This window comes from Corylus avellana, chromosome 2 (genome assembly GCF_965113065.1).
Source record: "Corylus avellana chromosome 2, dhCorAvel1.hap1.2, whole genome shotgun sequence".
Lineage (NCBI taxonomy): Eukaryota > Viridiplantae > Streptophyta > Magnoliopsida > Fagales > Betulaceae > Corylus > Corylus avellana.
The window spans coordinates 36,111,300-36,172,663 of record NC_142491.1 but is presented as its reverse complement, the minus strand read 5'-3'; the positions used below and the strand labels follow the sequence as shown (position 1 = coordinate 36,172,663).

General features: G+C 33.2%; 2 protein-coding genes and 2 pseudogenes across 3 annotated transcripts; all 4 read left to right on the top strand.

Annotated features, from left to right (window-relative positions):
- Positions 1-9,086: 9,086 nt before the first annotated feature.
- Positions 9,087-19,567, top strand: LOC148587699 (glyoxysomal fatty acid beta-oxidation multifunctional protein MFP-a-like; annotated as a pseudogene). The gene is made up of 18 exons (XR_015911419.1): positions 9,087-9,192; positions 12,226-12,297; positions 12,402-12,467; positions 14,813-14,872; positions 14,955-15,022; positions 15,121-15,202; positions 15,287-15,342; positions 15,453-15,755; positions 15,868-15,954; positions 16,046-16,220; positions 16,602-16,723; positions 16,798-16,961; positions 17,601-17,849; positions 17,948-18,069; positions 18,667-18,788; positions 18,890-19,036; positions 19,118-19,256; positions 19,449-19,567. The product of XR_015911419.1 is annotated as a glyoxysomal fatty acid beta-oxidation multifunctional protein MFP-a-like (transcript).
- Positions 19,568-24,820: 5,253 nt separating this feature from the next.
- On the top strand, positions 24,821-25,699 carry LOC148587698 (uncharacterized; annotated as a pseudogene).
- Positions 25,700-32,018: 6,319 nt separating this feature from the next.
- Positions 32,019-43,380, top strand: LOC132166952 (glyoxysomal fatty acid beta-oxidation multifunctional protein MFP-a-like). The gene is made up of 18 exons (XM_059577818.2): positions 32,019-32,124; positions 34,980-35,051; positions 35,164-35,229; positions 38,586-38,645; positions 38,728-38,795; positions 38,894-38,975; positions 39,060-39,115; positions 39,223-39,525; positions 39,642-39,728; positions 39,820-39,994; positions 40,378-40,499; positions 40,577-40,740; positions 41,370-41,618; positions 41,717-41,838; positions 42,530-42,651; positions 42,736-42,884; positions 42,967-43,105; positions 43,301-43,380. The coding sequence occupies exons 1-18, from the start codon at positions 32,019-32,021 to the stop codon at positions 43,334-43,336; spliced, it is 2,178 nt and encodes a 725-aa protein (XP_059433801.2). The 3' UTR covers positions 43,337-43,380.
- Positions 43,381-50,095: 6,715 nt separating this feature from the next.
- MFP2 (multifunctional protein 2) lies at positions 50,096-59,521 on the top strand. Its single transcript, XM_059592927.2, has 18 exons — positions 50,096-50,330; positions 51,447-51,518; positions 51,606-51,671; positions 51,769-51,828; positions 51,931-51,998; positions 53,576-53,657; positions 54,700-54,755; positions 54,860-55,162; positions 55,247-55,333; positions 56,140-56,314; positions 56,536-56,657; positions 56,762-56,925; positions 57,004-57,258; positions 57,956-58,077; positions 58,156-58,277; positions 58,510-58,658; positions 58,739-58,877; positions 59,292-59,521. Exons 1-18 carry the CDS (start codon positions 50,225-50,227, stop codon positions 59,325-59,327), a joined length of 2,184 nt encoding a protein of 727 aa, XP_059448910.2. The 5' UTR covers positions 50,096-50,224; the 3' UTR covers positions 59,328-59,521.
- The last annotated feature ends 1,843 nt before the right edge of the window (positions 59,522-61,364 follow it).

Genomic DNA, 61,364 nt, shown 5'->3' with positions numbered 1-61,364 from the left:
AAAAAAAAAATCAAAAATAATATTGGAGCAACGCCGCTTAATCAGAATTTTACCTGCTTTCAGACAATGGAAGTACAAAATAAAAGATTGTCTCGATTCCTACTGATTGTCAATTTTATATTAGAATTTTATTTTATTTTATTAGGACTTTAATTTTTTTTCCTTAATAGGGTTAGATTTGCTTTAATGATTTTCCTTTCCTTATTAGTATTATGTTTACTATTATTACTAGGATTATGTTTACTTTCCTACTAGGATTAGATTTACTTTCTCTACTAGAATTAGATTTACTTTCTCTACTAGAAGTACGTTTACTTTCTCTACAAGTATTTCTCTTTTATAAATAGGCTAGCTTATTATGTAAAACTTAACTGATTGAATTATTATCAAATCAGAGAATTCTCTTTTAAATACTCTACGGAGTTTTATCTTTCTTTTAGCCTGTGGGCTTGTTTTTATCTTTTTGGGTAGAAGACGAAGATGTTTCTCCTTACAGAATCAAAGACGCTACACTTTAATTAGTTACCTTAGTTTTCAACTACGTCAGTTGGTATCAAGTAGGCTTTATCCTAATCATGGCCAATCAGCGCAACGGTGACAAACTTTTCCAACAATGCCGCTTGTAGGGTAGGGGCTCTTTCAAGAGCCAAATTCATGGGGTATCCGAGCCGGCATTATCCGGATTCGATGGCCAACTTATATTACAACAACAACTTCTATAACGACGACGTTTGTGAAAGAGATGTTGTTTCAAGAGCCGAATTTCAGGAGTTTTGATAGACAGTGCAATAGGAGATGCGCCAGTTGTGGGAGACATTTGAACGCTTGCAAATGCGTGCCCTTTGGAAGCATATGATACCCAGGATGACTATAGGATCCGAAGGAAACCCGTTCAGTATCCTTATGTTGACAGATTCTTTGACGATGACGTAAGCCACATTCGACATGTCCGTAATCATATTCATAAATCTCCAAATAGGCGCTCCATCTATGAAGAGAATATTAATTATGGTGAAAAGGATGTTGATGTTGTTAATTTGGAGTTGCCATTAGAGGAACAACTTGTGGAGCAACAAATATTTGTTCCAACAACTACACCAGTGGAAGAACAACCACCACATCCTTCGTCACAGGTACAACTCATCACGATCACCACGAAAATTGGTGATTCCTTTGAAGAAAACTGTAAAGTTGAAGATAATATCAAAGAAGAAATCGTTGGAGAAATTTTTGTTGAAGAAGACGAAAAAGAAAGATCGTGTCTTGATGCTATCTATGTAGATTTCTCCAAGTACCTTTCTTTAGAGGAGCCGTTTGTGTTATGTCCCAAAGAAAACTCGAGGACTAATTTTTTTTAAGTGGGGGTGTCTGATGTAGGACGATATTTATCTTTATTTTCGGTAAAAATGAAAAATAAAAAAAATATCAAAAATAATATTGGAGCAACGCCACTTAATTAGAATTTTACCCGCTTTTAGACAATGGAAGTACAAAAGAAAATATTGTCACGATTCCCATTGATTGCCAATTTTATATTATGATTTTATTTTATTTTATTAAGACTTTAATTTCTTTCCTTAATAGGGTTAGATTTGCTTTAATGATTTTCCTTTCCTTATTAGGATTATGTTTACTATTATTACTAGAATTATGTTTACTTTCCTACTAGGATTAGAGTTACTTTCTTTACTAGGATTAGATTTACTTTCTCTACTAGAAGTACTTTTACTTTCTCTACAAGTATTTCTCTTCTATAAATAAGATAGCTTATTATGTAAAACTAAACTAATAGAATTATTATCAAATCAGAGAATTCTCTCTCAAATATTTTGCAGAGTTTTATCTTTCTTTTAGCATACGGGCTTATTTTTATCTTTTTAGGTAGAAGACGAAGACGCTTCTCCTTGCAGAATCAAAGACGCTGCTCATTGATTAATTACCTTAATCTTCCGCTATGTCAATTTCCCATACAAAATGCGACAACTAACTTGCAATAAGGTAGCCCTTAGAGAATGGAGGCCTCCTGTCAGCCTTACGGACAAAAGTCCAAACATACATGTGTGATGTGAGCTTCCTTTTTCCATTGAAAATTTCTCTAACTTGTATTTATTAAGATGCAAGATTTTTCATAGTTTTTTTTGTAACCAAGCCTAGAGGTTTATTATTGTATATTTGTATACTCTCAAAATAAAATATTTTCTTTCGCATTTTCTTTACTACGGAAGTAATCCCACACCATATAATATGGAGAAGTAAAACAATTTAAAATGTGATATAATCTAAAGCATAATTTCAAACGTAAATCAATATATAACATATTCCATATGCATATACGTAATACATATGCTAACATATTTTGTTATCACATAAATCGAGTGTATACTTCCACTTAATTGTCAGAGTTTGCTAAATATATACTCCCGTTATTTTATCCCTTTAGGTTGCACCTCAGTTGCTCAGCAAGTCAACATGCAATAGTGAAAGTCGAATACTGTAAATTAGGTGGCAAGCATTATTGATATAATGCTTAACAGCTGTATCAAATCTGTTGATAATGGCTCAAATTGTCAACAAGTGTGAAGATAATTGCTGAAAAATATCAATATTCAAGTTGGTGGGGTCAAGTCATATTTATCTATAAGAGAATAAGGTTAGTTTTAAAAAGAGTCCAAGAACAACTTGAAATTTAATTTTTTGGAGAAAACGTGTGTGGATAAACATGTGGGTTGCAATGCTTATCTTCATCATGAAAAAGACTTTGTATTCATGATGGTTTTGTTTTCCCAGTAGCAATTGGATTAAAATTGTTCTCCTATTTTTCGTGATTAGCCACTATAAAAGGACATGCAATCCTTGGTTAAGTGGGGATCCGGAAAATCCAAATTGGTGAGAACACTTTGTGACTTTTCTTTACTGGGTATTTGAGATGGACAGTTGAGTGAGGTGTACAAGGGGTTAAGGGCTTGGGTTTGGGATATTAAACTTGAGCGGTTCAGGCTTGTACTATTATACTCAATATTTCTCAATAGTAAAGAAGGAGACCGGATCACGCCCCGTGGACGTAGGCATATTGCCGAACCACGTAAACTCTTTGTGTATGTGTGTGATTGATGTGTGTTCTCGTGCGTTTTCTTTTCAAACTTGTCTTTCGCATAAAGGGCTGGTGGGAAATTGGTAACCAATTAATTATCAATTTTCCCAACAATTGGTATCAGAGCTTGGTTGCGGATTTCTACTCGTTAAGAAGAAATGCAGTCCTTGAAGTTTGGGATTGAAAGGTTCGATGGAAGAATGAACTTTGGCTTGTGGCAAATACAAGTCAAGGACATCCAATCTGGGCTACACAAAACGTTGAGAGGAGCAGGTTTGGCAGATTGCTCCAAAAACGCTAATATTATTTCTCTCGTTATAGAGAGAGATGATGATGTTCTTTGATAAGGGCATGTACATCCTCTGGCATGACCGCTAAAAATGTCAGGATAATGGATGTGTTCAATTAGCGGGTCCACATTTGCATACGAGACATTGGTTTGGTTTTTTTTTTTTGTCGGGTATGTGGTGGAAAAGGGTGTCGATGGCTGATGAACTTCCGGGGGAACCAAACATGGAAGTTGCACCATATTTTTCAGCAGGATTTTTTCGACATGTGCCAAAAATGAAAATTCTTGGAATGGTTTAATTCTAAGTGCATGTGCTCTTTATGGTGGAGCATGATAATTCTTGTAGAATTATTACTGTTGGTGTAGACAGTGTTTTGCAAGACATCCCAGGACGTGGGGATGGGCATCGGTCAAGATGCGGACCTGAGGTCTCAGGTGGAGGTTGCCAAATTTTCGCCAAGGTGGAGATTGTTGATAATGGCTTAAATTGTCAACAAGTGTGAAGATAATTTGTAACATCCCCAGCCCGTTAAGGCTGAGTTTGCCACTTTTCTTCTTTCAAAAGTTCTTGCAAAGATCTATAAGGTCTATCAGAGTACTTAATTTTAAAGGATACGATAAATGTATAAAACATTATTCAAGAGATTTTATTACAAGCGAAATTAGGAAACATTGAACTTTAGTTGCGGAATATCATATTATTACAATAATTGATATGAAAAGACTTTGAAAGTTAATAATTATTCCCGCCCCCATTCCGGCCTTCTATTCCAGCGTCCTTTCTACCTGAAAACAAGAAATAAAACTGAATGAGCCCAAAGGGGGCCCAGCAAGTAAAATCCACAACCATAAATAGTTTTGCTCATTGTTCTCAGTTTTTGAAAATTGTTTTCATAATTAAATATACATCCAGCCATAAAAATACATGTATGTACGGTTGCATCTTCCGTAGCATATACGTACTATTACATCTAATATCAGATCATCGTCATAAATCATCTTTATAAATCATCATCATAATGCATCGCTATAAATCATCATTGTAAATCATCATAGTATATCATCGTTGAAAATCCTCATAGTATATCATCGTTGTAAATCATCATAGTATATCATCATTGAAAATCATCATAGTATATCATCGTTGAAATTATATTATCATTTTCTCATATTAGGGCCCATGTACACTATTACCTCTGTGTACGAGGGTTGCGGGTCCTTGTGACCATGGCACTGAACTGTGGCCTCAGCCATGCCCGACCGTCAATTAACTCTTTTCTTGGTGCACTCAACGGTCATGTTGATGGAATACCACCTTCTGGCATAGCCTCCTTCAGTGGTTTCGCCTCCATCCGAGTATCGGTACCGAACTCATCTCATCTTAACTTATCTTGGGGTCAAAAATACTCTCCTCCATACATGTGCCCTCATTTCATAAACATTTAACTCATTTCTTGTACTTTTCTTTGTACTTCTTTTGATGCATCTTAGGGCAACATGTAGGAGGGTTTATCATTATTCTCATTTCTTATAATCATCATCATTTCTCAACTTTCTTTTCTAAAAAATGGAAACTTTTCCGAATATAAACTTGTGTACTTAGAAAGCATTTAAAGAAATATAAACTTTCTAAATAATTGTTTTAGAAATCCTTCATGCATGCAACATATCTCCATGACAGGTAAATAAAATAATCATTTACAGTTTGATACAAGAATGAATAAATAGCATGACATGAAGTAATTTTAGAAAGGGTAGTGAATTTACTTACCTTTAGACTGAAGCTAAAAGTGGTCAAATGATCTAGTTGCTCCAATCTGACTAACACTACTAGTATATCGTTCAAACTAATTACTCAAGTCCGTTCTCTCTCGTGTTCTTTCTTTCTTGCAACGCTTTGTCTCGCCCTTTCTCTCTCTGTTTCGTGTAAACACTTTCAGAAAGAAGAAAGACCGAGTAGAAAACGGAAGAATGAAGAATATGTGGAAGAGAAGGGAGTGGAATGGTGAAATTTGTGAAGGGTGAGGACTCTATTTATAGGAAACCATCTCCATCTACCAATCTTCATCTATAAACCTTCATCCACTAATCTCCATCTATAATTCTCCATCTACTAGTACTTATCTATAAATCTCCATCTACTAGTATCCATCTATAAATCTCCATCTACTATTATACCTACCATTGATTATTCTACCTTCCATTTTACTATCATATTATTTCACCAATTACCATTCTCTAATTATCACTCTCGGTAATATCATAAATTTTCCAAGAATTAACATCATTGCCTAATATGAATATTAATATAATCATAGCATCAAATTAATATTTCTAAAATAAGATTTTCAAAATCTGAGGTGCTACATAATTGCTGAAAAATATCAATATTCAAGTTGGTGGGGTCAAGTCATATTTATCTATAAGAGGATAAGGTTAGTTTTAAAAAGAGTCCAAGAACAACTTGGAATTTGATTTTTTGGAGAAAACGTGTGTGGATAAACATGTGGGTTGCAATGCTTATCTGAGGTGTACAAGGGGTTAAGGGCTTGGGTTTGGGATACTAAACTTGAGCGGTTCAGGCTTGTACTATTATACTCAATATTTCTCAATAGTAAAGAAGGAGCCCGGATCACGCCCCGTGGACGTAGGCATATTGCCGAACCACGTAAACTCTTTGTGTATGTGTGTGATTGATGTGTGTTCTCGTGCATTTTCTTTTCAAACTTGTCTTTCGCATAAAGGGCTGGTGGGAAATTGATAACCAATTAATTATCAATTTTCCCAGCAAATCTTGAGGTACAAAACGTAACTCACAAAAAAATAAAACAAACCTTAATAGTGTCCGGTGAGTAACTCAAGGTTGACTCGTGACACAATCCGTCAAGAATAAAATAAACGGATTGATCTATTTACAATTCAAATTGAATAATTTTATATCGTATTCATGTTAAATTGTCGGATCGTATCAAATTTACCGACCCTAACTTCATAGCAGCGTCACAGCATTTCCATAGGCTCTTTCTCGCTGGCTTCCCTTCCCAAGTCTACACCTCCTCTAGAGAGTCTTATTAGTCGTGCAACATGTTTCCTAACAAACCCCAACAAACCCACTTGAGAGAATTTCAATACCACCGTCATCATTATTATGGCGTGACGTTAATTGCATGACGTAGTAGTCCATTGATCTCAAAAAATGCTACCATCATTATGAAATTGAGTACTCGTAAGTGTTGGGAAGATATCCTCTTCCGTGTATTTGAATTGAAAAATATATAATTCATTATATTTGTAAGGTATTTTTATTTTTTCATTTTTTTAAAGAGGTAAAGATATTTTTACTATAATTAACTAAATATTATTCTTTTCAAATAAATTAGAGAAGATCTTAATTCGAGTAGCGGATAGTGTTTAAGATAAAAAAATGTTTTTTTTTTTTTTCAAAAATTTTATTTTTAAGTTTTTTTAGAAAATGTATTTTGGTCATTTTTAAAGACAAAAAATCAAATAAGTAATTTTGAAATTGTTTACCAAAAAAGTCAAATAAGTATTATTTCGCACAAAAGCATGTGAAAATCAATTTGTAGCTATTTTTTGTCCGGACTACCAATATCACACTTTTGGGGTAGGCAAATAATTGTTCAATCTTATTTATGGCTTGTTTGAGTGCGCGTTTGAGGAGTCTAAAAGTGCGTTTAACACTCAAAAGGTTCGTTTGAAGAAAAAAGTACATCTTTAGTAAAAAAAAAAAAACACTTTTAAAGGTCAACAAACATAAAAATAGTTAAAACGTATTTTTTGCAAAGTTTAAAAATAAAGCTTTTGTTAAAAATGTTTTTTAACTTAAAAACTCTATTTTTCAAACGTAATTTTAAACATGTTCGTAATCGCTTTACGGGAGAGAAAGCTTGCACTTACACTCAGCAGTTTGTCCTAACACTCTAATAATTAGTTCTAAACTTTTCAAAGAAAGATGCAAACACTAGCTTCCACGCAAAAACAATAAAGAAGAAATTAGTTTTAAATTTACAAAATCTTAGCAAAACATCAAATTCTAAACATATTGGTCCACTTTTTTCCGTCTGACATTTGTTGGTCATTGTTGATTACAAACAGACTATAGAGAGGAGCATTTTTTTTTTTTTTTTTCAATAGATTATGATTTCGTGAGACCAATATATTAGCTAGTATGTTATACAATCACTATATATATATATATTAAAAAAGTACGTGTGTTTTACATCATCTTTTGAATTATAAATCACAATCACCTACCCTTTTTTTTTTTTTTTTTTTTTTGAATTTACAATTACCTACTATTTTAATCTTATTATGGATAATGAAACTGTCATTTTTTTTTAAAAAAAAAAGAAAAGAAAAGAAAGAAGCTAAGAAGACAGAAAGAAACTGGTGAGCGAAGAGATATCGGACAAATGGTTAATTTTTTTTTGTTTTTTTAGAGGAAAATTCAAACTCTCATTTAAAAATCTGATTAAGATGCATGTCTTGCTAGCAAGTACAATACTTTGAATAAAATTATGGCTGTCCTTCATCCACATTTGGTCTAGAGATATTGAGTGGAGGGCCATTGTCGTAGATTGCTTCATTTGCTTCCCGTCTAATGTTCTTGATAGACCAAAAGTCAGAGACTATTTAATTTAATTGGTTTGACAATTTAACCTCTTGTCACAACGCTTGTACAATTTCCAGCACGTCTCTCTCCATGATGTAGAAAGTTCTGAATTTTCCCGTTGCCCTCTAGTGACTCTAGTCTCTATACCAACTTGTACAATTTCCAGCACATCTCTCTCCATGATGTAGAATATTTCTGAATTTTCCCGTTGCCCTCTAGTCTCTATACAAATGGTTAATTAGGTGAGTCAATAAGCCAGTAAGATGTAAATGAATGATCATGTTGAACATGATCGGGTCAGTCGATTAAAGTCAATAATACATTGAATGTATGCAAGCTCTGGTTAGATGAGTATTTTTATTTTTTTATTTTTTTTTAATTTATTTTTTTTTTATGGAGTGTTTGGCCTCTTGGTATTTTTTTGCCGATTCGTTCCCTCCACAAAAATTTTTTGCCCTTGGTCTCCTCTCAAATTTAAAGTTGGCTCCATCCCTGCTTAAGGTCAAGAATGATCACAATCATCCATGGACTAGTCTTAAGTCTTCCATTTTTTTTTTCTCTGTGGAAATAGAGAAAAAGTTACAGGAATAAAAAAATTGTAAGCTCCTCAACAACAAATTCAAAATAAAAATTTAATACAAAAATACAAATAAATAATAATAAAAGAAAAGCCAAAAAATAAAAAAATAAAAAATAAAAATACCGATCTCCTAAATCTAGACGAAAAGACCAAAAAACTATAAGTGGCTTGGAAATGTCAAACAACCAGTGAGGAAGACTGAGGAAGTGGGCCGGGCGCAGTCCAAGTCTTCAATTGACTTTGAATATAATTGTGGTACTGTTGACGTTAATTTGCCGTTATAAGTTACAGAGCCGTTAGAGAGAGAGATCGAGCCGGCAATCATTCCATTGTTGTTGGAGACGTTCGCCTGATACACAAATGCACATACGAAATATTTAACCGTTTCTCAATGCAATATCCCAAAGTCTTGGTCGTGGCCTCACTTATATAAAGAAACCCCCACAGCAAAGTTTTCCGATACAGCTGCAGAGAGAGATCAGAGAGACAGAGAATGGGTAGCGGAGGAGCTGAAGGAAGAACGTTCATGGAGGTGGGAGATGATGGGGTGGCTCTCATCACCATCATTAACCCTCCTATTAATTCCCTCTCCTTTCATGGTACTCTTTCTTAATCCCATGCACTTCTCTATCCATGAATATGTTTTTTGTTTTCGTTTTTGTTTTACCACAAACATTTTTTTATTGTGATAGTTTCCAGGGTGTTTTCTTCATGGAGACATTTAACACTAGATAGTTAATTATGATAACTTTTTGTGCAAATCTCCAACGGATGATTAATCATGATTTTGTTTCACATGTTCATAACAATCTATGGATTATCATCTCAGCTTGTTCAAATTTGTATTGAATTCACACAATTTAAGAGAAATATATGAAGAGAAATTGTTCCTGTAAAAATCTGTTTGGTTTGGTGTGAGTATGACAATATTAGATATCAGGGGAAACTTCACCTTGGATTTTTAATTTATTACCCGTTTTCACATATTCATCCCAAACTTCGAAATCTCTCAATTTATACCCATAAACTTTCAATTGTAGTCAATTTAAACTTCCCCGTCAGATTTTAAACTTTAAAAGTTGGGCAATGACTTTTATACTTCTGACTTTTTTATAAAATTCTAAATTTACCTTTAATTTCAAATTTAAAAAAATAAAATAAAATAAAATCACAAGGTGACCAACGGTTGGGCCACCTTGTGACAATTTTTTTTTAATAAAAAGAAAATTGAAGGGTAATTTTGTCTTTTTAAGGGATTTAATGACAAAAATTGACAGAGGGGTTCAAATTAACTACAATTGAAAGTTCAGAGGTCCAAATTAATAGGTTTTCAAGTTTGGAAAGGGGGGGCATGTCAAAAAGGGTGGTAATTCAAGAGTCCAAAGTAAAGTTTCCCCTAAATATGAAGGCAGAAATACATAATTACCAAAATGCCCCAGGTGTTTGGAGTAGTAATAATGATTGTAGCCAGGTTAGTTATTTTGGAACTTGGTTCGTGGCCTAGGATTGATGGTGCCTCATCCGAGTTTGTCTGGGTATGCGTTTGAGTGGTTTAAGTGCATTTAACACCCAAAAAAGTCTATTTAAAGAAAAAAATATATGTTTAGTAAAAAAAATTAAAGCTCTTTTAAGGGTTTAAAATGGCCAAAAATAACCAAAACGCACTTTTAACATAAACTTAAAAATAATACTTTTATCAAAAAATATATAATAATTTAAAAATTCTATTTCTCAAATAAAATCCTAAATACTCTCAGTTTGTGGTACATGGCAGCGCACTTTATGAGTGGATGGTGACATCACACCCTCACCAAAATAGTTGAGTGTGCTTGTTCCATTCTCGAGCCCACAATTGCAGTTGGCAGTTGCCATCGTTCTTGAGTGGACAATGTTTCTTCTCTTATTCTTTTATTTATTAAAATTATTATTAAATTTGGAGGCTATGTGTATATTCTAATAATAATTTTAAAAAGTGGAAAAAAAAGAAAAAAAAAAGAAGAGAGAAACATGTATAACACATCTCTAATTGATGAGATAGCTTTTCTTCATTCTACCAACTATCTCCCCACCATCTCTTCTCTCTCTCCTTTTTTTTTTTTTTTAGTTAAAAAATCAAGATGACAAGGTGAAGAGATGGTGGGTAGAATGCATTGTAGCATTCCTCTTGTTGATATCCTCTTGCATGTGATTATGGTCGCATTATATATACTTTGGTCGTAAGTTATGCTGTTTCAAATACTATATTGCATCAGCGCATAAAGATCTGTACGTGAAACACACGTCTGAAAGCATTACTGTTTTTGTGTGTGTGAATTCTCCTTCTTTTCAAAGTTGGTGTCTAGTTTGTGCTAGTCTTTTAATAACTACTTTACCGAACCAATTACATTTATAAAACAAAATATACATATAATTTATTTTTATTCCTTTTAAAATATTACTTAGGCTCCGTTTATTTCGATGTAAAATAGTTTTCAGAATATGATTTTCGTATTTTACGGTGTTTACTTCGACGTAAAATAGTGGTCAATGGAAAATATTTTCCTTTTGACTGAAAATTCTTCTTTAATTTTTGGAAAATGGTTTACGATTTTCAAAATCGTAAACCATTTTCCAACTATGAGCATCTCATTCTTAAATCGATATACCTTGCCAAGACCCACCCAAAACCTCGCCGGGACTTGACTGAGACTTGACCGGGACCCGCCTAGGACATGACCGGGACCTGCCCGGGACTCCGGGGGACCCGCTCGGGACTTGCTCGGGACTTGACCAGAACTTGCTCGGGACCCACCCTGGACTCTCCCTGGACTTGACAGGGACCCGCCTAAGACCTGCCCGGGACTTTGGTGGGACTTGCCCGGGACTTACCCGAGACCCACTCAAGACTTACCCGGGACCCGCCCGGGACCTGACCGGGATCCGGCAAGGTCCCGAGCAAGTCCTGGTCAGGTCTCGGTGGGTCCCGAGCAAGTCCCGGTCAGGTCCCGGTGGGTCCCGAACAAGTCTTGGCCAAGTCCCAGGTGGGTTCCAGTCAAGTCCCGGCAGGGTCCTGGGTAAGTCCTTGGCGAGTCTTGGTCAAGTCCCAGCAGGGTCCCGGTCAAGTCCCGGACAGGTCCCGGTCAAGTTCTGTGCGGGTCCCGGGCAAGTCCCAGGCAGGTCCCGGTCAAGTCCTGGGCAGGTCCCAGGCAAGCTCCGGGCGAGTCTAGGTCAAGTCCTGAGTAGGTACCAGCGAGGTCCCGGTTAAGTTCCGGCGGGGTCCTGGGCTGGTCCATGTGGGGTATCGAACAAGACCTTATTGGAAAAAATATATATAAAAAAAAAAAATATTAAAAAAAAAAAAATTTCCGTGTGTAAGGTAAACGCTGTAAAATGTTTTCAACAGAAAATATTTTCAAGAAAAATGGTTTTCCTGAAAATATTTTACGAATGAAACAATTTTACGTCGAAGTAAACGGAGCCTTAGTCACAACAAAAATATGTATATTGGTGTTATCATTAATTAATTATGGTTTTGGACTTTTGAATAAGATCATGGAAGTCACATTTGGAGCAATTCATGTGTTCTTTCGGGTCTTCATTAATAATTAGTGTGAGGAAAAATAAGGTAATTAACCTCTGTCTGTGTATCTCAGTGGTAGGCAGCTTAAAAGACAACTTTGAGAAGGCCTTACGAAGAGATGATGTGAAGGCAATCGTGATTACAGGTGAGTGTGAACACTTTTTTGCATTGGAGTTGACTGATATATATATATATATATATATATATATGAAGCTAACAATATCTTATTTATGTAAATTGGAGGAGCAGGCGCAAAGGGCAATTTTTCAGGCGGCTTTGATGTTGTTGCTCTTCAGGGAATTCAAGCCGGAAAGAGTATGCCTTGTCCCTTTTTGTTTTGTTATTTTGTCTTAGAGTACTATCAGCAGTTTTTCTTTATTTTTATTTTTTTAAGCTTAGGGATTAAAACTATTTTTTGCTTCCTTATGAAAATATAATTTACAATAACTTCTCTTACTATTCTTTATACCATTAAAATATTATTTCTTTATAAAATATAAATTCTCTACCTACCCTTATATTTTTTATAATATATATGAAACCACACTTTTGGTTTTCTACGGGTTGAAAAATGCTGTAGCAACTATTGAAAGTTGGTTAAATATAAAAAAGCTAATGTGAGTAGGTTTTTCTGGTTTAGTCTCTCTCCTTCCTTTGCACTACGAGAGACAAGCGGTGAGCTTCAAAGAGGCCATCTTCTGTGAACGTGAACGTGAGATAGAGAATGAAAAATTTGTTAAAATAAAAAATATATATACAAATAGAATTATGTATTTTTGAAAATTAAGTAAATAAAATAAAATAAAATAAAACAAGAAAAAAAAAGTGGGTGTTTTAGTTAAATTTTAAATAGACTTTCTATAATTAGATGCAGATACTCTAACTAACTACAATGATAATAAAAATAAGGGTAAAGTCCACATAATCTCATCAAACTACCATCCAATTGATAATGTCCCCCCAAACTTTTAATTATAACAATGTCCACCCTAAACTATCAAAACATTGTCAATGTCTTCCCAAGACTAACAAACAGATCAAAATGCCCTTATATATTTCTTAATAAGACAAAAATACCCTTATAAATTAAAATTTTAAAAAAAAAAACAAAAAAAATTTAATTTCAAAAGAACAATTTTTTTTTTTTTTTGTAAAAAAAAAAAAATTAGTTTTTAAACGAAATTTTTTAATTTTTTTAAGAATATTTTTTTTAAAAAAAAAACCGAATATATATTTTTTTTAAAAAAATTATAAAACAAAATAAAAAATGAAATTTTTATAACAAAAAAAAAATCGAAATTTTTTAATTTTTTTTCTTATAAAAAGTATTTTTTTTTAATTTTTTAATTTTCTACCCTTTCGATTTTTTTAATTAGTTATAGGTTTTTTTTTAGAAGTTTTATTATTTTTTGTTTTTATTTTATTAAGGGTAGTTTCGTTATTGGGAGGAATATTGACAATTTTTGGTAATTTGAGGGGGACATTGTCACAATTGAAAGTTTGGAGGGATATTATCAATTGAGTGGTAGTTTGAGGGGATTATGTGGACTTAGAGTATGCTTCCCCCCTTTTTGTTTTTTCTTTGGTCTTAGAGTACTAGCAGGACCTTTTTTTTATTTATTTTTTCTAAGTTTTGGGAACAAAACTACTTTTTACTTCCCTATAAAAATATAATATAGCTTCTCTTACCATTTTCTATACCATTAAAATATTATTTCTTTACAAAATATAAGTTCTCTACCTACCCGTATATTTTTTATAAAATCCAGCACAATCTTCAATAAAAGACAGAGATGAAAGATAAGAGAGTAAAGAGAAATGTTTATATTAAAATAATGTATAGGGAACTATACTTTTGGTTTCCTACATGTTGGGAAACACTATAATAATCATTGATGGTTGGTTAAATGTAAGAAATCTAATGTGAGTAGGTTTTCTAGTTGAGTCTCTTTCCTTCCTTCACACGATGAGAGACAAGCAGTGAGCTTCAAAGAGCCCATCGTCTGAGAGCGTGAGATAGAGAATGAAAAATTTGCTAAAATTAAAAAAAAAATAAAAATAGAATATATGTATTTTTGAAAATTAAGTAGATTAAAAAAAAAAGAAAAAAAGAAAAAAGAAAAAAAAAAGGTGGGTGTTTCAGTTAAATTTTAAATAGACTTTCTATAATCAGATGCAGATACTCTAGCTAACCACAATGAGATAATAAAAATAATAAGGGGTAACTTCACTTTAAACTCCTAAATTAATATGTGATTTGAGAAGCCTCTCAAAATTTCAAAATCTCTCAATTTGAATTCCTAAACTTTTAATTGCAGTCAATTTAAACACTTCCCTCAAATTTAGCTATTAACTTCCTTGATTTACCCTAAAAAGACCAAAATATCATTGATTTTTTATTTTTTAATTTAGAATTGGGTAAATTTGAAATTTTATAAAAAAAAAATCAGGGGTATAAACGTTATTGTCTCACTTTTAACCCGTTTGGTAATTCAGAAGTTTAAAGTGAAGTTACCCTAAATAATAATAATAAAAACAAGTTAACAACCTAATCCTCTCCAAAACATTTGGTCTCTCCGCCATAATTGTACGTGCTAGTATAGTAGTAGTAGTAGCACTCCCTTGTTTCCTGAAGTGAAGTTTCAGTAATTTATTTGCAGTCGAGAAAGAAGAAAGGCCTGGCTCTCTCGCTGTGGAGGTTATTACTGACATTTTCGAAGGTACATATATATAGAGTCCACTACATTTCTTCAAAGACTCGATAAATATGTTGTGTATTTGAGTGCTTGCTTTGTATTTCAGCTGCGAAAAAGCCTTCAGTTGCTGCCATTGATGGCCTTACTATAGGCGGAGGTTTAGAGATTGCAATGGTATTAATTTGTTCCCATAGTTCTTTAATTTTGATTTTCTTCTCTCTTTTTAAATACTGTTATATCTTCTTAATTTTCTGACCGTTTTGCTATATCAGGCATGCCATGCTAGAATATCGACTCCCACTGCACAAATAGCCTCGCCTGAACTCACCATTGGAATCATTCCTGGATTTGGAGGTAATTAATGACGAATGATGTGAAATTCTCAATTGGATTTTGATGCACGTATGATGATAACATGGCTCCTGGCTTGGCTCTCAGGTACACAGCGGCTTCCTCGTCTTGTTGGTCTCCCAAAGGCACTTGATATGATGCTGGTATATATATGCTGTGATTAATTAATTAATTACTCTTTTCTCTAATTTAATTCTAGCCCCATAAATTTCAATAATCTCTCTCTAACTCCTATTGGGGTGTGCTTAAACAGAAGTCAGAGCCAGTCAAAGGGGAGGAAGCTTATAATTTGGGTCTTGTGGATGCCATCGTTTCAGCTGATGAGTTGGTAAACACTGCACGTCAATGGGCACTGGATATCTTCCACAGTAGAAGACCATGGGTTGTTAGTCTTCACAAGACCGACAAGATAGAGCCCCTTTGGGAAGCAAGGAAAATACTCAAGTTTGCAAGAGCTCAGACCAATAAACAGGCTCCCAATGTCAAACACCCACAGATTTGCCTTGATGTCATCGAAGAGGGTATTGTTTCCGGTCCCCGCGCGGGACTCTGGAAGGTCCGTCTCTCTCTTTGTTCTTTTATCATTTGCTCTGATATTATATTAAATCACATTTATTCTTAAAAACTTAAGCCAATAGGAAGACCGAAATTAAATCATTTGGGTGCAGGAGGCTGAAGCTTTTCAAGAAGTTCTATATTCTGTCACTTCCAAGAGTCTGGTCCACCTCCTCTTTGCTCAACGTGGAACGTCTAAGGTTTGAAATTAAAATTGTTGATTCATCTTTAGATATATCTTCAACTTTTGAACTTTTTGAGAAGGTTGCTTTTGATCATAACTTTGAACAGGTACCTGGGGTTACTGATATTGGTTTAGTGCCAAGACGGGTGAATAAGGTTGGTATCATTGGTGGAGGAATAATGAGCCCCGAAATAGCAACAACATTGATTCTTAGTAATTATCAAGTTACATTGAAAGAAGAAAATGACAAGTTCTTGCAGGATGTGATTGGTAAAGTCAGAGGTTAGTATTAAAGTTTTGATTAAGTGATTAAATTTATCTCTTTCTTTCAGCTTAAGCTTTTGGGATAATTGGTGATTTAACATGGTATCAGAGCCAAATGTCCTGAGATTGAACATTGACTCCGTCAAAATCACCCCACATTTAAATTAAATATTCCATGTGTTCGGTCTCACCTATTAAAAGAGAGTTTGAACCCACACGTAAGGGAGAGTACTAAGTATTAATTAAGTAATTAAATTTACCTCTTCCTTTTAGCTTAAGCTTTTGAAATAACTGGAAAAGTATTAAAGTTTCTACTCTAATAGAAATAGAATTCAAATTGGTTTTTGTTTTTAATCTTTCTTTTTCTTTCTTTTTTTTTTTTTAAAAAAAAAAATTCAGCTAATCTGCAAAGCAGTGTGAAGGAAGGGAAAATGTCTGAGAAGGACTTGGAGAATACCATATCAATTCTCAAGGGTGTCATTGACTATGAAAGCTTTAAAGATATGGACATGGTGATTGAGGTAGTTCACAATGCATGTTGATTTTAGTTTACCTTTGTTGTTGTTGTTGATGTTGATGCTGATGTTTGGAACAGGATGCTATTGAGAATCTTTCTTTGAAGCAACAAGTTTTTGCTGATCTTGAAAACTACTGCCCACCACATTGCATACTTGCAAGTAACACCTACACAATTGACTTGAATCTGATTGGGGAGAGGACAAAATCCCAAGATCGGATTGTTGGAGCTCATTTCTTTAGGTAGTACCAGATGCATATTTTCCCTTCTGTTTTTCTGTCAGCAATTTGATTCTCTTGACCATCTAGTTATGTGAAGAAATTCATAATCAAACGGAAAAATAAAATAATAGCGGAATTAAAACAAAAGAGATACAAAAGATTTTACGTGGTTCGGTCAATGGTTTACGTCCACAGATAAAGCCTTACGGGCTACATTATGCTTTTATTGAATGAATTGTTTACGATATAGAATGCTTTATTTATGGACAGAATTTTTCTCTAAGCTGGGTTGGAGAAACTTCTCCTAACTCAGTCTATAAAAATGATATGTGTAATTTGAACATGTGAGATGCAAATATTTTTTAATAGTATGGACAAAGTTGGAAAAAATAATATTAAAAATTCGTGTGTATCTCACATGTTATTAAAAAAATACACATGTAATTTTGAAAGACTGGGTTGGAGGAAATTCCTCCAACCCAGTTTGAAGGAAAAATTTGTCTATTTATAGAACTTACACATAAATGTAATCTTAATCAAATCCCCTAATTTATGGTGATCAAATTATAATTAAATCCTTAAATTAGGCTAATTTAATCCTCATCAAATTTTTAAGTTTAGGGTCATTCAAATATACTCAACATTATGCTTCCCCTGCAGCCCGGCTCAGCCACTTTTGGAAATTGTTCGAACCTGGCAGACGTCTCCCCATGTGGTTGTTGACTTGCTAGATGTTGTGGAAAAGATAAAGAAAACTCCAGTGGTGGTTGGAGATTGCACAGGCTTTGCCGTCAACAGAATGTTCTTCCCCTATGCACAAGCTGCTACTTTGCTCGTGGAGCGTGGTGCAGATCTGTATCAGATTGATAGGGCCATTACTGAATTTGGAATGCCAATGGGCCCTTTCAGGTTGAGGAGAATTATATTAACCCATGCTCGTCGATCTCATCTGTATCTCATTGTTGCTTCTTCTAATATGATCGAACTTCTTGCATTTGTTCATGCAGATTGGCTGACATGGTTGGTTTTGATGTTGCAATCGCAACTGGCACGCAATTTGTTCACAAGTTTCCTGAGAGAAGTTATAAATCAGTGCTTGTCCAACTAATGCAGGAGGAAAAGAGAGCAGGTATAAGTTTGTTTAGGTAAAAGTGAGACCCTGGTATTTCAAAAGTTTAAGCAGATAGAAAATTCTTTTTTAATAATGAAGGGTTCACGTGTGAAATGTATAATTGAAATAAAAGGCGAATAATTCAGACAATATTTGAATTCATGATATTTGTTCTAATATCATGTTAAATCATTATTTATCCAAAAAATTTAAGTTGGTAGAAAACTCTCCCTTAATAATTGAAGCTTTACACGTGAAATATTTAATTGAAGTAAAAGGTAAATAATTGAGATAATGTTTGGACTCAGGATTTTTGTTCTTATACCAAGTTGAATCACTATTTATCCAAAAAATTTAAGCTAATAAAAATGGTAAACTTAATCATTTAAATTATATTTTAACACTCCCCATCAATAAGTGAGACTCAACAAATAAAATATTTAATTAACGAGAAATAAATTATGGAATCAGGATTTAAACTCATGACCACCGGCTCAATCTAATACCAAGTTAAATAATTATTTATCCCAAAAATTTCAATTAGTAAAAAACTATTCAAATTTAGTAAGGATCTTCAAGTATTTCATGGTTTACCATGCACTTACTCTGTTTCAGGTGAGACTACTCTGAAAGGGTTCTATGTGTATGATGAGAAAATCGAAGCTAGCCCGGATCCCGAAGTAGAAAAATATATTGACAAGTCAAGGACCATTTCTGGTGTAACCATTGACCCTAAGGTCTCTCTCTCTCTCTCTCTCTCTCTCTGATTTCTGATCTCTGTTCTGAAGTCTCTCCTCTGTCCATCCCCTAATCTTTTTGAAAATGAACTTGAACGCAGCTCGTGAAGTTACCAGAAAAGGAAATTGTGGAAATGATATTCTTTCCTGTGGTGAATGAGGCTTGCCGAGTGCTAGATGAAGGTATTGCAGTGAAAGCAGCAGACCTTGACATTGCTGCTTATAGCCATGGGTTTCCCACCTTACAGGTTTGCAGCTCGATCTCATTACTTTTGTTTGTAAAGCCTCAACCACTCCATGCAATTAATATTTCTTGTACATTTGATCAGAGGAGGTATTATGTACTGGGCCGATTCGCTTGGTGCCAACTACATTTGTTCCAGATTGGAGGAATGGTCAGAGACGTACGGAGATTTCTTCAAGCCTTGTGCCTACTTGGCTCAAAGATCTGCCAAGGGGATTCCTCTGGTGAGAAATCCACATTTTTTTTTTTTTTGTTGATATAAATCGACCATATATATCATTAATCAAGCAGAAAGTGGCTCATCCACTTAGTACTGCACAATAATAATCAAAATATATGTATAGCTGATTTAGAATCATATATAGTCACTAGGTATATATTGCCTCTCTAATAGTTCTTGCTCTGTTGCCTTGCAGAGTTCTCCGGTGGAGGAAGAAGAATCTCCGTCGTAAGATCAATTTGCTCGTTGTGCGCATGGCCTGCTTTTTCGGTTAAGATCGTTAAGAATATATTAGATATTATTCTATGGTTATTTACTCTCCCTCACCTACTTTAGGGTTTCTATAGTCTAATAGGTTTATTTTTTCCTTCTTCTCAAAAAAAAAAAAAAAGGTTTACATTTCCTTGGTCTACTAGGTCACTTGCCAATTATTCATAGCCTCTCTATAAATAAAGGTCTTTGTAATACTTCATATTGTATATTCTCAATATAGTCTTGTTACAATATAGTCCATTATATGCTTCCGCTCTCTCTCTTTTCAATATATCTTTCCAATATATTTAAAAAAGATAATTATATTGTAACTTAAAAAAAAAAAATTAAAAAGAAAACAAGAAAACAAAATGTGTGTCTATTGTTGTAATAAAGAGAAACTTCACAAAACCCTTCATGAACTTCCACGGGTTTTGAAATATTCCCTTAAAGTTCAAAGACTCTCAATTTTTTAATATTTTAGAATGTCCCCCTTGGTTAGGATTTTCGATTATCATGTAAAATTTTTCAAAATTCCCGCTTTTTAATTATAAAAAAATAACAAATATTCAGACATTGGTTATGATTTAATGAAATTTATAAGAATACCTAAGCCGGAATCTTTGTAATATTTTATATATATATATATAAAAAAAAAAAAAAAAAAAAGGTATTTTGAAAATTTTGAAAAGATTTAACCAAAAATCTAAACAGATGGGGGACATTTGCAAAAAATTGAAAATTTTGATACTCTAAATTAGAGTTTTTAAACTTTCTGGAGTTATTTGAAAACGAGTGAAAATTCAATAAAGTTTTCCCTTGTAATGATGAGTTTTGTAAGTTAAAGATATATGGGTTTATCAAGCTAATTTGAAAATTCATTGTTCAGTCATATAAGAGTGCTTTGAAATACTGAAATATGGATATCTAGTTATTGTTTTGACTTTTGACTTAAAAATGAAATATAATATTAAAAGCTCATATATTTCATACAAGATAATCAAACTTCTTAAAATAAAATATCAACTTAACCTAAAACATTAAAAAATAGTTAAGCATGTTTAGATACAAGAATATACAGTAAAAATATGCATAAAAACTAAGGCCCTGATTGGTTTGTAGAATAGATATTCCTTTAGGAAAAGAAATTTGTATTAATGGAATAAAAGATGTTGAAATGAAATAATTATTCCAATTCTTTAGATTGGTAGCAACACATATTTTATAATTGGAATTGAACTAAAATTTCAAAAACGCCCAATTGATTTCGAATTTTTCCAAAACTCAAATTAAAAATAAAAAATAAAAAGAAAAAGAAAAAGAAGGTGGCCGACCACCCACAGCATGCACTGGGGGTGGCAGTGCCACCCCCAAAGGACCTCGCCATGGCCCTCTGGGGGTGGCACAACCCACATGATTTATTTATTTATTTTTATTTTTATTTTTTTTAAGTTTGAGAGAAAAAAAAAAAAAAAAATTGATTTTTCTGGAAAAACCTTGTCATTTCCTTCAGGAATAGCTAATCCTCTCATTTTTTAAATGAATAGTTATTCCTATGTGTAAGGGATTAATGATTCCCATGGGAATAACTATTTTTAGGAATAGATCATTACCAAACAAAAGAATGACTATTTCATAGAAATATTCATTCTATCCGAGGGATCTATTCCGCAAATCAAATGGACTCTAAGGGTTAGAAATTTGGTTAAGCTTATATATTACCACAAGGTAGAAGCTCTCTAAGCTTTGACGAGGAAAACTTCCAAGAAAGCCCTCTCTTTCTCTCTCTATGGTTTGGGTGTCTAAAATGGGCCAAAAATAGGACCCATGGTTTATTCTTGGCCTTCTCTTTCTCCCTCTCTATATGGTTCTAAAATTTTATTTCAAAACTTTACCTGAGGGCATCGGTCATTTGACCTTTAAGTTGATTGTTAGATTTGCCATGTGTACGATGTATCAATTGTTCAATGGTAACATGGAACAATCAATGGTAGCTGAACCTAAAATTTTAAAAATCTTTTCGACATCTTTTGTGGTACACTTGTACATGATTGTCAATGTGTTATGGTATATATATTTAAAAGGAAACAACAAATTCTCGAAAATAATAATAGTTTAAACCCATCTCTCTCTATTTTGTAGAGAGAGAAGCTCTGGATATTTTTTCCATACTGTCTCCTTCAGTGAGACTTTGCGCACCGCCTAGTGCGGTTTCTCCTGGGAGGAGGGAAAGGTTTTTCCTTTCCCTTCCTCCCACCCCCCTGTGTATCCTCTCTGTTTTCCCCTTTTTCCCTTTCTCCCTGTTTCCTCTTCTCCTGGTTTTTCTCTTGGTTTTCTTTTCTCTCTTTTTCTTCTTCCCTGCTCCTCAGCCAGCTCCGCTCAACGCCACCTTCACCACCCCATCTCGTTGCTCCGCCTCCGCCGTCCCTTCACTGCCACCTTCACCGCCTCAGATCGGTCGAGCTTTCCACAGATCCACCATCGCCGTCCCATCTACACCTCAGATCCGCCTTCTCCTCCTCGCGTGGCTTCTCCGATCTTCCCTTCGCCCACCTACCTCCGCCCCTGCCGGTGCTGTGTGGTTTTTTTGTTTCTTCTGTTTCTGGCCCTCCGATCTTCGGTGTTGGCCCAGAATCTGGTTGTGGTTGTTTTTCCTTTGCTTTTTGTTTGTTGATTTTGTGTGTTTGGCTTTCTGCTGTAGTTTTTTTGCAGCTTTTCTGTTGTTGTTTTTTTATCTTTGTTGTTATTTTCTGTGGGTTTTCACCCCCTTGTACTGAAGTGGATGGATCTTATTTGGGGGATTTTTGTTGCTGGCGGTTGGCCTTCTATTGCTCCGAATCGGTTTCTGCAGTGTTTGACCTGCAACAACGTGGTTGTTGCCTTTTCTATATCGGACTCTTTATTGAGTTTCTTTGCTATTTGTAACCACCTTGTGCGGCCCTAGAAAAGGCCCGGCTTATATGCCATTGCCTGCTGTTTGGTCCTTTTGGACCAGATCCAGATTTCGTTCTTGATTTTGTACTGCATTTACCTTTTGGGCTGTATTGTTGGGGTGCCCACTCCTTTTAAGGTCAATTAGTCAGTCATGTAACCCGCTTCCCTTAATTGAATAGAGAGAAAAAAAAAAAAAAAAAAAAGGAAATACACTTGTCCCTAAGAGGTAGTTCAATTGGCTGTGGACCATGCCTCATGAATCGGAGGTTACTAGTTCGAATTCTCCCTCCCCTCCCCTTGTGTGAATATGTCACAAAAAAAAAAAAAAAAGGGAAATACACTTAAATGATATTTAAGAAGTTTTTGTAATTTGTAAATCGATGTTTATTATAAAATAATTTTCACTATTTAAGCGGAGTGTTACAGTTATTTTCCTATTTCACTTTTAGTTACTCTTTGAATGGTCTACGCATAAATTACACTAATTGTCCAAAAATCCTATTTTCTTTCCTTTTTAGGATTTAAGACTAATACAACACTATCAACACACTTAGGCAATAATTAAGGTGTCATTAATCCTAATCTTAATGTGAGGAATTACACAGTTGGTCCACCAAACAAGAACAGATACTTGTTAGTTGATTTTATGTCATCTGTATCTCTTAACCTGCATCTATTTATCCTACAATTTCTAGATAACCCAATTAAAAACATAAACCCATATTTTTAGTGCTTTGCAAATATTTAAATATTTGTCTTCCCACTTACCAATGTGTCTTCCTAAGAGTTATTTTCCTATTTCACTTTTAGTTACTCTTTGAATGGTCTACGCATAAATTACACTAATTGTCCAAAAATCCTATTTTCTTTCCTTTTTGGGATTTAAGACTAATACAACACTATCAACACACTTAGGCAATAATTAGGGTGTCATTAATCCTAATCTTAATGTGAGGAATTACACAGTTGGTCCACCAAACAAGAACACATACTTGTTAGTTGATTTTATGTCATCTGTATCTCTTAACCTGCATCTATTTATCCTACAATTTCTAGATAACCTGATTAAAACATAAACCCATATTTTTAGTGCTTTGCAAATATTTAAATATTTGTTTTCCCGCTTACCAATGTGTCTTCCTAAGATTAGACTGATATTTAATTATTAATTCTACCGCATGACAAATATTAGGCTTATAATGCTTGTCATTGTAACACCCAACTTTCAATATAAGTTGTAAATGGAAAATATTTAATTTTTATATGATGCTACTACCTATAAAGCACACATAGTGAAAATTACAAACTGTATACAAATTTTATTTTTATTTTAAAAACCGCAAACTCACTTAAAGGAGGACGATACATTATAGTTGCTATTGAAAACACATCTATATAAATACAAACTTATATCGTTATTACAAATTAAAAACCTATCTGTATATATATTATGTAGTTCAAAAGTTGCCCTATACCACATACAAAAATAACAAAATGGAGAAGGATCCTCTCTAGTTGAATATAATTGGAGAGGAGCCCGTCCCTTCTAAATGAAGGGCAGAATTATCAAAAAAAATTATAAAATGACAATTCTACCTTTCTAAATAAAGGGACCGGTTCTTCTCCAGTTGAATTGATCAACTGGTGAATCAACTGAAGAGGATCCATTTCTGATGTAGGACGATATTTACCTTTATTTTCGGTAAAAACGAAAATAAAAAAAAAATATCAAAAATAATATTGGAGCAACGCCGCTTGATCAGAATTTTACCTGCTTTTAGACAATGGAAGTACAAAATGAAAGATTGTCACGATTCCCACTGATTGCCAATTTTATATTAGGATTTTATTTTATTTTATTAGGACTTTAATTTCTTTCCTTAATAGGGTTAGATTTGCTTTAATGATTTCCATTTCCTTATTAGGATTATGTTTACTATTATTACTAGGATTATGTTTACTTTCCTACTAGGATTAGATTTACTTTCTCTACTAGAATTAGATTTACTTTCTCTACTAGAAGTACGTTTACTTTCTCTACAAGTATTTCTCTTCTATAAATAGGCTAGCTTATTATGTAAAACTTAACTGATTGAATTATTATCAAATCAGAGAATTCTCTCTCAAATACTCTGCGGAGTTTTATCTCTCTTTTAGCCTGCAGGCTTGTTTTTATCTTTTTGGGTTGAAGACGAAGATGTTTCTCCTTACAGAATCAAAGACGTTGCTATTTGATTAGTTACCTTAATCTTCCGCTACGTCAGTTGGTATCAGTTGGTATCAGAGTAGGCTTTATCCTGATCATGGCCAATCAGCGCAACAGTGACAAACTTTTCCAACAACACCGCTTGTAGGGGAGGGGCTATTTCAAGAGCCAAATTCATGGGGTATCCGAGCCGGCATTATCTGGATTCGATGGCCAACTTATATTACAACAACAACTTCTTTTACGAGAACATTCGTGAAAGAGGTGTTGTTTCAAGAGCCGAATTTCAAGAGTTTTGACAGACGGTGCAACAGGAGATGCGCCAATTGTGGGAGACATTTGAACGCATATAAATGCGTGCCCTTTGGAAGCACAAGATACCCAGGATGACTATGGGATCCGAAGGATTGAAGGAAACTCGTTCAGTATCCTTATGTTGATAGATTATTTGATGATGACGTAAGCCACATTCGATATGTCTGTAATCATATTCATAAATCTCCAAATAGGCGCTCCATCTATGAAGAGAATATTAATTATGGTGAAAAGGATGCTGATGCTGTTAATTTGGAGTTGCCGTTAGAAGAACAATTTGTGGAGCAACAAATATTTGTTCCAACGACTACACCAGTGGAAGAGCAACCACCACATCCTCTGTCACAGGTACAACTCATCACGATTACCACGAAAATTGGTGATTCCTTTGAAGAGAACTGTAAAGTTGAAGATGATATCAAAGAAGAAATCGTTGGAGAAATTTTTGTTGAAGAAGACGAAAAAGAAAGATCGTGTCTTGATGCTATCTATATATGTAGATTTCTCCAAGTACCTTTCTTCAGAGGAGCCGTTCGTGTTATGTCCCGAAGAAAACTTGATGACGAGTTTTTTTTAAGTGGGGGTGTCTGATGTAGGACGAGAATTACCTTTATTTTCGGTAAAAACGAAAAATAAAGAAAATATCAAAAATAATATTGGAGCAACACCGCTTAATCAGAATTTTACTCGCTTTCAGACAATGGAAGTACAAAAAGAAAGATTGTCACGATTCCCACTGATTGCCAATTTTATATTAGGATTTTATTTTATTTTATTAGGAATTTAATTTCTTTCCTTAGTAGGGTTAGATTTGCTTTAATGATTTTCCTTTCCTTATTAGGATTAGATTTACTATTATTACTAGGATTATATTTACTTTCCTACTAGGATTAGAGTTACTTTCTTTACTAGGATTAGATTTACTTTCTCTACTAGAAGTACTTTTACTTTCTCTACAAGTATTTCTTTTCTATAAATAGGCTAGCTTATTATGTAAAACTTAACTAATTGAATTATTATCAAATCAGAGAATTCTCTCTCAAATACTCTGCGGAGTTTTATTTTTCTTTTAGCCTGCATGCTTGTTTTTATCGTTTTGGGTAGAAGACGAAGACATTTATCCTTACAGAATCAAAGACGCTGCTCATTGATTAGTTACCTTAATATTCCGCTATGTCAATTTCCCATACAAAATACTACAACTAACTTGCAATAAGGTAGCCCTTAGAGAATGGAGGCCTCCTGTCAGCCTTATGGACAAAAGTCCAAACATACATGTGTTAGTTCACAACTTAATAAGTATAATTATTTTGACCATATCATGTGTGATGTGAGCTTCCTTTTTCCATTGAAAATTTCTCTAACTTGTATTTATTAAGATGCAAGATTTTTCACAGTTTTTTTTTGTAACCAAGCCTAGAGGTTTATTATTGTATATTTGTATACTCTCAAAATAAAATATTTTCTTTCGCATTTTCTTTACTACGGAAGTAATCCCATACCATATAATATGGAGAAGTAAAACAATTTAAAATATGATATAATGTAAAACATAATTTCAAACGTAAATCAATATATAACATATTCCATATGCATATACGTAATACATATGCTAACATATTTTGTTATCACATAAATCGAGTGTATACTTCCACTTAATTGTCAGAGTTTGCTAAATATATACTCCCGTTATTTTATCCCTTTATAAGCTTTGAGATGCCAACTATATAACTTACACTTAACCGTTAAGTTGGTTAGGCTTTCCTTTTTTTCATCCCTAACGGTGGCGGAGCCACGTTATGGCCAGCAATGGCCATGCCCCCACAATATATATTTTTTTAAAAAAAAATTGTAAGGAAATTTTGAATTGTTAGAAGCACAGCCTCTATTGTGCTGCGAAAAAAAAAGAAGCTAGTGGCCTCCACACTAAAAAAACTCACAAAAGTCCAAACAATGTACACTTTTCTATGCCCATTATTATTATTATTTGTATAAAAATTGCTATTGCATATTTCCAAATAGTAAGAGAGTACACACAAAACAGTGCATCAATTAACTCTTAGGTTGCACCTCAGTTGCTCAGCAAGTCAACATGCAATATTAGTGAAAGTAGAATACTGTAAATTTGGTGGCAAGCATTATTGATATAATGCTTAACAGCTGTATCAAACCTTGAGGTACAAAACGTGACTCACAAAAAAAAAAAAAAAAAACCAAACCTTAATGGTGTTTGGTGGGTAACTCACAAGTGACCCGTGACACAACCCGTTAAGAGTAAAATAAATGAGTTGATCTATTTACGACTCAAATTCAATAATTTTCTGTCATATTCATGTTAAATTGTCGAATCTTATCCAAATTACCGATCCTAACTTTATAGCAGCGTCACAGCATTTCCATTGCTCTTTCTCGCTGGCTTCCCTTCCCAAGTCTACACGTCCTCTAGAGAGTCTTATTAGTTGTGCAACATGTTTCCTACAAACCCCAACAAACCCACTTGAGAGAATTTCAATACCACCGTCATCATTATTATGGCGTGACGTTAATTGCATGACGTAGTAGTCCATCGATCTCAAATATATAATTAATTATATATTTGAAATTGAGTGCTCGTGAGTGTTGGGAAGATATACTCGTCCGTGTATTTGAATTGAAAAATATATAATTAATTATATTTGTAAGATATTTTTATTTTTTTATTTTTTAATGAGATAAAGATACTTTTATTATAATTAATTGGATATTATTCTTTTCCAATGAATCAGAGAGGATTTTAATTCGAGTGGCAGATAGTGTTTAAGATAAAAAATGTTTTTTTTTTTTCAAAAATTTTATTTTTAAGTTTTTTTAGAAAATGCATTTTGGTCATTTTTAAAGACAAAAAATCAAATAAGTAATTTTGAAATTGTTTACCAAAAAAGTCAAATAAGTATTATTTGGCACAATTTTTTAGATATTAAAAGTATTTTAAGCTCTTTAAGGCAATTCCAAACATGTTCTAAGTCATGCAACTAACTTTAAAGCCAACACTTAGGTATATGCTCTTGAAAATGGACAAAACTTAACTACAAATTGGTTTGTGGTTAATTCATACAAATCAGTTTAATAAAATAACATGTATTTCAAAAGCATGTGAAAATCAATTTGTAGCTATTTTTTGTCCGGACTACCAATATCACACTTTTGGGGTGGGCAAATAATTGTTCAATTTTATTTAGGGCTTGTTTGGGTGTGCGTTTGAGGAGTCTAAAAGTGCGTTTAACGCTCAAAAAGTTTTTTTGAAGAAAAAAGTACATCTTTAGTAAAAATAAAAAATAAAAACGCTTTTAAAGGTCAAAAAAACATAAAAATATCCAAAACACACTTTTGACAAAAGCTTAAAAATAAAGCTTTTGTCAAAAATATTTTTTAACTTAAAAACTCTATTTTTCAAACGCAATTTCAAACATGCTCTAATCGCTTTACTGGAGAGAAAGCTTGCAGTTACATTTAGCAGTTTGTCCTAACACTATAATAATTAGCTCTAAACTTTTCAAAGAAAGATGCAAACGCTAGCTTCCACGCAAAAACGATAAAGTAGAAACTAGTTTTGAATTTATAAAATCTTAGCAAAACATCAAATTCTAAACATATTGGTCCACTTTTTTCCGTCTGACATTTATTGTCATTGTTGATTACTAACCGACTATAGAGAGGAGCAACTTTTTTTTTTTTTTTTTTTTTTTTGTTTCAATAGATTATGATTTCGTGAGACCAATATATTAGCTAGTATGTTATACAATCACTATATATATATATATATATATATTAAAAAAGTACGTGTATCACATTAACAATTACTATTTTACATCATCTTTTGAATTATAAATCACAATCACATACTATTTTTTTTTTTTGAATGTACAATTACCTACTATTTTAATCTTATTATGGGTAATGAAACTGTCATTTTTTTTTTTTAAAAAAAAAAAGCTAAGAAGACAGAAAGAAACTGGTGAGCGAAGAGATATCGGACAAATGATTAATTTTTTTTTTTAGAGGAAAATTCAAACTCTCATTTAAAAATCTGATTAAAATATCTTGCTATCAAGTACAATACTTTGAATAAAATTATGGCCATCCTTCATGCACATTTGGTCTAGAGATATTGAGTGAAGGGCTATTCTCGTAGACTACTTTATTTGCTTCCCGTCTAATGTTCTTGATAGACCAAAACTCAGAGACTATTTAGTTTGGTTTGACTATCCTCAATCAGTTGATTATATCGACGCCAGCAAGAAGCCTCTTGTCACAACGCTTGTACAATTTCCAGCACATCTCTCTCCATAATGTAGAAAATTTCTGAATTTTCCCGTTGCCCTCTGGTCTCTATACAAATGGTTAATTAGGTGAGTTAATGAACCACTAAGATATAAATGAATGATCATGTTGAACATGATCGGGTCAGTCGATTAAAGTCAATAATACATTGAATGTATGCAAGCAATGGTTAGGTGAGTTTTGTTTTGTTTTGTATTTTTTTTTTTTTTTTGACCGAGTGTTTGGCTAGGTGGCATTGATTAGACTAGGAAACTAAGTAGTTGCATATATATCATTTTCAATGGTCCACTAATTTTTTTAAAGTAGTCAGGTATACATTAGGGCACCCATGGACCCACACTATTTACATTAGGGCATGAGTTTGTGGATTGATGTGGCACATATATATTGTTGAGGAATAGTTTCATATTGCTTGTGGACAAGATTTTGGACATGTTTATAAAGAGTGAGCAATGCTCTCTTATTGAACCGGTTTTATGAGATGAGTTAGGTCTACGGATTTTTTCATGGTACCCACACTATTTATCCCGTGACAAGGACCAGAAAAAATACTGGCTTGCACATGAAGGAGAGTGTTGAGGAATAATCTCATATTGCTTGTGGCCGGACAAGATCTTGAGCATGTGTATAAGGAGTGAGCAACCCTCTCTTATTGAACCGATTTTATGAGATGATTTAGACTCACAAATTTCTTCATATATGTCCCTTCAATCTCAAGAATTAATTATCGCTGTAGCCTATATGCATTATAATCCTCGACATAGTATATACTAAGAAAATCTCTTCCCATTTTGAAATTTTCGACTTTGAGTGTATTTTATCTGGATAAAAGACAAACAAAAATAACATTTTTATTTTTATTTTTTATGAACAAATAATAAAACATATAAGTGAGTGATCGAGGATAGAAGAGGAATTTTTCTGTTTCTAGTCAATATAATGGATCGTAGAAAATGAAAAATTGGTATAAGGCCCGATATATTTTTGGTAAAAGTCAATTGGATATTATATCAAACATTTCCCATCATTCACAGTTGGGTGGATTTTTCTTAATTAGTAGGTGGGAGCTTATCCATCATTTTATATATCAATTATAAATAATAATAATAAAAAAAATCCTCTATATCGAGTTAAAAAGAATAGGGTCTATTATATCAAACATTTCCCATCATTCACAGTTGGGTAGATTTTTCTTAATTAGTAGGCAGGAGCTTATCCAACATCTTATACATCAATTATAAATAATAAAAAACAAAATTCTCTATATCGAGTTAAAAAGCATAGGGTCAAGTAGGGGTTTACATGCGGATGTGAATGCAGTTATTCGTATCCGCAAAATGTGAATATCATTTTTAGATAGGGTTAAGTACCTTATACCCATGTGATTTAATTTCTTTATTTTTTGTTCTTTGGGTTTACTTTTTATCACAAAAAATACCTGTGGTTTACATAAAAACGGAGATGGTACCTCCGTTTAAATTTCGTAAAAAATTTGATGAACGCCACGTTAGCACTATTAACAAATTGACATGTGTCCATTAAAAAAATAATTAATTTTTTTTAAAATAATAATAATAATAATTTTTAAAAAAAATTAAAAATGATATTTAAATAAATAAAAAATAATAATAATAGTAACCTGTTACAAACCTAAGTTCGCAACGGGATAAATTAAGTTTTCAGGGAACTTAGACCTTTCAAACACAAGGTTTGGAATTAATTATTTTCATATCTTTATTCATAGCATAACGTCCTTTAAATAGAGGATTCTTACATATTACATAAGAGAGCTAGGGATTGAAATAATATCATAGCCCTAATACGGCTAGGGTTAGCCGACGTATGCTAAGATAATATAAACCTAATACATAAAATTAATAAGGCTAGCATACTTCCACATACTCTAAAACTATTACCTACATCTGCATATGTGGATAATGATTTTTGCTAACCACTTCATGTACCCATAGTGGATAACGGATGCAGGCTGTTAATATTTGTCCACATGCACACCCTCAAGGTCAGAGACGGATTTAGAGGAGATCGGTAGTGGCCCTGGTCCTCCCAAATTAGAAAAAAAAAATAATTTAAGGTATTTTTTATCAATTGGTCACTCCACAAAATTTTTTTGGCCCTTGGTCTCTTCTCAAATTTAAAGCTGACTCCGTCCCTGCTTAGGAATGATCACAATCATCCATGGACTAGTCTTAAGTCTTCCATTTTCTTTTTCTATGTGGAAATAGAGAAAAGGTTACATGAATAAAAAAATGTAAGCTCAGTTAACAACAAACTCAAAATAAAAATTTAATACAAAAATACAAATAAATAATAAAAAAAAAAGCCAAAAAATAAAAATAAAAATACCGATCTCCTAACTGTAGACGAAAAGACCAAAAAAGTATAGGTGGCTTGGAATGTAAAACAACCAAGTGAGGAAGACTGAGGAAATGGGCCGGGCGGCCGCAGTCCAAGTCTTCAATTGACTTTGAATATAATTGTGGTACCGTTGACGTTAATTTGCCACTTATAAGTTACAGAGCCGTTAGAGAGAGAGATCGAGCCGGCAATCATTCCATTGTTGTTGGAGACGTTCGCCTGATACACAAATGCACATACAAAATATTTAACCGTTTCTCAATGCAATATCCCAAAGTCTTGGTCGTGGCCTCACTTATATAAAGAAACCCCCACAGCAAAGTTTTCCGATACAGCTGCAGAGAGAGATCAGAGAGACAGAGAATGGGTAGCGGAGGAGCTGAAGGAAGAACGTTCATGGAGGTGGGAGATGATGGGGTGGCTCTCATCACCATTATCAACCCTCCTATTAATTCCCTCTCCTTTCATGGTACTCTTTCTTAATCCCATGCACTTCTCTATCCATGAATATGTTTTTTGTTTTTGTTCCATGAATATGTTTTTCTTAATCCCATGCACTTCCGGCCAGGGTGTTTTTGTTTCAGCTTGTTCAAATTTGTATTGAATTCACACAATTTAAGAGAAATATATGAAGAGAAATTGTAAATTTTAAAATTGTATTAATTTAACCTCTTTCTTGTCACCTTTTCAATAAATAATACTTTTCATTCAATTTAATCAATTTGATCGATGGGAGGAACTTTGCACGTTTGGAACAAAAAGTGTTCCTGTAAAAATCTGTTTGGTTTGGCGTGGGTATGACAATATTAGAGATATGAGGGGAAACTTCACTTTGGACCCCTAATTTATTACCCGTTTAGACATGTTCATCCCAAACTTCGAAATCTTTCAATTTGGACTCATGAACTTTCAATTGTAGTCAATTTAAACTCCTCCGTCATATTTTAAACGTTAAAAGTTTGGCAATGACTTTTATACCCCCTGACTTTTTTATAAAATTCTAAATTTACCTTTAATTTCAAATTAAAATTTTTTTTAAAACAAAATCACAAGGTGACCAACGGTTGGGCCACCTTGTGACCATTTTTTTTTTCTATTTTTTTTTAATAAAAAGAAAATTGAAGGTTAATTTTGTCTTTTTAAGGGATTTGATGGCAAAAATTTACGGAGGGGTTCAAATTGACTCCAATTGAAAGTTCAGAGGTCCAAATTAAGAGGTTTTGAAGTTTGGGAAGGAGGGCATGTCAAAAGGGGTGGTAATTCAAGAGTTCAAAGTGAAGTTTCCTTTAGATATAAAGGCAAAAATACATAATTGCTTGGGCCACCTTGTGACCCTTTTTTCATTTTTTTTTTTAATAAAAAAAAATTGAAGATTAATTTTGTATTTTAAAGGGATTTAATGGCAAAAATTTACGGAGGAGTTCAAATTGACTACAATTGAAAGTTCAGAAGTTAAAATTAAGAAGTTTTGAGGTTTGGGAAGGTGGGCATGTCAAAAGGAGTGGTAATTCAAGAGTCCAAAGTGAAGTTTCCTTTAGATATAAGGCAGAAATACATAATTGCCAAAATGCCCCAAGTGTTTGGAGTAGTAATAATGATTGTAGCCGGGTTGGTTATTTTGGAACTTGGTTCTTGGCCTAGGATCGATGGTGCCTTATCCGAGTTTGTTTGAGTATGCATTTGAGAGGTTTAAAAATGTGTTTAACACTTAAAAAATCTATTTGAAGAAAAAAATATATGTTTAGTAAAAAAAATTAAAGCTTTTTAAAGGTTTAAAAAGTCTAAAAATGATCAAAATGTACTTTTGACAAAAACTTAAAAAATGATACTTTTATTAAAAAATATATAATAATTTAAAAATTCTATTTTTCAAATAAAATCCTAAATATTCTCAGTTAGTGGTACATGGCAGCTCACTTTATGAGTGGATGATGACATCACACCCTCACCAAAATAGTTGAGTGTGCTTGTTCCGTTCTCGAGCCCACAATGGTAGTTGGTAGTTGCCATCGTTCTTGAGTGGACAATGTTTCTTCTCTTATTCTTTTATTTATTAAGAGGGTGTTTGGCAAATGGGATGACCTAAACACTGTAGCTGATGTAAATTAATGTGAAAAAAGTAAGAATGTTTGGTATAAAAAAAATAAAAAAGTGGTATGGAAAAGTGAAAAAATTTTGTTTTGTAGTGATTTTTTTTTATTTAAATAATAATAAAAAGTGAATGATTTGATATTAAAAGTGAAAAAGTTAGAATGTTTTGATGTTGATTTTTTTGGAAAATGGTGATGAACAGTGTTTGGGCCAACCCATCCCCATTACCAAACAAAGCCTAAAATTATTATTAAATTTGGAGGGCTATGTGTACTTACATTTTAATAATAATTTTAAAAAGTGAAAAAAAGAAAAAGGAAAAAGAGAGAAACATGTATAACACATATCTAATTGATGAGATAGATCTATGGCCGTTGATATGCTCTTGCATGTGATTATGGTCGCATTATATATACTTTGGTCGTACGTTATGCTGTTTCAAATACTATATAGCATCAGCGCATAAAGATCTGTACGTGAAGAGTCCTGCTATCAAGCTGTTTATAATGTCTGTCAAAGTTTGAAGTGACTTTATAAAAAAAAAAAAAAAAAAAAAAATTGTAAAAAAATCTCTTTCTTCCTAGTTCTGCTAGATTTATTTTTTTTTTTGTTAAATTTTTTAAAGTTAATATTTAATTTCTAATGCCTCAAAATTTATTTTTTTATTTAAAACTAAAACTTATGGGTGGAAGGTTAACCCTTTAGGGACGGTATCACTTAAAATGAATTTTATCATCCTAAATTTAGTGCTAATACCTCAAATTTGAATTTTCTTTTAATATCTCTCTTCTCCAATTAAAAATTAATAATAATAATAATAATAATAATAATAATAAAAGGTCATGTCTGACGCTTGGCTGCCTCATGATAGCCGAAAATCTCAACCCGTACGTGAAGCACACGTCTCAAAGCATTACTGTTTTTGTGCGTGTGAATTCTTCTTCTTTTCAAAGTCGGTGTCTAGTTTGTGCTAGTCTTTTAATAACTACTTTACCGAACCAATTACATTTATAAAACAAAATATACATATAATTTATTTTTATTCCTTTTAAAATATTACTTAGTCACAACAAAAATAAGTATATTGGTGTTATCATTAATTAATTATGGTTTTGGACTTTTGAATAAGATCATGGAAGTCACATTTGGAGCAATTCATGTGTTCTTTCGGGTCTTAATTAATAATTAGTGTGAGGAGAAATAAGGTAATTAACCTCTGTCTGTGTATCTCAGTGGTAGGCAGGTTAAAAGACAACTTTGAGAAGGCCTTACGAAGAGATGATGTGAAGGCAATCGTGATTACAGGTGAGTGTGAACACTTTTTTGCATTGGAGTTGACTGATATATATATATATATATATATATATATATATATATAAAGCTAACAATATCTTATTTATGTAAATTGGAGGAGCAGGTGCAAAGGGCAATTTTTCTGGTGGCTTTGATGTTGCTGCTCTTCAGGGAATTCAAGCCGGAAAGAGTATGCTTGTCCCTTTTTGTTTTGTTTTTCTGTATTAGAGTACTAACAGCAGTTTTTCTTTGATTTTTTCTAAGCTTAGGGACCAAAATTACTTTTTATTTCTTTATGAAAATATAATTTACAATAGCTTTTCTTACCATTCTCTATACCATTAAAATATTATTTCTTTACAAAATATAAGTTCTCTACCTACCCTTATATTTTTTATAATGTATAAGAAATCACACTTTTGGTTTCCTACAGGTTGAAAAATACTGTAACAACTATTAAAAGTTGGTTAAATGTAAAAAATATAATGTTAGTAGGTTTTTCTGTTTGAGTCTCTCTCCTTCCTTTGCACTATGAGAGACAAGCGGCGAGCTTCAAAGAGGCCATCTTCTGTGAACGTGAACGTGAGATAGAGAATGAAAAATTTGTTAAAATAAAAAATATATATACAAATAGAATATATGTATTTTTGAAAATTAAGTAAATAAAATAAAAAAATAATAATAAAACAAAAAAAAAAAGTGGGTGTGTTAGTTAAATTTTAAATAGATTTTCTATAATCAGAGATATGCAGATACTCTAGCTAACCACAATAATAATAAAAATAAAGGTAAAGTCCATATAATCTTCTCAAACTACTATCCAATTGAGTCAATTGACAATGTTCCCCCTAAACTACCAAAACATTGTCAATGTCTCTCCAAGACTAACAAAAAGATCAAAATGCCCTTATATATTTCTTAATATACCCTTATAAATTAAAAAAAAAATTAAAAAAAAATTAAATTTAATAAAAAAAACAAAAAATTTTAATTTCAAAAGAACAATTTTTTTTTAAAAAAAAAAAAATAGTTTTTAAACGAAATTTTTTAATTTTTTTATAAGATTATTTAAAAAAAAAAACTAATATATATATTTTTTAAAAGGAAATTTTTGTTTTAAAAAATTTATAAAACAAAATAAAAAAATGAAATTTTTATAACAAAAAAAAGATCGAAATTTTTTAATTTTTTTTCTTATAAAAAGAACTTTTTTTTTTTAATTTTTAATTTTCTACCCTTTGGATTTTTTTTTAATTAGTTTTAGGTTTTTTTAGAAGTTTTATTATTTTTTGTTTTTATTTTATTAAGGGTAGTTTCGTTATTGAGGGGAACATTGACAATTTTTGGTAGTTTGAGGGGAACATTGTTACAATTAAAAGTAAGGTACAAAATATAAGTTCTCTACCTACCCTTATATTTTTTATAATGTATAAGAAACCACACTTTTGGTTTCCCACAGGTTGAAAAATACTGTAGCAACTATTGAAGGTTGGTTAAATGTTAAAAATCTAATATGAGTAGGTTTTTCTGGTTGAGTCTTTCTCCTTCCTTCGCACTATGAGAGACAAGCGGCGAGCTTCAAAGAGGCCATCTTCTGTGAACGTGAATGTGAGATAGAGAATGAAAAATTTGTTAAAATAAAAAATATATATACAAATAGAATATATGTATTTTTGAAAATGAAGTAAATAAAATAAAATAAATAAAATAAAAATAAAACAAGAAAAAAAAAAGTGGGTGTTTGAGTTAAATTTTAAATAGATTTTCTATAATAAGATATATGCAGATACTCTAGCTAACCACAATAATAATAAAAATAAAGGTAAAGTACACATAATCTCCTCAAACTACTATCTAATTGACCATGTCCCCCATAAACTACCAAAACATTGTCAATGTCCCCCCAAGACTAACAAAAAGATTAAAATATCCTATATATTTCTTAATAAGACAAAAATACCTTATAAATTAAAAAAATTAAAATTTTTAAAAAAACCAAAAAATTTTAATTCCAAAGGAACAATTTTTTTTTTTATAAAAAAAATTAGTTTTTAAACAATTTTTTTTTTATAAGAATATTAAAAAAAAAAACGAATATTTTTTTTTTAAAACGGAAATTTTTATTTTAAAAAATTTATAAAAAAAAATAAAAAAATGAAATTTTTATAACAAAAAAAAATCAAAATTTTTTAATTTTTTTCTTATAAAAAGTACTTCTTAAAATTTTTTTAAAAAATTTTCTACCCTTTGGATTTTTTTTTAAATTAGTTTTAAGTCTTTTTTAGAAGTTTTATTATTTTTTGTTTTTATTTTATTAAGGGTAGTTTCATTATTGGGGGAACATTGACAATTTTTGATAGTTTGAGGGGGACATTGTCACAATTGAAAGTTTGGGGGACATTGTCAATTGGGTGATAGTTTGATAGGGTTATGTGGATAGAGTATGCTTGCCCCTTTTTGTTTTTTCTTTGGTCTTAGAGTACTAGCAGCAACTTCCTTTTGATTTTTTCTAAGTTTAGGGAACAAAGTTACTTTTTACTTCCCAATGAAAATATAATATAGCTTCTCTTACCATTTTCTATACCATTAAAATATTAGTTTTTTACAAAATATAAGTTGTCTACCTATCCTTATATGTTTTATAAAATTCCAACACAGTTCTCAATGAAAGACAAAGAGATGAAAGATAAGAGAGTAAAGAGAAATGTTTATATTAAAATAATGTATAGGGAACCACACTTTTGGTTTCCTACATGTTGGAAAACACTGTAGTAATCATTGAGGGGTGGTTAAATGTAAGAAATCTAATGCGAGTAAGTTTTCTGGTTGAGTCTCTCTTCTTCCTTTGCACTATGAGAGACAAGCGGCGAGCTTCAAAGAGGCCATTGTCTGTGAACGTGAGATAGAGAATGAAAAATTTGCTAAAATAAAAAATATATATAAAAATAGAATATATGTATTTTTGCAAATTAAGTAGCTAAAATAAAAAATAAAGATAAAAAAAGAAAAGAAAAATAAGGTGGGTGTTTTAGTTAAATTTTAAATAGACTTTCTTTATGCAGATACTCTAGCTAACCACAATAAGATAATAAAAATAATAAGGGGTAACTTCACTTTGGACCCCTGAATTACTATGCGATTTGAGAAGCCTCCCTAAACTTCAAAATATCTCAATTTGGATCATTGAACTTTCAATTGCAGTCAATTTGAACACTTCTCTCAGATTTAGCTGTTAACTTCCTTGATTTTACCCTAAAAAGACCAAAATATCCTTGATTTTTTTTTTTAACTTTATTTTTTAATTTAGAATTGGGTAAATTTGAAATCTTATAAAAAAAATTAGGAGTATAAACGTTATTGTCTCACTTTTAACTCGCTTGGTAATTCAGAGATTTAAAGTGAAGTTACCCTAAATAATAATAATAAAAACTAGTTAACAACCTAATCCTCTCCAAAACATTTGGTCTCTCCGCCATAATTGTACTAGTATAGTAGTAGTAGCACTCCCTTGTTTCCTGAAGTGAAGTTTCAGTAATTTATTTGCAGTCGAGAAAGAAGAAAGGCCTGGCTCTCTCGCTGTAGAGGTTATTACTGACATTTTTGAAGGTACATATATATAGAGTCCACTACATTTCTTCAATGACTCGATAAATATGTTGTGTATTTGAGTGCTTGCTTTGTATTTCAGCTGCGAAAAAGCCTTCAGTTGCTGCCATTGATGGCCTTACTATAGGCGGAGGATTAGAGATTGCAATGGTATTAATTTGTTTCCATAGTTCTTTAATTTTGATTTTCTTCTCTCTTTTTAAATACTGTTATATCTTCTTAATTTTCTGACCGTTTTGCTATATCAGGCATGCCATGCTAGAATATCTACTCCCACTGCACAAATAGCCTTGCCTGAACTCTCCATTGGAATCATTCCTGGATTTGGAGGTAATTAATGACGAATGATGTGAAATTCTCAATTGGATTTTGATGCACGTATGATGATAACATGGCTCCTGGCATGGCTCTCAGGTACACAGCGGCTTCCTCGTCTTGTTGGTCTCCCAAAGGCACTTGATATGATGCTGGTATATATGCTGTGATTAATTAACTAATTACTCTTTCTCTAATTTAATTCTAGCCCCATAAATTTCAATAATCTCTCTCTAACTCCTCTTGGGGTGTGCTTAAACAGAAGTCAGAGCCAGTCAAAGGGGAGGCAGCTTATAATTTGGGTCTTGTGGATGCCATCGTTTCAGCTGATGAGTTGGTAAACACTGCACGTCAATGGGCACTGGATATCTTCCACCGTAGAAGACCATGGGTTGTTAGTCTTCACAAGACCGACAAGATAGAGCCCCTTTGGGAAGCAAGGAAAATACTCAAGTTTGCAAGAGCTCAGACCAATAAACAGGCTCCCAATGTCAAACACCCACAGATTTGCCTTGATGTCATCGAAGAGGGTATTGTTTCTGGTCCCCGTGCCGGACTCTGGAAGGTCTGTCTCTCTCTTTATTCTTTTATCATTTGCTATGATATTATATTAAATCACGTACATTTATTCTTAAAAACTTAAGCTAATAGGAACACCAAAATTAAATCATTTGAGTGCAGGAGGCTAAAGCTTTTCAAGAAGTTCTGTATTCTGTCACTTCCAAGAGTCTGGTCCACCTCCTTTTTGCTCAACGTGGAACCTCTAAGGTTTGAAATTAAAATTGTTGATTCATCTTTAGATATATCTTCAACTTTTGAACTTTTTGAGAAGGTTGCTTTTGATCATAACTTTGAACAGGTACCTGGGGTTACTGATATTGATTTAGTGCCAAGACGGGTGAATAAGGTTGGTATCATTGGTGGAGGAATAATGAGCCCCGAAATAGCAACAGCATTGATTCTTAGTAATTATCAAGTTACATTGAAAGAAGAAAATGACAAGTTCTTGCAGGATGTGATTGGTAAAGTCAGAGGTTAGTATTAAAGTATTGATTAAGTGATTAAATTTATCTCTTCCTTTCAGCTTAAGCTTTTGGGACAATTGGTGATTTAACATGGTATCAAAGCCAAAGGTTCTGGGATTGAACATTGACTCCGTCAAATCACCTACCGTTTAAATTAAATATTTCATGTGTTGGGTCTCACTTATTAAAAGAGAGTTTGAACCCACACGTGAGGGGGAGTACTAAAGTATTGATTAAGTAATTAAATTTATCTCTTCCTTTCAGCTTAAGCTTTTGGAATAACTGGAAAAGTATTGATGTTTCTACTCTAATAGAGACAGAATTGAAATTGGTTTTTGTTTTTAATCATTTTTTTTTAATTTTTAATTTTTAATTTTTTTTTATTAATTCAGCTAATCTGCAAAGCAGTGTGAAGGAAGGGAAAATGTTTGAGAAGGACTTGGAGAAGACCATATCAACTCTCAAGGGTGTCATTGACTATGAAAGCTTTAAAGATATGGACATGGTGATTGAGGTAGCTCACAATGCATGTTGATTTTAGTTTACCTTTGTTGTTATTGTTGTTGATGTTGATGCTGATGCTTGGAACAGGATGCTATTGAGAATGTTTCTTTGAAGCAACAAGTTTTTGCTGATCTTGAAAACTACTGCCCACCACATTGCATACTTGCAAGTAACACCTACACAATTGACTTGAATCTGATTGGGGAGAGGACAAAATCCAAAGATCGGATTGTTGGAGCTCATTTCTTTAGGTAGTACCAGATGCATATTTTCCCTTCTGTTTTTCTGTCCGCAATTTGATTATCTTAACCATCTAGTTACGTGAAGAAATTCATAATCAAATGAAAAAATAAAACACTAGCGGAATTAAAATAAAAGAGATATAAAAAATTTTACGTGGTTCAGTCAATGACCTACATCAACAGATAAAGCCCTACGGATTACATTATGCTTTTATTGAATGAATTGTTTACAATACAAAATGCTCTATTTATGGACAGAGTTTTCCTCCAAATTGAGTTGGAGAAAGTTTCTCAAACTCAGTCTATAAAAATAACATGTGTCATTTGTACAAATGAGATGCACATGTTTTTTAATAGTAGGGACAAAGTTGAAATAAATAATATTAAAAACTCATGTACATCTCACATGTTATTAAAAAAATGGACACATATCAATTTTAAAGACTTCCTTCAACCCAGTTTGACGGAAAACTCTGTCTATTTATAGAGCTTATACATAAATGTAATCTTAATCAAATCTTCTAATTTAGGGTGATCAAATCATAATCAAATCCTTAAATTAGGCTAATCTAATCTTCATCAAACTCTCAACTTTAAGGTCATTTAAATATACTCTTAACATTATGCTTCCCCTGCAGCCCGGCTCAGCCACTTTTGGAAATTGTTCGAACCAGGCAGACGTCTCCCCAGGTGGTTGTTGACTTGCTAGATGTTGTGGAAAAGATAAAGAAAACTCCAGTGGTGGTTGGAGATTGCACAGGCTTTGCCATCAACAGAATGTTCTTCCCCTATGCACAAGCTGCTACTTTGCTCGTGGAGCGTGGTGCAGATCTGTATCAGATTGATAGGGCCATTACTGAATTTGGAATGCCAATGGGCCCTTTCAGGTTGAGGAGAATTATATTAACCCATGCTCGTCGATCTCATCTGTATCTCATTGTTGCTTCTTCTAATATGATCGAACTTCTTGCATTTGCTCATGCAGATTGGCTGACATGGTTGGTTTCGATGTTGCAATCGCAACTGGCACGCAATTTGTTCACAACTTTCCTGAGAGAAGTTATAAATCAGTGCTTGTCCAACTAATGCGGGAGGAAAAGAGAGCAGGTATAAGTTTGTTTAGGTAAAAATGAGACGCCCGGTATTTCAAAAGTTTAAGCCGATAGAAGATTCTTTCTTAATAATTAAGGGTTCACGCGTGAAATATATAATTGAAATAAAAGATGAATAATCGAGACAATGTTTGAATTCATGACATTTGCTCTGATATTATGTTAAATTATTATTTATCCAAAAAGTTTAAGCTGGTAAAAAACTCATCCTTAATAATTGAGGCTTTACACGTGAAATATTTAATTGAAATAAAAGGTAAATAATTGAAACAATGTTTGGACTCGGGATTTTTGTTCTTATACCATGTTGAATCACTATTTATCTCAAAAGTTTAAGCTAATAAAAATGGTAAACTTAATCATTTAAATTATATTCTAACACTCTCTCTCAACAAGTGAGACCCAACAAATAAAATATTTAATTAACGAGAAATAAATTATGGAATCAGGATTCAAACTCATGACCACCGGCTCAATCTAATACCAAGTTAAATAATTATTGGGCCGTGATTCTAAGCACACCATGCTATTCTTTGTTTTAAAAAAAAAAATTTGCCGGGGTGCATGGCGTGTTTAGCTTCACCCATAATTATTTATCCCAAAAATTTCAATTAGTAAAAAACTATTCAAATTTAGTAAGGATCTTCAAGTATTTCATGGTTTACCATGCGCTTACTCTGTTTCAGGTGAGACTAATCTGAAAGGGTTCTATGTGTATGATGAGAAAATTGAAGCTCGCCCGGATCCCGAAGTAGAAAAATATATTGACAAGTCAAGGACCATTTCTGGTGTAACCATTGACCCTAAGGTCTCTGTCTCTCATTCTGATCTCTGTTCTGAAGTCTCTCCTCTGTCCATCTCCTAATCTTTTTGAAAATGAACTTGAACGCAGCTCGTGAAGTTACCAGAAAAGGAAATTGTGGAAATGATATTCTTTCCTGTGGTGAATGAGGCTTGCCGAGTGCTAGATGAAGGTATTGCAGTAAAAGCAGCAGACCTTGACATTGCTGCTGTTATAGCCATGGGTTTCCCACCTTACAGGTTTGCAGCTCGATCTCATTACTTTTATGTGTAAGCTCCTCAACCACTCCATGCAATTAATATTTCTTGTACATTTGATCAGAGGAGGTATTATGTACTGGGCCGATTCGCTTGGTGCCAACTACATTTGTTCCAGATTGGAGGAATGGTCAGAGACGTACGGAGATTTCTTCAAGCCTTGTGCCTACTTGGCTCAAAGATCTGCCAAGGGGATTCCTCTGGTGAGAAAGCCACAATTTTTTTTTCTTTTTTTTGGATATAAATCGACCATATATATCATTAATCAAGCAGAAAGTGGCTCATCCACTTTGTACTACACAATAATAATCAAAATATATGTATAGCTGATTTAGAATCATATCTAGTCACTAGGTATATATTGCCTCTCTAATAGTTCTTGCTCTGTTGCCTCACAGAGTTCTCCGGTGGAGGAAGAAGAATCTCCGTGGTAAGATCAATTTGCTCGTTGTGCGCATGGCCCACTTTTTTGGTTAAGATTGTTAAGAATATATTAGATATTATTCTATGGTTATTTACCCCCTTATTTACTTTAGGGTTTCCTTAGTCTAATAAGTTTATTTTTCGTTCTTCTCAATAAAAAAAAAAAAAAAAAAAAAAAAAATGGAGAGATTTACATTTTCTTTGTCTACTAGGTCACTTGCCTATTATTCATAACTTCTCTATAAATAGAGGTCTTTGTAATACTTCATATTGTATATTCTCAATACAGTCTTGCTACAATGTAATTCATTATATGCTTCTGATCTCTCTCTTCTTTAATATATCTCTCCAATATATTTAAAAAAGATATTTATATTGTAACTTAAAAAAAATTAAAAAGAAAACAAGAAAACAAAAGTTGTGCCTATTGTTGTAATAAGGAGAAACTTCACAAAATCCTTCGTGAACTTCCACGCGTTTTGAAATATGTCCTTAAAGTTAAAAAAAACTCTCAATTTTTTAATATTTTAGAATGTCCCCCTTCGTTAGGATTTTCGGTTATCATGTAAATTTTTTCAAAATACCTCCTTTTTAATTATAACAAAATAACAAATATTCATATATTGGTTATGATTTAATGAAATTTGTAAGAATACCTAAGCTGGAATCTTTGTAATATTTTTTATAAAAAAAAAAAAAAAAAAAAAAAAAAAAGAGAAAGGTATTTTGAAAATTTTGAAAAGATTTAGTGGAAAATCTAAACGGATGGGGGACATTTGCAAAAAATTGAAAATTTTGATACTCTAAATTAGAGTTTTTAAACTTTGTGGAATTATTTGAAAACACGTAAAAATTCAATGAAGTTTTTGTGAAGTTTTCCCTTGTGATGATCACTTTTGTAAGTTAAAAATATTTGGGTTTATCAAGCTAATTTGAAAATTCATTGTTCAGTCATATAAGAGTGCTTTGAAATACTGAAATATGGATATCTAGTTATTGTTTTGACTTAAAAATGAAATATACTATTAAAAGCTCATATATTTCATACAAGATAATCAAACTTCTTACAATAAAAATATCAACTTAACCTAAAACATTAAAAAATAGTTAAGCATGTTTATATACAAGAATATACAGTAAAAATATGCATAAAAACTAAGGCCCTGTTTGGTTTGTAGAATGAATATTCCATTAAGAAAAGAAATTTGTATTAATAGAATAAAAGATGTTGAAATGAAATAATTATTCAAATTCTTTAATTTGGTAGCAATACATATTTTATAATTGGAATTGAATTAAAATTACTAAAACGTCCAATTAATTTCTAATTTTTCCAAAACTCAAATTAAATAAAAGAAAAAAAAAAGAAAAAAAAAAAGAGGGTTGAACGTGTGGTGGCCAACCACCCCAATGGGTGGCCGGCCACCCACAGCATGCACTGGGGGTGGTACGGCCACCCCCCAAAGGACCTCGCCATGGCCCTCTGGGGTGGCACCACCCACATTTTTTTTTTTAAAAAAAAAAAATAGTTTGAGAGAAAAAAAAAAAGGTTTTTTTGGAAAAACCTTGTCATTTTCTTTCAGGAATAGCTAATCTTCTCATTTTTTAAATGAATAACTATTTATGTGTGTAAGAGATTAATAATTCTCACGGGAATATCTATTTTTAGGAATAGATCATTACCAAACAAAAGAAAGACTATTTCATAAAAATATCAATTTCATTCCATAGATCTATTCCACAAATCAAACGGACTCTAAGAGCTAGAAATTTGGTTAAGCTTATATATTACCACAAGGTAGAAGCTCTCTAAGCTTTGAGGAGGAAAACTTCCAAGAAAGCCCTCTCTTTCTCTCTCTAGGGCTTGGGTGTCTAAAATGGGCCAAAATAGGACCCATGCTTTATTCTTGGCCCTCTCTTTCTCCCTCGCTAAATGGTTCTAGAATTTTATTTCAGAACTTTTCGTGAGGGCATCAGTCATTTTACCTTTAAGTCGATTGTTAGATTTGCCATGTGTACGATGTATCAATTGTTCAATGGTAACATCGAACAATCAATGGTGGTACCCGAACCTAAAATTTTAAAAATCTTTTCGACATCTTTTGTGGTACACTTGTACATGAGTGTTAATGTGTTATAGCATATATATTTAAAAGGAAATACACTTTTTCTTAAAGGGTAGTTCAATCGGTTGTGGACCACACCTTATGAATCGGAGGTCACTGGCTCGAATCCTCCCTCCCTTTGTATGGATATGTCAACAAAAAAAAAAAAAAAAAAAGACACTTAAATGTTTTAATATATTTAAGAAGTTCTTGTAATTTGTAAATCGATGTTTATTTTAAAATAATTTTCACTATTTAAGCGGAGTGTTACAGTTATTTTCCTATTTCACTTTTAGTTACTCTTTGAATGGTCTACGCATAAATTACACTAATTGTCCAAAAATCCTATTTTCTTTTCCTTTTGGGATATAAGACTAATACAACACTATCAACACACTTAGGCAATAATTAGGATTAGGGGGTCATTTCCCGCTTACCAATGTGTCTTCCTAAGATTAGACTGATATTTAATTATTAATTCTACCGCATGACAAATATTAGGCTTATAATGCTTGTCATTGTAACACCCTGACTTTCAATATAAGTCGTAAATGGAAAATATTTAATTTTTACATGACACTACTACTTATAAAGCCCACATAGTGAAAATTACAAAGTGTATAAAAATTTTCTTTTTATTTTAATAACCAGAAGCTCACTTAAAGGAGACGATACATTATAGTTGCTATATATATATATATATATATATATATATATATAAGTTCAAAAGTTGCCCTATATCACATACAAAATGGAGAAGGATCCTCTCCAGTTGAATTCAACTGGAGAGGAGCCCGCCCCTTCTAAATAAAGGGTAGAATTTTCAAAAAATATATAAAATGACAATTCTATTCTTTTAAATGAAGGGACCGATTATTCTCCAAATGAATTTATCAACTGTAAATTAACTGAAGAGGATCCATTTCTCATACAAAATGCTACAACTAACTTGCAATAAGTTTAGTTGGCCGTTAAAAAATGGAGGCCTCCTGTTAGCCTTACGGACAAAAGTCCAAACATACATGTGTTAATTCAAGTGTAATTATTTTGACCGTATCGTGTGTGATGTGAGCTTCCTTTTTCCATTGAAAATTTCTCTAACTTGTATTTATTAAGATGCAAGATTTTTCAGAGTTTTTTTTAGTAACCAAGCCTAGAGGTTTATTATTGTATATTTGTATACTCTCAAAATCAAATATTTTCTTTTGCATTTTCTTTACTACGGAAGTAATCCCACACCCTATAATATGGAGAAGTAAAGCAATTTAAAATATGATAATGTAAAACATAATTTCAAACGTAAATCAATGCATAACATATTCCATATGCATATACATAATACATACGCTAACATGTTTTGTTATCACATTAATCGAGTGTATACTTCCACTTAATTGTCAGAGTTTGCTAAATATATACTCCCGTTATTTTATCTCTTTATAAGCTTTGAGATGCTAACTATATAACTTACACTTAACTGTTAAGTTGGTTAGGTTTTCCTTTTTTTCGTCCCTAACAGTGGCGGAGCCACATTATGGCCAGCAATGGCCGTGGCCTCCCCAACATATTTTTAAAAAAAATTGTAAGAAAATTTTCAATTGTTAGAAGCACGCCCCGGCCCTATTGTGTTGCAGAAGAAAAAAAAAAAAAAAAAAAAAGAGCATTTAAGCCATGTATGATTATTTCTATTCAAACTTCAATTTAGATTCAATACTTGATTATTTATTTTTTTTTTTTAAAATTTTTAAGAGAACAGAAAATGTAATTTTAAATACTTTTTGTATTTTTCTTTTGTAGTAGTGCCGAGATATTACATTTCTAATATATTAATTTTAGTACATATTTATAAATTTTATAGATAATTATTTTTATGATACATATATGGTGCGATAAATTACTCAATTTATTTCATATTATGTTTATAATATTTTTAGTTGGACCTACAATAATAATTATTTGGCTGTCAGGCACCCATCTTTTATAAACATTTTCACAAATGATATATATTTCCTCATTTCAGTTTCTCAAGTCGAATATTTTTTGTTTGGAGAAGATGCCATTCGCCCATAATCATTCCATTTTGGAATTGAAGGCGATGCATAAAAAAGTGTGCAACTTTGGGAATATAAACTGATTACTCCTTTTCAGCATCTCATCCTTTCGTTTCCATCGGAATAAAATAAATAAAACCTTAAAAAAAAAAAAAAATCCTTTTTCTTCCGAGGAATATTTCTCTGCACTATTAAATAACATTATTGTCCTAATCCTTATACTAGCCTCTCTTCTTTTTTTTCATTTTTTTTTTTTGTCATTTTTTAAGATGATGACAAAAATATTACATATTACATCAACTATATTCATACTATACATCACATTCAAAGAAAGATTACTGAAATACTATTTTTATAGTATATAATGCTGTTTTATAAGTTTTTAAGATGTAGTTTAATCGACTGGAGATCACGTCTTATAAAGTGGAGATTACTAAATTGAATTTAATCTTTTTTTTTTTCTACTTTTGCAGACTTGTAAAAAAAAAAAAAAGGCATAACTTTCCTCTAAATCAGTCTGAATAAAATATTTTTCAACCATTTTAAAATAGTGTTATGTGTCTATAAACATTTAAAATACACATTAAATTTAGTCTAAATTAATAAATTACTGTTAATGATGTTAATAATTTAATGTGTGTTTTAAATAATTATACTTGACACTATTTTAAATAAATTGTAGGATATTTTTTCGGACCGATTTGAAGAAAATTTCAATAAAAAAAAAAAAAAAAATCTTCCGTATAAACAATTAGTTATTAAATATTTGGCCTTATACCTATTTTTTGTCGCAACAAAAGGGGTGTCAATGCAATTGATAATTGATTTACTTTTTGTTCCGCTCAAAATAGAATCCTACACGGCTACACCTTTTTTTAGAGACGCAGATTTTTTCTCATACGTGGCTTTCTGTTAGAGAAACACGATAGATTGACAACTTCGAGGAGTTGGGGCTCCTATGCCATGACTTGCCGACACAGAGCGTGAGAATCACGACGCGAAAACCTTTCCATGCAATTGTCAATAATGATTTTTTTTTTTTTTTTTGTTGAAGAATTGTCAATAATGATTCCATTGACGAAAAAGAACACGGAAATTTACTACATATTTGGAATTGCGTCGGTGGTTGAATAGTTATTGTATCGTCTTTCTGGAAAAGTCTAGGTAGACAGTTATTAGAATTAATTGTTTTTAGAACTTATTTGAAATTGCGTTGAGAACTAGAGCTTATTAAAAGAGTGTTTTATTATTTTTTTTAACCTTCAATTTTAAGCCTTTTTTCAAGTACATTTTGACAATTTTTAGTTAAAGTACTTTTGAATTTTTTTACGAAGCATGCCAACTTTCTATTTAGTACAATTTCTTAAGCATTAAAAGTACTTTTTATCCAGCCTAACGCAATCTCAACATGTTCTTAGTGGGCCAATAGCCAAATAGTGAGTAGTCAGTTATCTTATTTGAGTAATGTTAGGAACCATTTTTTTATCATTCTAAAGTTTATGTGGCTTTTAAAATCACTATTAAATTTTATATGAACTATACTTGAATTTTGATTCAATTGTGATTTTGAAAGTCACATCAGCTTTAGAAAGATAAAAAGATGGTCCCTAGCATTACTCAGCTTATTTATCTTTTGCATTTAATTCAACTTTTCATATGGATGAACTATCCAGAAAATTATATCTAAGAGCACTAGCAGCAGTTTCTCAGCTATTTTCCCTCAATTTAGGAAATAAAACTACTTTTTAATTCCCTATAAAAAAACACTTCATAATAAATTTCCTTATTTTTCTAATTAAATACTATTTAGTTTTATCAATGCAACCAATGAGAGAGGAGAGAGGAGAGAGAATTGTTAAGACATGTGAAAGGGAGAGAAGAGAGAATTTGATGTTTTATAATTTAATAATATATAGGGAGTTTACAGTGTTTCCCAACGCTGTAGATGCCCTTTGATGTTAGTTAAATTTGGGGCTTCTGATGTGAGTGTTTTTTTGTAGTTTTTTTTTAGATTTTTCCTACACATAAGAAAGATAATGAGCTATAAAGAGTTTGTTCCTAGTGCTCTAAGAGTTTATATCTCCTAACCGTGAGTTAGAGAGATAGTGAAGGTTTTGGCCCCCTTTAATCGCCTAATTGTTTTTTATTTATTTATATTTTTTTTTAAAAAAAAAACAAATTATCATTCATCAAATAACCATGCCCATAACAATTGACCAACAAAAAATTAAAATTTTCAAATAAGTAAGTTTCTTTCCGACCCTTTTACTTCGAGAAAGAAGAGTATGAAATATATGCTCTTGTAGATCCGAAGAGAAAAGGTCAAAATTCAGTTATGTTTATGTCATAATTTTTTTAAAAATTATTATTTAATCCATTAATTTTCTAATTAAAAATTTTAATACATACACATATACTTACTTAATCATGACTAATCATCCGGATATGTACTCAATTTGATTGTTACCTATTAATTATGGAGCGTGGTGTGACTCTCCGGAAGCGCGAGTGGAATTAAAGGAAGTTCTCATCCATAATGATTATTGAGGATATATATATGAGTTAAGCTTCCTTGCAAACGCATTCCAACGTCACCCTGCACAGTGAGTCGCACACGTACGCCAACTCCCTCCATTTATTAAAACCCCAACTAACCGATGTGAAGTATTGGTCTGAATTTTTTCCCACTGAATCGAGAGAGAGAGAGAGAGGAGAAGGATTGTGAATCGTTGCAGAGAGATCCATGATGGGTAGCGATGCAAAGGGAAGAACAGTCATGGAGGTGGGAGCTGATGGCGTGGCTCTCATAACCATCATCCACCCTCCTGTTAATGCCCTCTCATTTGATGGTACTTTTTCCACAACCACAATTCCCAGATCTTTTCCTTTTTGCCTTTTTCCCGCATACCCATTTCATATCATAGCTATGTTTTATGTGGGCTTTTTTTGTTTTTTGTTTTTAATATAAAAAACATTTGGGGGATTAATTTTGGGACTCTCTGTGCTTGTACCTTGATTTTTGTTCATGAAGCATTAAATTTGCACCGGTGGTTATTGAATTAAATTTTGGAAATTGGTCATGGCAATTAGCAATTCCAGATTGTATTAGTGGACTGAATCTGCCAATTCTGCCTGCAAATTCTACTGGAGGGTTGATTTGATTTTGTGTGACAATGCGATAATAGTAGTTATGGGAAGGTTCGGAGGTCACGAATTGAGAAATGGAGGATGAAATGCAAAAGGAGCTAACCGGTTCTCAGGCACTGTGCGCGAAGTGGGTTTTTGGACTAGGATTGATGCTTGTAGGATGGTTTATTTTGGATCTTTATTTGTGGTACAAGATGATAAGTGATAACTAATAATATGATTGTGATCAGCTTGATAAAAACATATTTGCTGTATATGCCAACTTTTGTTTATGCGTGCCATAAAAATGATTTAATTTACTTTTTTTTTTTCTTTATCTTATTTGTTTATTTTGCAGTTAAATTGGTAATTGGTTCTGTTAGTTCAGTTGTCATATAGCACAGATGCCATTATGACATATGACAAGGGTCGTGAAATTAATACTTTTAAGATTAGTTGTTTAGGATTCAATCCGCCTCCATGTTATTTGATGGATTCATTTGGTGAATTATTGGGCAACAGCAAGTTTGAAACAATACATTAAATATAACTGTGCACAATTATATTAGCAAAGGATTAAACTTCTGGCTTTAAAATTTTGATTCCTATTGGGTTTTTGGCAAGAATTGGTCATGTTTGGAGCAATACAATCTGGAGCCACATTTACCCCATTTTCCTGGCATTTTTCCCAAAGCTTGAGGAGGTGCAGGGCGAGAACCCAGGCTAACCTTTGCATTTTCAAAAGCATGGTTGCTAAAATATTGTCTGGTCTTTAGAAGAATATGTGAGTTTGAATTAATCTGATGAAATCATGTAACCTCTCTCTCTCTCTCTCTCAGTGCTACGCAGCTTAAAAGACAATTATGATCAGGCCTTACGAAGAGATGATGTGAAGGCAATCGTCATTACAGGTTAGCGTGAACATATGTTAATTTGTATTTTTTGAGCACTGGAGTTGATTGAGATATGAAGCTAATTTTTTTATGTAACGGGAGCAGGTGCAAAGAACAAGTTTTCTGGTGGCTTTGATATCACAGCTTTTGAAGAAACTCGAAAGGGAACGAGTATGTTAGCTATTATTTATTTATTTATTTATTATTTCTTGTCTTATATTCTGCTAATACTCTTTGATTCCTGAAAAGTTTCATTATGTATTTTCAGTGGGGAGAGAACAAAAGCCTGGCTATATATCTGTTGAGATTATGACTGACACTTTAGAAGGTACATATCTGGATTTTTATATTAGTCCTCATTTAAGAGCAGTTCTTCAAAGACGGTACTTGGTAAATGTTGACTATTTGATCGCTTGCTTTGTTTTTTCAGCTGCGAGAAAGCCTTCAGTTGCTGCCATTGATGGCCTTGCCTTAGGTGGTGGATTAGAGATTGCAATGGTAGGTATTGCCATTTCTCTTGAACTGGACCCTTCTTGTTGTGACAAATAAATTTTTTGGATTGCAAAGAAGCAAAAAATAATAGAATAAAATAAGTCAATTACATAGAACGCCAAGATTTACGTGATTCGGCTTAGCAAGCCTACATTTATAGGTGTCTCTAGGAGGAGATTTTACTATCAAAAGATGGAATATAAATAGTGGTGAAGAGAAAACCACTCAAAACTTAAAGCCCTAATACGTCTAAAACTTACCTTCATACAAAAGATATTTTTCACATAAGGAGAAAATAAAATAGAAACAAAAGTAATAAACTTATCTTTTGTTGCATTGGGAACAAGTGACGGCCGCCTCTCTATTCACTATGCCACACAACTCACGCAAAACCTTTGTAAAGTGGGGCTGTATTTTACTCGTCTTTTTCAATGAATGGCTAAATATAGTCTTTTATAAAGGAGCAAAAGGCTGTTAAAAATTGAATCCTAATACGGCTTGGGGAAGAAGTTCTAGTCAACTAAGAGCATCCTCAATGAGCTCTCTCTCAAAATTTTAACTAAAAAATCTACTTTTACTATTTTAGTTTGCCACTTTCCAAAGCACCACATATCAAACTCTAAATATTTACTACTTCATTTAAATATCGTTTTTCTTTATTTTGTTAGTTGATTTCAAACTGTTACAAAACACTTTGCGCTGTCAAGTGCAGAGTGTCTCAATGCAAGATGAATGAACATGTATCTAAAGAAATTTGGCCAGTTTTCGGTAAACAGCGAAAGAAACCCAGAACATAAAAATACCATTGGGTAAACAACAAAAACAACAGAAGTCAAATCAGACAAACAACAAAATCAGGTAAACACCTAGGAATATAAATCCAAAATTAAAACAAATGGCAAAGAGAATTCAGCTAAAAATTAAAAACCCAAAATTAAACCAAATGGTAAATCGAGCTTAGTTAAAAATTTAAAACCCAGAGCACCCCGTTCTCCCAAAGAGAGAAAAAAGAGAGAAAGAAAGGCAAAAGAGGAAAGAGGTCCTTCTTTTCGAAATCCATGGTGCTTGGTATGAAGTGGGTGGTTTGTTTGGGAACCTTAATGAACTTCAAATCTTTGCCAAAAGACCTGGAGTTATCACCCCAGAGAGAGAGAGAGAGAGAGAGAGAGAGAGAGAAATAGGAAAAATGAAGAGATGAGAGGAAAGTGAGGGAAAGTGAAGGTGCAGGCACAAAAGAGGAAAGGAGGTGCGAGAAGGGGTTTCAGTGAAATAAATAATGTTAAAAAACTCAATGGTGAAAGAAAGTAGCACGTCAAATTTGGAGTGAGTTTCTGACAATAGCCAATTTAGGGAAAGAATAGAGAGTTTGTTAAACGGTGGTTTTTGAGGTTATTCTCCATTTTTTTTTTTGGCAAAAACTACATTATGGAGAGCTCGTTGGTGATGCTCTAAGAAACCATAACCAAAACCAAATATAAAAGCAACTTGGATGGAGCCCATGTGGCTGGCTTGTGTAATTCAAGTCACATCACACTTCTCTATTAAATTTTGTTGTATCATCTCTTCTCATTTTGCTGTATCAGGTATGCCATGCTAGAATATCAACTCCCACTGCACAATTAGGGTTGCCTGAACTTCAGCTTGGAGTAATGCCTGGATTTGGAGGTAAGTAATTTGTCTATTTTTTGATAAGTACTACTGATGGAATCACTATGTTGTTTATGTTCGTTAGTGGTTTTTTGGATGCGTGAAAGCGTATTGTAAGATCCGTATTAATTTTTCCCGTTGAATAATTTCCATGACTCTTCTGTATTTGACCCAGAACTATGACAATATTGTTTTGTGATGTCTGTTGTCATGTAATGCGGGTATCTTTGGTAAAAAGTTAAAAGATACAAATTGTCTATCAAATTTGAGACAACTAATCTCGTTATTTTGTATGCGTTGCTTTTAGAGTGCTCTAGTGTTTTTGATTTGCCACATACGCATTTAGTTAAAGGACAACATGACAAGATTGCTTCTTCACAAAAAAGGCGGATATAGGGCTTATGAATGAGAACTTTTTATTTTTTTCATAAGTAAATGAGACCATTAAAATCAACCTGTCCATAAAGTTAAGCTAGCAAATGAGAACGTAAAACTTGTATGTTGCAAGAGATCAGATAATAGACAAGTTATCAAAGCATTTGTGAGACGTTAAGATATTGTACTTATTGAAAGGAAGTTGGCAAGACCTGAGCATATGCCATTCATGGAAGCTTACTGCTATAATGTACATAAACACATTCAAATATAACCGCACATGAACATGTGTATTTAATTGAAGTATTATCCATTGTGCTTAACTTGGTAATGCTATTTTAAACAATAATCACAGTTATGTTCCTTGGCTGTCTTTTTGGAAGACTGCCCATTTATATTTGATTGGAAGATCCTTCCTTTGAAGCTTTGGTCATAATCAGTAACTAGACGTTCTTAAACCACAGATGAATAATAGAGTTAACGGATGGTATTGCCAGCCTATGATTTTAGAGTCCATTTTGGAGACTGTTGTTCAGCATACTCTTTAATTACTTTGGCTTTGATGTAAGTCAACATCCAATGGAAAATAATAATAATAATACACAAGTAGAGAAGTTTTTTTTCTTTTTGGAAATTCTTTTGAATTATTACTTATGTCTTGTCACATGCTCCTGATATGGATCAGGGACACAGCGGCTTCCGCGTCTTGTTGGTCTGTCAAAGGCACTTGAAATGATACTGGTATGTATTGATCAGTCTTTTCTTTTCTTTGGCTCTCTTGATTTTTGTGCTAGCTGCATAAATTTCAATAACCTCTGTACTCCTGTGGGGGTGTGCTTAAATAGATGTCAAAGCCAGTCAAAGGGGAGGAAGCTTATACTTTGGGCCTTGTGGATGCCATTGTTTCACCTGATGAGTTGGTAAATACTGCACGTCAGTGGGCCCTGGATATCTTGGACTGTAGAAGACCATGGGTTCGTAGTCTTTACAAGACCGACAAGATAGAGCCCCTTGGGGAAGCAAGGGAAATTCTCAAGTTTGCAAGAGCTCAAGCCCGGAAGCAGGCTCCCAATCTCCAGCACCCATTGGTTTGCATTGATTGCATTGAAGAGGGTATAGCTTCCGGTCCCCGGGCTGGACTCTGGAAGGTCCTTATCTTCTCTACTATTCTTTTACTTCCCTTCAAAAAGCAGTGGTGTGCAACTGTTTGATGTTGTGTCTGATATTGGCAGGAGGCTGAAGCTTTCCAAGGACTTATGCGTTCTGACACTAGCAAAAGTTTGATCCATGTCTTCTTCTCTCAGCGTGGAACAATGAAGGTTTGAAAATGAAGTTTTTATTTCTGGAGCCTAGTTGATTCATGTCCAAATTTTGAGTTGGAGAACCTGCAAATATGATTTGGGGGATGTATTTTTGACTCTTGATTTACTAACAAGATATACTTTGTTAATTTGCTTTGGACTTTGTCCTAGAGTTGAAAACTGTATATGACTGTTTACTGAATTTAAGGAATTTTTAGACAGTTTTGTTTATTTCTTTCAAATTGTAGTTTTGATTTTGAACAAGCCTTTGGCTAGTTAAGTAGAGGAATTAAGTTAGTAGCAGTTTTAGGAAGTTTAGAGTTATGCTTGTTAGTACATGTTGGAATATGTTGGTGAACCTTTCTCCTAACTTTTAAAATCTGTATCGTTCATGATGCTGCTCTTCGGAGTGGTTTAGCTGGCATTTTACTGGACAGCCCAATCTGGTGGTTAAACTGAATGGCTTATGGTAAATATTAATTACAGTGGTCCTTCTTAAGAAACTTGGGTTGAACTTGAGTCTCACAAATTTTATGTTCAGCTTCAGGCTTTGAAGATTGGTAGCTCTGATCCTTTTAACTCATAAGTCAGGAGCTTGGATGAATCTGTTCATTTATTAATCTAATAATCTTGGTCAATCATTAATTTGGTTTTTTATTCTTTTGTCAAATGCAATTTCTTATTAGTTCAGTCCTATGTCATAGAACAATGGTAATTTTGGGTACACCTTGGAGTTATAAATTTGATTCTTCCGTATTTGTTTGACACCAATATCTTCAACCTCTTAACTTCCTGAGAATGGGTCTTCTCACAATCTTAAACAGGTACCTGGCGTTACTGATATTGGCTTAGTGCCAAGACGAGTGAATAAGGTTGCTATTCTTGGTGGAGGACTAATGGGCTCTGGAATAGCAACAGCGTTGATTCTCAGTAATTATCCAGTCATCCTGAAAGAAGTAAATGACAAGTTCTTGCAGGCTGGGATTGGTAGAGTCAGAGGTGAGGCTAGCATCCCTATTCAGATTATAACTGGGATTTTGATTTGGCTTTTGTTTTTAGGATTATATGGTATTCCTCTTCATTTACTTCTCAAGGAAAAAGTAATCTTCTGTATTTTGCCATGTTAAATTATAGCTTCTACTCTGGTAGACAAATTTTCACTTTGGTTTTTGTTTTTAAGAAGTTGGAATTCTTCTTGTATAATATTCCTTTTCATTCAGCAAATTTGCAAAGCCGTGTGAAGAAAGGGAAAATGACTCAAGAGAAGTTTGAGAAAACCATATCTCTTCTCAAGGGTGTCGTTGACTATGAAAGCTTTAAAGATGTGGACATGGTGATTGAGGTAGTTCACAATGCATGTTGATTTTAGTTTGCCTTTGTAATTGCTGTTTATTCAGAAACTGGAGAAGAAAGGTGTTCAGTATTTGTTCTTGATGCTTGGAACAGGCAGTTATTGAGAATGTTTCTTTAAAACAACAAATTTTTGCTGATCTTGAAAAGTACTGCCGACCACATTGCATACTTGCGAGTAACACCTCCACAATTGACTTGAACCTGATTGGAGAGAGGACAAAATCCCAAGATCGGATTGTTGGAGCTCATTTCTTTAGGTACTCCCAGATTTACCTTCATTGTTTTTTTCTGTTTGCAATTTTTTTGCTTAACCATTTAGTTATGCCCTCATGCAGTCCAGCTCACATCATGCCACTTTTGGAAATTGTTCGTACTAAGCAGACATCTCCGCAAGTAATTGTTGACTTGCTAGACGTGGGGAAAAAGATAAGGAAAACTCCAGTGGTGGTGGGAAATTGCACAGGCTTTGCTGTCAACAGGATGTTCTTCCCTTATACACAAGCTGGTCTTTTGCTTGTTGAGCGTGGTACAGACCTCTACCAGATTGATAGGGTAATCTCCAAATTCGGAATGCCGATGGGCCCTTTCAGGTATTTAATACATAAGGAAAATTGTGACTTGGTCATATTGATCGTCTTGTTAATTCTTGAAATGTTCTAGGGGCCATTTGGCAACATTTTCAGAAACACTTCAATTTTCAAACACCAAAGACACTTTTCCGACAATTATCCAAATAAGCTTTTCAGATGTGGCCTGCATAGATAACAAGTTTCAGTTTTTTCCTTTTTTAAGACACAAACGCGACACTTTTCACATATTTGGTAACTGGTATGAAAACTAGTTCTTAAAAAAAGAGAAGAAAAAATGAACTAGAGTTAGGTATGTTTCTAACCCGCTAGTTTTGCATGATGATGGCTGCCAAATCTGCGTGACAGCCACTGCGGTGGCCTTGGATCCACATGGTGGCCCGGCAATGGTTGCCAGATTTGCATGGCAGCCTCACAGTGGCCGGCAAATTTTGCTGGCGGCCTCTTGATGGCTGTTAGATATGCATGAGATTATGTGGTTGCCAAATTTGTCTGACGACTTCCACCCCTCAGAAGAGGGGTGGTAGTTACCATTTGTGAAGGCCAGCCTCTAGCAGGCAGCACTTACCGAAAACACTTAGTTTTCACTTTTTCAAAAACTCTTTTTAAAACTCGAAACCCAAAACACTTTTCAAAAACTTTATTAGGCTCCTAATTTCTTGCATTTATCTAGCTTTTATATTTTATTTTTTCCATGCAGATTGGCTGACCTGGTTGGTTTTGGTGTTGCAATTGCAACTGGCATGCAATTTATTCAGGAATTTCCTGAACGTACTTATAAATCAATGCTTATCCCACTTATGCAGGAGGATAAGAGAGCAGGTATAAGTTTGTTGTTGAACTGAAAGGGTTAAGTGGTTGGCCTTTTGATTTCTTAGTTTATCATGCACTCTGTTACAGGTGAGGCTACTCGCAAAGGGTTCTATGTGTATGATGAGAAACGCAAAGCTAGCCCAGATCCTGAATTAAAAAAGTATATTGAGAAGTCCAGGAGCATTTCTGGTGTAACCATTGACCCTAAGGTCTCTCTCTCTCTCTCTCACACACACACACATACACAGGGAGTTAATCATTATATTGTATAGATTTGGTGTCTCACCTCTTTTGGAGGCTGTAATGAGATCTAATGCTGCAATGGTAACCCTCAAAATGGTGATGTTCTGAGCAGTAGCATAATATTCACAGTATAATATAGTACCTCTCCTACCCTCCCTCCCTCCCTCTCCTAATTCTTTTGAAATTGAATGTGGACAGCTAGTGAAGTTACCGGAAAAGGATATTGTAGAAATGATATTCTTTCCCGTGGTGAACGAGGCCTGCCGAGTCCTTGCCGAAGGTATTGCAGTCAAAGCAGCAGACCTTGACATTGCTGCTGTCATGGGCATGGGCTTCCCACCTTACAGGTCTCTGAATTCTTTTGTTTTTACTTCAGTTCCCATTTCCACGCAATTCCAACTAAACTCGTCGGTGTACGTTTGATCAGGGGAGGTATTATGTTCTGGGCTGATACTCTTGGATCCAAATACATTTATTCGAGGTTGGAGGAATGGTCAAAGACGTATGGAGAATTCTTCAAGCCTTGTGCCTATTTGGCTGAAAGAGCTGCCAAGGGGGCTCCTCTGGTGAGAAATCTACAACTATACTTTCCCTCCTTTAAATGTAGTAATGAAGCTATGTGCAAATCCATGACTCATAACAAGGGTAATTTACAAGAAGTGGATCCATTCCCATGGGGCCAAGGACTACTAAAACTTTTCATTGAACTCGTGCCGTAAATTTTACTGCTGAAAAACTCTTCTAATTTGTTCTGATTTATAAGCTTCATTCGAGAAGCAAGTAGTCACATATTAGTCCATTTTCATGGCACACTCATTATTTAGTTGAACAAGATTGTTAAGGCCCAATTTAGTACGCAAAATTTTAAAATATAGCTGATTTGAAGAGTTCAATTACTTGATTTTGAATCATAGTAGCCGTAGGGCTGGTCCTGCTCACTGGTATTGCCTTCTAATGGTTCTTGCACTGTTGCCTTGCAGAGTTCTCCCGTGGAGCAAGCAAAGTCTCGGCTGTAAGATCAATTTGCTCGTTGCAAGAATTTCCTTATATGATCTTTCTTTATTATTATTATTTTTTTCTCCCTTCAACTATAGATAGATGACGCAGGAAGCTAAAATAATGTGAAATGTGTGAGACGGACATTTAATGGGCAAAATGATTAGCAAGTGAGATTTGAATAATAATGTTCAATGAGCATTTTTATAGTTTATATGGTCATTCATAGGTTAATGTGTATTTTATTTTTATCTCCCGAGAAATAAGCCTTTTTTATTTATTTTTTCTGTTGCTAGAGCTTTTGATCATTTTCTGAAAAAAAAAAAAAAAAAAAGACTTTTTGTACTTGCTAGAAGCATGAATTACAGCTGAAAGGTACGATTGATTATTTTTCGTTAATTATCTCGTGCTTATTTAAAAATAAAAAAATATGACTATAAAATATTCAAACAAGAATCATATAATTTCTTTGACTATAAAATATTTATTATTTATTTAATTTGAAATTGTCAGCTGGTTTTGCAAGACCTCATAATAATGTTATATTAGTCAATTTGAAATTGAGATCATTGTCTGTCTAACTGGTTTTGCAAGACCACCTCATAATAATGCAATGTTAGTCTTGTCAAAAGTCATACCCCCATTGTCCTAGCCCTGGGGTTGAAATTATTTGAAAATGGGGAATATTTTTGTCATCTAATAAACATTAAATAGTTTTTTCTGAATTTAACAGATTTCTCTCGTGAATATTTAATTGACAAATATTTTATATTTCAATATTAATATCATTTGTCAAATGTCTTCTTTTTATTTTTTATAATAATAATAAAATATTTGACAAAAGTATTATGGTTGAAACTAATCATACCATCAATTATTGTCTGTTGGTGGTAGCAAGTCATACCAATCCTCTATTGGCCAATGCCCCATTCCAAACCTCCCACGTGTTTGTGGAAATTCCACTGCAGACCGACAACAAATCTTATGTGGTCTAAGTTGGACCAGGATCCCTGGAATTAGGTGGGAATTTTGTATAGCATTAAGTGTTCATCACCACTTTGGGTAACAAGAGTAAATATACCCACGACATGGGGAACCATACACTACGCCATCACCATGTCCTTTTCTAATTCCATACATCATTTTCAACTATATATGTGAAAAGGGAGAAATCTCATCAAAGTTTTTGCACAATTTTTCAATTTCTTAAAATTTTCATGTTTTCATTTCACTCGTTCCTTCCAAAACTGATTAACCCGCATTAATCTCATTAAGGTCACAGTGGTCACGTAAACAATCTTGACATGTGGCACAATTTTGCCACGCCACATGTCATGTATGAAAAAAATAACTTTTTACATTAAACAATACATTAAAAAAAAAAAAAATGGTGTGTAAAAGGACCGTTGAGTTACATTTGGGAGCAATCACCCCTCAAATGGAAGGACGACCACCCCAAACAAAGGTGATGGCTCATGCGACCTCATCCATCTATCCCTAAAGGGTGGCGACCATGCGCTAACTAGAGACATGTGCTGCCACCTGATGCAGTGTGATTTAGTCGGCTGCAACGAATAACAACATTAAGTAGCGGATAAATATTTCTAGATTTTGAGACTATCAAGGGATTTAAGAAATCTTCTCTAAAACGCTAGATACTATCTAGGTTTTGAAAGAAAACAAAGAAGAGACTCAACTATGAGTAATTCTTATTAAACAAACTCAATAATAATAATCCAAATCTGCGTTTCTGAAGGCTATAAGCATGTATTTATAGACCCCAAAACCCTAAACTTAATAAAATATGAAATAAAGTTGGTTATTGTAATTCTACGAAGCGTGTCCGGATGGGACATACACCCTGTCCGGACAGGTAAATAAAAACGAACGGAAAGCAAAATAACATATGGGCGTCCGAACGGCTAAAGAGCCTGTCCGGATGGGGTTTCCAAAAACCCCAAGATCGCACCCCTGTTCGAACACGTGGAATCCCTGTCCAGACACGACTTCCAAAAACCTCTTTTTTAGGCCCTTGATCTACATCATTCTCCCTAGGT

Coding starts and splice junctions, on each gene's coding strand:
- LOC132166952 (XM_059577818.2), top strand. CDS start 32,019: ATGGGTAGCGGAGGAGCTGAAGGAAGAACGTTCATGGAGGTGGGAGAT. Junction 38,646..38,727: donor TATTACTGACATTTTTGAAG/GTACATATATAT, acceptor TTTGTATTTCAG/CTGCGAAAAAGCCTTCAGTT. Junction 41,839..42,529: donor GCGGGAGGAAAAGAGAGCAG/GTATAAGTTTGT, acceptor ACTCTGTTTCAG/GTGAGACTAATCTGAAAGGG.
- MFP2 (XM_059592927.2), top strand. CDS start 50,225: ATGATGGGTAGCGATGCAAAGGGAAGAACAGTCATGGAGGTGGGAGCT. Junction 51,519..51,605: donor GAAGGCAATCGTCATTACAG/GTTAGCGTGAAC, acceptor TAACGGGAGCAG/GTGCAAAGAACAAGTTTTCT. Junction 51,999..53,575: donor GTGGATTAGAGATTGCAATG/GTAGGTATTGCC, acceptor TTGCTGTATCAG/GTATGCCATGCTAGAATATC.